Genomic DNA, 72089 nt, shown 5'->3' on the forward strand with positions numbered 1-72089 from the left:
CTCTCCTTTAGGAGTTGATTAGAACTTGAGGAATCAAATTGATTCATCCACTTGACCTTCCTCCATGGTTAGAGGTTAACTAAGTGGGAGCAATGAACAATTCTCATCACAATTGAGAAGGATAACTAGGATAGGACTTTTAGTTTTCATACCTTGCCAAGAGTCTTTTATAGTTGTTAGTTTACTTTCATTGTCATTTATCTTTCATGCTTCGTCTCAAAACCCCAAAATAACTCAAACCAATAACAAGACACTTTATTGTAAATCCTAGGGAGAACGACCCGAGGTTTAAATACTTCGGTTTATAGATTTAGGGGTTTGTACTTGTGACAAACAAATCTTTTGTATGAAAGGATTATTGTTGGTTTAGAAACTATACTTTACAACGAGATTTCATTAGTGAAATTCTAAACCGTCAAAAAGCCGATCATCAGTCATTCAGTCTAGCAAACAACCACATTTAGAAGACAATCATAATCACAGACATATGTTCTCTCACATTAATATCTAGTTATCACAACTCTTTAATATAAATTAGATTTTAAGAAAAACCCTACCTCAGTTAGCTGAGTCTGTGTAACTTATCGTGATAATCCCTTTTCCTTTCAATTCATGGCAGCAGCGATAGCACTAACCCCACGAAAATAGCAACAATCTCTAATGCCTCTTATAGCAACCGCATTATTACAAATTGCAACTACAGTAGCTGAAACAACTTCAAGAAACCCAAACAAATATATATTCAAAAATTGAATCAGAATAAGCATGTAAAAAATAGTAAAATATGTAAATGACCTAGAATCAAAAAAGATATCCGACCAGAATCATTAGGAGCAGCTCTGGTGTCGGCTCCTAGTGGTAGAAGAACAGAAATCTGACCCGGACATCCGTCCTAGCGGCAGTAGCGTCACTCCGAGTGATTAAGGTAGCGGAAACACCAACAATAATAAGAATAGTGGAACAGAATAGAAGCAGAACAGATTTTAAGTAAGGAAGAAGCAGAGTTACCGGTGGATGTTCCGATTTCGACGGCGACGGAGCATGGTGGTGGTGGGACGTTCCTTCTGCGACGGCGGCTGGGCAGTGGCGGAGCTCCCACGAAGCCCCTTGTTCTCTCTCCTATTCGCGATTCCTCTCAGCTCAAACTGGCGGCAGATTCGACCCCATCGACGACGGCAAAGGCAAGGGCTCGGGCCTAGGGCGACGACGGCGAGGCTCGAGGTGACGGCGGTGACTCCGCACAGCACGGCGGTGTGGCGGTCGCGCGACGTCAACAACAGAACACAGCTCCTCTCCCTTCTCGCGTTCTATTCGACGACGCTCTCTCCCCCTCTTCCTTTCGGCGGCGACAGGAAGCACAACAACTGGGCTAGGCGGCGGCGGCGCCAGTCACAGTCTCCCTCTCCCTTCAGATCTCTCTCTCTCTCTTCCCCGTTCCTCCTCCTCTACTTTCCCTCTTCCCCTTTTCTCACCCTCTTCGTTTTTCCCCTTCTTTCTTTCTTTCGTTTTGATTTTCTTTCTTTTATTTTTTTGTTCTGCTTGCGTTTCTAAAATAGGAGAAAAGGAAAGGGAAATGGCAGCTGGGAAAAAAGGAAAAAAGAAAATATTAAAACTAGGATTTGTTGTGTAAAAATTAGGATTTCTATAAAATAAAAATATTAATAAGATAATAGGGTTAAGTAATAATTCTAATTAAAATTTAATATAAAATTATTATCTTTAAAATACCATTTTATTATTAACTTAAAATTTATTTTCGAATAAATACTAATTCAACAAAAATTTATGGTAATTATATTAATTCTCTTTCATTTATAAAATAAGGTAAAAATTCTATATATTAAAATTAAGACATATAAATTACTTATTATTTTTCAATTATAAAAATTCTAAATAATAAATAAGAGTTTACTCAATTTTATATAAAAATATCTAAAATGTAGTTTTAAATAAATATAATATATCATAATAATTTAATAACTTTTAAAAATTTAGAGGTCTTACAAATTACAAAATTTTTCTATTTCTCTTTATATATGGTTTCACTTTAAGTAACTATTTTTTAGCAATAATATTCAAATGATAAATTAATCTCACCTTTATAATACGATGACATTATTTGAAAACATGCAAAATAAAATAATAAAATACATTTTAATTAATGTGCATAGTAAAATAAACATAAAACTTATATAGTAATAGTCAAGTACGATAACAATGATTACTTTTTGTCCAAGATACTATATTAAATTGCGACTTCAATTTATAATTATTAATTAAAAAACTCACAATGATGTATTTTTATTTTTTTTATTATTTAGTTAAAAATAATATATTTTTATATTGATTTTTAGAATTATCAACATAAGATTTTGCTAATATAGCAAAAATTTTGAATGTTTTTTGTCATAAATTTCTTCTTAATCGAATAAAATAAGACAACTAACACGCACATCAAGAAAAAAATTATAATTTTTATACATTTAGATATTCAAAAGATAAAAAAATAATTCTTTTAACAAAACTTCAACAATTCAAAAACGTTAATAGAATAATTTGTTATAAAGCAAAGTGATAGACAAAATTAAAAATTGTGATAATAATACTTGGTGATAATTAATAACCATAGAGTGAAGAGAAAATGAAAAGAAAAAAAGACAAAAAAGGAGAACCATATAATATACAGTGGCGTTGAAACAATCATAAAAATATAAATTAACAATTTTAAAAAAATAATAAAATTAAAGATAATTTTAAAAATTGAATAATAAATTAAAAAATTATTTTTTATTAATTAGAATTATGCATAAAAATAAAGAATACTTTAAATATAATTTTTTATCTCTAATTCAATTAAATACTATTAAAAATAAATAAATAAACCTAATAACATTTATAAATAATCCATTTGTAAATAATATTTTTTAATCTTTATTTTGATTTTTTTAATACATAGTAATAATATAATGAAATCTTTTAATTTTTTTTAATTTATAAATTTTATATATTCTAAAGTTAAATAATTTTAAAAAATATTTTTGTTTTTAAATTTTTCATTTTTAATATTTAAATAATTTTATTAGATTTAAAATTTTATAAATAAAAATAAAAAATTAATTTTTTAAGAATAATAGAAAAGCGGCTGAACAGGCACGGTCGTGCCTATTGAGCCGCTAGTATATATAATGCCGATACAGAATTTTCGTATCCAAATTTACTTTCCAATATTGTCCTTAATGATAGAGATTATTCTGTACATGCGTCGGTTACTTTAATTAATTTGATCGTTTTCAATTTTTCTTATTTCTCTTTCCAATTCTAAATGTGCTTCTCTATATAACTATTATTTGGATGAGTTTTGTGATTTTGAACTAGATAATGACTATGCCAAATGTTGATTTTCGACGCCATGTATAAAAGGAGGAAAAAAATAATTTGATCTCATTATTCAATTTTTAGTGCTTCTCCTCTCACCATTAAGTGCACTTTTCTGTATTATTACTGTTGCCATCGTTCTCCTTCCTTCAACATCGTGATTGTATCGCCTCCATCTTTTCTTCGCTTCCATTCACTACAATTGCAAATTTTATACCTTTTTTATTAATTTCATGTATAACTTTCAACTTTATTTTCCTTTCTCTTCAATTTACTTACCAAACTGTATTAATTCTTATATATTTTTAATCTATTTTTCATATAGAAAGTTTTCTCTCATCAATTTAATTTAAAATAAATATTATTTTTTTATCTGATATTTGTTTTTTAATTTTTTTTGACATGCATATACCTATCAATAATGAAATGAAAACTCTCATAAATTATTTTATTAATTCTTTTCTATTTTTTAAACGGTTTTGTACGGCGAAAGCTAGTGCACTCCGGGTAAAGTAGGGAGTGCAGCACTCTTTAAAAGTTAACCTATTATCAAAAGTGATCAGGTAAATTAAATTTATTTATTATTGTTATTATTTTTTTTTTTGTTATGGGATGAACAAACAAACTGACACTGACAAAAAAAACTAATTAGCTCGTTTAACAGAGGACTATCTTTACACCAAAAAAATACTCAGAAAAATTTAATAGAATTCCTCCATTATTCTATTATTGTTGATGTGATGTCTTCAAGTATTTTCACTGTTTTGTTTACTAGCAGGTGTTTTTACTATTGTTCTGTCTAGCCATAGATTTTGACGCTCTTGAACCCACTCAATTCCACCTCTACCATAAATGGACCTTCAAAGCCGAAAAAATTGCTGCCATAGAAAAGGAAGACGCTGTCTGTCGCTGCTGCTAGTTGGCTAACTCCAAACTGATTCGGTAGAAGAACCGGTCTCCGTGAAGGCGCCATGATTCTCAAATGATAACGCAGTTAAAGCACAAAATACATGACAGTTATAATAAGTCTATTATCTTTTATTTCAAATTATCCTCAACTTGTACGTAATAGAATGAAAAATTAAAATATAATTTATTTAAACAATTATTTGTATTATTTTTTATTAATTTATTCAAAAAATAATTAAATTTTAAAACTAATTGGTATAAAATATTACAGATATAAAACTAAGAAAAATTTTTATTTGTATAAGAATGAGCCTAATAAATAATTATTCTATTTAAATATAATTAAGAGTATTTCTTTCTTTGTCAACGAGTTATAATTCAAATAACATAGTCTCTATATTCACCTAAAAGTTGGTAAAAAAAAAAGAATACTTCTTTTTTTATTAACTTTTTTAAACATTAATTATTTATTTTACATACTATATAGAAATAAATGAATATAATATTTATTGAGTAGACACAGTTACGTAAAAAAATTTTATTGTCATAGTATTTGAACCAAATAAAAGAAAGTATTATTTTAAGAAAAACTAACAATATATTTTTAATAATATTCTTAATACAAAATAATAAATTTTAAATATTTTTTAAATAATATATATTAACTAAAATAATATAATTATCCCAAATAATATATTATAAATATAGTAAAATGACATATTTCAATAAAAAAATTGTTAATAAAAAATTATATGAATTTTTGTTTCGCACAAAATAAAATTATTATATGTTTGTTTGCTTTTTATGTTATATATATGATTTTTTTAATTAAATTAATATAATACAAAATCTTTTATTATTCTATTCATATTTAATGTTTTAATTTTGTTTCTCACAAAATAAAATTATATATATATATATATATATATATATATATATAACACAAAAAATTTTATCATTGTGTTTATATTTAATATTATAATTTTATTTCACATAAAACAAAATTTATTTAAATTTTAATATTATATACATAAAATATATATAACACAATTTTTTATCATTGTGTTTATATTCAATATTATAATTTTATTTCACACAAAATAAAATTTATTTAAATTTTAATATTATTTAAATTTATTTTAGATTTAGTACATAAATTTTTAATTTATTTTTTTATGTATTATTTATTTTAATTCTAAAGTCCAATAATTTTTTTTACAAATATATTATTTTTAATATTTATATACTATTTTTTTATTTTGAATTTCAGCCCAATATCTGAAATTTATAAAAAAATTCTAAAACTTGTAAAAAATAATTAACCTGATTAACAGGTTACCTTTTTAAATCCAGACCATTCAAATAAAATATAACAAATGAAGAGTTTAGATTTAATGAATTCACAAGGTGTGCAGCACTCCATACTTAATAAGGAGCGTTTAAGAATGAGCCGTTTTGTACAAGATAAATTATTTTTTAATTTTTTAAATTATTGATTATGTAGAATATTTTTTTTAAATTTTGAGTGCATCAATATTTACCTTTTAGTTAAATCTCATTTTTTTTAAACTGCTTTGTATTTAATGATATTTTTTAATTTTTTAAATTATTGATTATGTAAAGTATTATAATTAAAATTTGAGTATATAAAGATTTATTTTTATATTAAATTAAATAAATTATACAAAAAAAATTTAATAATTTTGTATTTCACAATATTATTTGTTTGACATATAGCCTAGATTATTTGATGAGTTTAATTTTGATAGCGTTGCTTAATTAGATGCATGTATAAAACTATTTTACACTAATAGAACATTAAAATTAAATTCTTATTTGATTGACATAACAAGAGGCAAAAAAAAAAAATTACAACTATCAATGATTTGTTAAAATATTGATATGTTTATTTCCTAAACAATTAACGATGTAGAGTTCTGATGATTAAGAATTTTTTACTAACCTATTAAATATGAGTTGTATCAAGTGATGATTAAGAAACATATTAGAACTCTAAATTCAAAATTTTTTTTGACTTTCTTTATTCCGTGTTTCACTTTAACTAACTTTTTTTTGGATAGTATTTAAGTGACAAACAAAATAGTAAGAAGGTTCGTATTAGATTATGAAAATTAATATCATCCTTATAGTAAAATCGCATTATTTCAAAACATGCAAAATAAAATAATAAAATATAGTTTAATTTACACAATTAAACTAACATACAACGTATATAATAGTAGTCAAATATAAGAAGCAATGACAGTCTTTTATTCTCAGGGCCTATATTAAATTACAACTTAACTTTATAATTGTTAGTTAAAAGCATATAATAATGTACTATTTTTATTATATTAGTTAAAAATTTTGAATGTTTTATGTCGTACACAACTTAAAACCCACGTTAAGAAAAAGTTATTGTTTTTATACATTTAGATATTCAAAAAACACAAAAATCAATTCTTTTAACAACACTTCAACGACTCATAAAAGTTTACATAATAAATTATTATAGATTAAAGTGATAGACAAGATTTAAAATTGTGATAATAGTACTTGGTGATAATTAATTACGATCGGGTGAAGAGAAGGTGCGAGGAGAAGAAGAAAATGAAAAAGGAGAATAAGGTAATAATAGTGTGCGATAGAAATAATAGTAAGAGAAAATAATAGTATGTGATACAACAAGAAGATATAATAAAAGTATATATTAATAATTTAAAATAGTAATAAAATTAAAGATAATTTAATAAATTGAATATAAAATTTAAAAAACAAAATATTTTTTCTATTACACTTATGAATATAAAATTAAAAAAATATTTTTTATCTATTAGAATTATGAATAAAAATAAAAAAATACTTTGAATATAAATTTTTATATTTACTTTAAATTAAATACTGTTATTAAAATAAATAAATAAACTTTATAATATTTATAAATATTTATCTTAATTTTATTACACATAATAAAACATAATAATTTTTTTAATATCTTATTTAATTTAAATTTATAATTTTTGAACGTCCTAAAAGTTAAATAACATAAAATTTTTATATCTATTTTTAAATATAATTTTTATTTTTAATTAAATATAATTTTTATTTTTAAATTATTTCATCAAATCTATAATTAATTAAATTAATTGAATTTGTCCCTACTATATTAAGGAATCAATTTAATTGAATAATCTTAAAGTATCTATATAGTTATTTTTAAGGTTAAGTATTGTTTTCGTCCCTAAGGTTTGAAGCAAAAATCAAAATCGTCCCCAACCTTTTTTTGTTATTAAAATCATCGTCAATGTTACAAAACGTTATAAAATCATCATTTTCTACTTTAATTTTATTTTTTTTACCAAATTACCCTTAATAATTAACATAAATAATAAAAATAATATTAAAAAATAAAAATAAAACCCTTCCCCTCCCCCTCCCCCACCCCACTGCTGTACCTTTTTCCTTTATTCTCTCCCCATCCCCTTCCTCATAACCCCCGACTCTCGATATAACACTAGATATTGATCCCAATTAATAAAAGTGAACCAAATTTGACGCATGAAGAGAACATGAGGCCTCTTCAACAAAATTCCGAACCCTAGAAATTCAATCCCTTTTTTCTTTTCCATGTAAAACTGAAAAAAAAAAAAAAACTCTCCGTCCATGATTTCAAATCGAAGAAACAATTCAGTCCTTCACCTATAAACGAAAATCTTTGAAAGAACACCCTAAAAAATTAACAAATACTAACGATACTTATATAACTTCTACTTCCTTTTCTTTCCTTTTCTTTCAGTATTTTTTCTTCAGTAGATCTGATTTACCAAGAATTATTAACCGGTGGATCAACGCAGTCAATTGAATTGTTAACCTAGCTGTTGTTGCTAATTCTCAATGGCTGTGGCTGTGGCTGCTCTCTTTGGGAGAGAATCCAGTCGCCGTTAACCCACTCATGGTGAACCTTAATCTTATTAGAAGGGTAAGCGATCTCTTCATTGGATGTACGGAAATAAACATAGTAATGGTGAGGTCCAAGCCTGCCAGTGATCTCGCCGGACCACCAACCGTTGTTGTCGAAGGCATCAACTGCCTGGTCGAGAGAGAACTCGCCGCGGGAATATACCTTCGGAGGAGAAGGCCGGATGTCCCTCGTAAAGAGCGTTTCGGTTAACGGCTTAGAAATGGCGTCGTCACGAAAGAGTGTCTTGTAACGGTAGTGGGTGATAAACCCCATTTGTAGGGTTTATCTTGTATTGATTTTAGGAGATTTTATCACCTTTTACCCACATTTATTCAATGAAATAGCATGGTTTTGTATATTCTCCTTTAATTGTGCTTAAGAGTGAAAACATGCTTTTTAGGTCTTAAAATAGATAAATGTAATTTACCTTGATTCCATTAGATGCCTTGATATGTTTGTTAAGTGATTTCAGATTTAGGAGGCAAAGATTGGATTAAGGGAATGAAGAAAAAGCATGTAAAGTTGGAGAACTCATGAAGAAATGATGGAACCAAAAAGCTGTCAAGCCTGACCTCTTCGCACTTAATTGACCATAACTTGAGCTACAGAGGTCCAAATGATGCGGTTCCAGTTGGGTTGGAAAGCTAACATCCGGGGCTTCGAAACGATATAAGATTTTCCATAGTTGCATCGCGCATAGGGGCACGCACGTGCATGGTACGCGGACGCGCCGATGGTGGCACATGACCCACTTAATGCAACACGTGGCCAGCGATTTTAGAAGTCTTGTGGGCCCAATCCAACTCATTTCTGATGCTATTTAAGCCAAGGATTGAAGAGGAATCAACATACTTTTGATCATTAGCCATAGTTTAGTTTTAGAAGTAGTTAGAGTTAGAGAGAGAAGCTCTCTCTTCTCTCTAGAATTAGGATTAGAAATTAGGGTTAGATTAGGATCTCATAGTTCTAGGTTTAATTCAAGTCTCCTTCTACTTCTACCTTCAATTGATGATTGCTACACTTTGGTTCTTCTTTCTATCCCTATCCTCTTGTTGTAATTTCTCTTATTTTGTTTCTAGGTTTTGTAATTGAGATATTTTTGTTCTTTTGTTCTCTTTTAATAATGCAATTTGAGATAATTCATGTGATTGTGATGTTGTTGATTGTTGTTTTGTTAATTCTTTGTAATTGTTAGTTGTTGATTCCTTTTATTCTTACAAATAAAAATGCTTCCTTTCATTACCCTCCAAGTGTTTGATGAAATGCTTGAGAGGATGTTAGAGTAGAATTCTATGTTCTTGGCTTGAGAAGGTGACTTAGAATTTCTTGAGTTTCTAGTGTCCAATTGATTGATAGTTGATAGCTATTAACTCTAGCCTTCATTAATCCAATTAGTGGAAAGCTAGGACTTATGGACTATTAGGATTGATATTACTCACTTGACTTTCCTTTGCTACTTGATTAAAGGATGACTTAGTGAGATTAATCCTTGCAACTACCATACTTGTGGCTAGTGATAATGATGAAGACCCTTGACAACCAAACCTTGCCAAGACCATTTTGTTAATACAATTTCATTACCATTTACTATTCACATTCCTCATCCAAAACCCCAAAATAAACAAGTCCATAACCAATAACAAGAACACTACCCTGCAAGTCCTTTGAGAGACGACCCAAGGTTTAAATACTTCGGTTATTAATTTTAGGGGTTTGTACTTGTGACAAACAAATTTTTGTATGAGAGGATTATTGTTGGTTTAGAGACTATACTTTGACGAGATTTCATTTGGAAAATTCTAAACCGTCAAAAATCTAATAATCAAAATGGCGCCGTTGCCGGGGACTTGCAATGGTGTTACATTATTGGTTATTGTGAATATTGTGAATATGTTTGTCTTTTGCTTGTTTGTTAGTTTTTGTTAGGTTTAGGACTTCGTTGCTTATCTTTGTTAATTTTTGTTTTCTTTGCTATTATGAATTCTCATCCTCACTTTGGCTATGAGTTTGGCTCAAATTATGTTGTAAGAAATGGGAACTACAATGGTAATATGCATCAAGGATTTGGGCACAACCAAAGATGGAAAGAGCCTCAAGGGATTGATCAACCTTCTTGGCAACAACCTCCAACTCCTTATGGGTATAACTCTTATCCTAATGCATATCAATCTAATGGATGTGGTAACCCTTATTGTGATTGTCAACAACCACTACCACATGCCTATGAACCACCCCCTCAACATGATTTTGAACCACCTTACTCACAAGCCCCATATCACCAAAACCCTCCATATGACCCCAATCCTTATCCACCATACCCACCACCTTATGAGCCATATGAACCATACATGGAACCACCACCATTCCAACACAATTACTCTCAAGAACCACCTCAATGCACACCATCTCCATACCCTTACCAAGAAGAACCACCTTCCTACTATAAACCCTCTCTCCAAAATAATGAACCCTCTTATCCACCCCAAGCCCCAATAGATGACTCTCTCACATTGCTACTTCAAGGACAAGCGGATATGCAAAGGAACACCCTAGAGTTTGTGACTAACTTGACCAAGGTAGTGTCTACCTTAGCCTACAAATTTTTGAACACTCAAGGTGCTTCCGTGGCCACATGTGAAGAATCCATTGAAGATCATAGCATGAAGGAGAGATTGGAAAACCCGGTGGAAAATGAGGGAGGCTATTTTGTATTAGAGCAATTGGAGGAGCCTATGGTTATTGAAGAAAAGGAAGAAGTGGTTGAAGATTTAGGAGACGTTGAGAGTCCATGGGAATGTAGCATCATGGAAAACTCTTCCAAGAAGCTTGACAATGATGTTGAGGAGGGTGCGCAACCTCCAAAGCATATCATGGTTGAAGACTTTGAAGAGGTTGATCAAGAGATGGATTCAATTATTGATGAGTTCCTATCCACAATTGAATCCCCTCCCATTGAGCTTGACATAGAGGGTAAGGAAGAAGATACCTCACCCCCCATACCCTTGGTAAGTCATGAAGAAAATATTAAATTGGAAAGAAGCTACCAAGAGGAAGAGGTTGAAGTTGATATAAGTTATCAAGAGGTGGAAGTTACAAGGGAAGAGCACAAGAGCGTAGACATCGCAATGGCTAAGTGTGGGGAGGTCCCCCTTCCCAAGCCACCATCACCTAACATAACATTCAAGTGGGTAAAATTTCTATCCCTAAGCTTCACTTTCTCACTTGAATATGGGTTGATTGAAAATGATGGTCAACTTAGAGCTCTTTGTGGAGTTAAGAGTAAGAGGGAGTGGTGTAATGGTTGGAAAAAGAATGTTAGGCTCATTAAGGTTAAACCCTCAAGGCATAAATACTATGGTTGGAGGAATGTTAAATTGTATGGGTCTAGAAGGAGAATTTGGTGCATAAAGGAGAATTCTATATGCCTACCACCCAAGTTGAATCATGATGATCAACTAGAAGATGGGTGTGAAAATAAGATATGGGATCCCGGATCACAACATGAAGACCAATTTTGGGAACTCATCTTGGGGAGAACCTCACCCAAGTTTGGTGAAGATGGTTGGAAATTCTGTCAACCAATTGAGAAGCAAAGATCCTTGGAGATTCAAGGATGAGTACAAACATAAGCCACCATGACAATAAGCTCCTCAAAATGTCCAACTTAAGGACTTAAACTAAAAGTGCTAGGTGGGAGACACCCCACCATGGTAAACTCTTTCCATCCTCTTTTAGTTTTGTTTAATAAGTGATTTGAGTTGCCATTGTAGGTAGATTTTTATTTCATATTGATTTGTTTGTAAAGATTGGTTGTTGGTAGTAGATGAATAAATCCTAAAATCAAATTGCATTTTTGTGAATTGTTTGATATTTGATTGAATAAAGAAGAGTTTTAGACATTATAGGGTGCTCTTGGGCATTTTTTCTGCTTTTTGGGCAAAAAAAAAACGGCCATCGACGCGCTAGCACGCTGTGCGCGCGCGCGCACATTGCACTTCCGCAACTTCTGGTCCAAAAACCAGAGAGTTGTGCGCGGTTGTGCCAGCATTGTGCTGGGAGCACAAGCTCATCCACGCGTAAGCGCGCTGTGTGCGCGCGCGGATCGTCCCTGCTGCATCCACGCGTGAGCGCTGTGCGCGCGCGTGCGGATTGTCGCAACCTCATCCACGCGTAAGCGCGCTGTGTGCGCGCGCGGATTTGCTCCCTGCTTTTCTCCTTCCTCCTTTCTCCTTCTTTCCTCTTCTCTTCTTCTTTCTTTCTCATTTTTTTTCTTCTTCCTCTCTTGAAAGATATTTTTTCTTTTCTCTTTTAATATAAAAAAAAAAGAAAAAAAATTTAATAATAAAAAAATATAATAATAATAATAATAAATAAATAAATAAATAAAATACTAAAAAAATAAAAAAAATTAAAAATATAAAAAAAAAATTTCTCTTCTTCCATTTCCTTTTGTCTATTACATTTGCATACTTTTATTCTTTGCATTTTAATTTTGTTTCTATAATTTGTCCTCATTTTATTTTCTAAATTTCTCATTTTAATAATGGTGTTGAATTCTCTCACTCAATTGTTGAGAATTTCTTGCATTTGTTTTGGTGCTTCATGACTTGTTACATTAATTGTAATATTTGTCCACACACAAGATTAGTGCTTTAGTCCTTCCTAATTCATTACCCTTTGTCTTTTTTTCTTGTACCGCTTCATCATTGAGTTAGGATAGAATTAAATGCTTTCATGCATATCACTAATGTTGTTTGTGTCAATTCTTATTTGATCTTGATGCTCAATATACTCTCCATGCTTTAACTTTACTCTTGCATCAAGTATCAGTTAATATGCCTTTTGCTTATATTGATTTCTCACTCACATGTTGTAGCTACCATGTAGTAGGGAATCATACTCTTATTTGGCATTAGCCCCCGCCTATGTTCTAATTGCCTTGATATCTTTGTTATAGGCTTAATTTTCTTTCCTTTTCTTTCCTTCTAGGTTGGCCACCAAGAAGGGAGAAAGGAAAAATTTCTAAATGGGGCAACAAACAAGTCATCCGCACAACCTTTTGAAGAAGCTCATCAATTGTAACAACCCATCCACCTTGCTCTTCTTTGCATGCACCGAGGACGGTGCAATCTTCAAGTGTGGGGAGGTCGTTCGACCGATCTCCATGGGTAAAAATTTCCTTTTCAACACCAAATTTTTTATTTTCTTTGTTAGATTAGCTATTGCATTGCATGATAGGTTGCATGTCAGTTAGAATTTATACATATTTTTACCACTTCTTTCTTATTAGGACTACTTGGTTAGGGTGATGATTTTCTTTCCAAGAAAATGTTTTAGGGCACCCTACCAATTTGAAAAAGAAAATTTGTGGAACTTGCTTGAAAGAATTTATTTTGGAACATGGTTTTTGAGCTAAGAACACAAGCTTGTGAGATTTGAGCCTAATTGCGTGGTTACATCTTATAACCACTTATCATCCTTCTTGTGTGCATTATTCTCTTTCTATGGTTGTAATCTTTGATTTGTTTGATTCTTTATGTCTATTATTTTGTGTATTCATGAATTTATATGATTGAGGTCATCACTTCATTAGCTCACTTACCCAAATAGCCTTACCTTTTATCATCCTTTGTTAGCCAAATTTGAGCCTACGATTAACCCACTTTGTTCTTAATTTAGCACATTACAAGCCTAAAGCGGAAAATAATAAATGTCCTTAATTTGGATCTTTGACTAGCTTAGGCAAGTGTGTGTGAGTATCATTCAAGTGTGGGAACCTTGGGACATTGGGTGAATAAAAGGGTAGTTTTGTATTTTTATTGAAAATATTGGGAATTGGGTACATGCTCATGTATTGATCAAATGTATAGACCTTATGCATTGATGCTCTTGTATATAGAAAGAAAAAAATGAGAAAAACAAAAGAAAAAGAAAAATAATATGGAAAAGAAAAGAAAAAAATATAGAAAAAGAAAGAAAAAGAAGAAAAAGAAAGAAATACAAAGGGGACAAAATGCCCCAAAGTGAAGTCCAATAAGAGTCAATGCATAAGTATTGTGAAATGAAAAAGAAAATGCATGAGTATGTGAAAAAGTGAGAATTATGGGTAGTTAGGTTAGCTTTTAATTGTATTAGGTCATTATATAGGTTAGGTGGAAAAGTCTAGGTTAATCAAAGATTCAAATATTTAGTCCACTTAACCATATACAATCCTACCTTGACCCTGGCCACATTACAACCAAAGAATAAGACCTCATGATAATTGTATGCATGCATGAAATAATTGTTGATTGTTAGATGAAAAACAAATTTTGGAAAGCATGATTAGAGGAGAATTGAGAGAATTGACCCTACACACTTGAGCGACTAGAGTGCAAACACTTCCGGTGAAGGTTCGATGCTCGACTCCTTGATTCCCGGCTTTCATGAGCGCCCTTCTTGCAAGTCTACTTGAACTTCAATTTTTATACTAAAATTTGTAGGATTCATGAATTGTCATATGACCTTAGCCCTACCCGTTTATACATGCTCTTGGAGGATTGATTTATTTTTAACCAAGTAGGTAGAATCATTTTGCATCTAGTTGCATTCATATAGTTTAGGTTGCATATATAGTTTATTTACATTGAATAAATATTGATGCCCTTTGCTTTCTCTTGGCTTAAGCATGAGGACATGCTTGGTTTAAGTGTGGGGAGGTTCATAAAACCCATTTGTAGGGTTTATCTTGTATTGATTTTAGGGGATTTTATCACCTTTTACCCACATTTATTCAATGAAATAGCATGGTTTTGTATATTCTCCTTTAATTGTGCTTAAGAGTGAAAACATGCTTTTTAGGTCTTAAAATAGATAAATGTAATTTACCTTGATTCCATTAGATTCCTTGATATGTTTGTTAAGTGATTTCAGATTTAGGAGGCAAAGATTGGATTAAGGGAATGAAGAAAAAGCATGTAAAGTTGGAGAACTCATGAAGAAATGATGGAACCAAAAAGCTGTCAAGCCTGACCTCTTCGCACTTAATTGACCATAACTTGAGCTACAGAGGTCCAAATGATGCGGTTCCAGTTGGGTTGGAAAGCTAACATCCGGGGCTTCGAAATGATATAAGATTTTCCATAATTGCATCGTGCATAGGGGTGTGCACGCGCACGGTACGTGGACGCGCCGATGGTGGCACATGACCCACTTCATGCAACACGTGGCCAGCGATTTTAGAAGCCTTGTGGGCCCAACAATCCAACTCATTTCTGATGCTATTTAAGCCAAGGATTGAAGAGGAATCAACATACTTTTGATCATTAGCCATAGTTTAGTTTTAGAAGTAGTTAGAGTTAGAGAGAGAAGCTCTCTCTTTTCTCTAGAATTAGGATTAGGAATTAGGGTTAGATTAGGATCTCATAGTTCTAGGTTTAATTCAAGTCTCCTTCTACTTCTACCTTCAATTGATGATTGCTACACTTTGGTTCTTCTTTCTATCCCTATCCTCTTGTTGTAATTTCTCTTATTTTGTTTCTAGGTTTTGTAATTGAGATATTTTTGTTCTTTTGTTCTCTTTTAATAATGCAATTTGAGATAATTCATGTGATTGTGATGTTGTTGATTGTTGTTTTGTTAATTCTTTGTAATTGTTAGTTGTTGATTCCTTTTATTCTTACAAATAAAAAAATGCTTCCTTTCATTACCCTCCAAGTGTTTGATGAAATGCTTGAGAGGATGTTAGAGTAGAATTATATGTTCTTGGCTTGAGAAGGTGACTTAGGATTTCTTGAGTTTCTAGTGTCCAATTGATTGATAGTTGATAGCCATTAACTCTAGCCTTCATTAATCCAATTAGTGGAAAGCTAGGACTTATGGACTATTAGGATTGATATTACTCACTTGACTTTCCTTTGCTACTTGATTAAAGGATGACTTAGTAAGATTAATCCTTGCAACTACCATACTTGTGGCTAGTGATAATGATGAAGACCCTTGACAACCAAACCTTGCCAAGACCATTTTGTTAATACAATTTCATTACCATTTACTATTCACATTCCTCATCCAAAACCCCAAAAATAAACAAGTCCATAACCAATAATAAGAACACTACCCTGCAAGTCCTTTGAGAGACGACCCGAGGTTTAAATACTTCGGTTATTAATTTTAGAGGTTTGTACTTGTGACAAACAAATTTTTGTATGAGAGGATTATTGTTGGTTTAGAGACTATACTTCGACGAGATTTCATTTGGAAAATTCTAAACCGTCAAAAATCTAATCATCAGTGGGCGTGAGGAATATGGGTTGGGTCAAAGAGGTGAAGGTAAAGAATTAGTGGTGAGTTATGGTTGAGGCAGTATGGTGAGTCCATTGGTGGCATGCATAGAGAATGGGAAGAAAAGATACGGAGTGGGGTGCACTGAGAAGGGGGTATGAAGAATGGGATGGGGAGAGAAGAAAGGGAAGAGACACGGAGTGGGGTGCAGGTGGGGGAAGGGGTTTTGTTTTTATTTTTTAATATTATTTTTATTATTTATATTAATTATTAAGGGTCATTTGGTAAAAAAAAAATAAAATTAAAGTAGAAAAGGACGATTTTATAACGTTTTAAAACATTTAGGATGATTTTAATAACAAAAAAAGTCGGAGATGATTTTGATTTTTGCATCCGATCTTAAGGACAAAATCAATACTTAATCCTTATTTTTAGAGTAAACACCCATCCCGATCCCTGTCCATTTCCAATTAGGACAAAGCGATCCCTCACTAAAAAACTAATCCATACCGGTCCCTGTCTATGCAAAAAATCACTCATCGCGCCCCCTCCCATGTATCCCACGTCCATATATGACGGAAAAAGCTTATGTGTCGGTTACCGGCGCTGATCTGTCAGTTAACCCAGTGTGAAGTGCCAAGGTGGATAAGTGGGAATGGACAGGGGTCGATTTCTCCCCCTGTCACATTAAAAAACGACGTCGTTGCTAGGTTAATAAGAAGCAAATGTTTCCTTCATCATTTCATTCTCCAACCTCTACACAAAGTATTCACAGTCTAAACAAGAAACCCTAGGAGACCATGGTTGGAAGTGGAGAACGTTGTGCATCCTCCAACCTGCGAGCTGGTGATAGTTGGAGTTATAGCATGAACTCTAATGAGAGAATTGTAAGTAGAAGGAAGAAGAGATGGGTCTCCCCAAAATGCTGTTGCGGGTCTGATGCTGTTCTGTTCATGTCTGGGACCAAAAGTAATCCAAATAGGTTATTCTTACGGTGCCCTAAATTCAAGGTATGTTCATGTAAAATTTTTTGTTGAATGTACAAAAATTCTATATTTAGTTCCAGGTCTGTTAATGGTGTTAACCTTTTTGTATCTGTCTATATGTAGACTGCAGAAGGATGTTGCTCATTTTTTGTATGGCTAGATGATTATGTCTCTTCCTTTAATGAGCATTTTTTGAAGACAACATCAAAAGGGGTATTGCAGAAGAACCAGCAGTGATTTGAAGGCCTTAATGATGCAGTGGATGACAAAGTGGAAGAGTTAGAAATGAGGTTGATTGGATTAGAAAATCAATTGGAAAAGAGCATAAAAAAATGGGTAAAAGTAGATGCTTGGGGTTAGGTTGTAGTATTTTTGTATTTTTTATTGGGGTTATGGTTGCCTATTTATTTAGGACAACTATGTATGCAAACTAATGAATAACTTTAGGGTATCTAAGAACCGTGTGGCAAGATGAGATTGGAAATGTAAACTTTTAGGATGTAAGTTATATGAAGATGAATTATTATGATGAGTGTTTAAGGTTTGTTAGCTGAACTTAATGCAAATTAGAGCAGCAAATATTTGTGCATGTAACATAGATTAAAGTAAACCTTGTAAAGCATAGCAAAAAGTACTATTATATTCATATTGTCAAGAAAGATGTAACTCATATGTTCACAGTGATAATATCATTGTAGAGGCAACATGGCCCTAATCAAAACATAGACATTTGTAAAAACCAAAATACCAAAATAACAGCAAAACATTTGTTGACATAATTGTATTCTTCAAAGTAAAGTCTCAAAATACCAAAATAATAGTATCACATATCTAAATGCCTATTATAATTGTCACCCCTGCCTAGGAGGCCTAAGTCCTGGAGGCCGGTAGCCGGGTGTTGGCACAAATTTCAGAAGTCGTGATGCTGTGGTTGAATTTACAGCTGCCATCGTCTCTTCAGAAATCGCATCATGACTGGTTCCTGGAGTAGTCTTCCCAGCTATTGAGTCATTTGATTGGAGATGTGAGCTGTGAGGCTTGACGATTGGGGCTTGGGAAGGTTGAGATTTGAACCATCAGGTTGGCTCCGGTGCTGGTATGGGTAGAAGCACGAAAGATGGAGCTGGAGGCCTAACAATCTGCTGCTTCTCCCTAACTATTGGAGGGTTGTCATTGGAGTTTTTTCCTGAAGGCTGTAACAATGAGGGATTGAGATGTAATAATTTGTTGGATGAAACAGGTTTTGTTTTTTTAAACAATAGAAAAAAAAAGTACCTCCTCAGCTGGTGGTGCAGATTACAAAACTGGAATTTCTTCTCTTTGATTTTTGGGTAGTTTCTTCTTAGCTTTTCTGGCTTTGTTCTGTGACAAAATTCAATATATTATAGAAAACAAGCAACAAAATATAATTCTCAAACACAGCTATTGTACATAACACAGCCATTCTTAATTAAGCAACATATAAACCTAACCAGTACATAACACAGCCATACTCAAGCAAGCAACATATAAAGTTAATCAGTACATAACACAACCATTGTACCTCAATTCTCAAACTTAGAGTAAAGAAATTATTTTTTAGGACAAGTCAATTATTAAAGCTAACACATTGTACCTGGTCAGTGTTCGTGGATGGAGCAGTGTTTGTTGCTGGATCAGTGCTTGTTGCTGGATCAGTTGATGATTTGTGAGTTGTTGTCTTCTTCTGTGCTCGTCTCTCCTTTTTAGTCATAGGCTTCCAATTGGGATCTTGTGCTGCATTCGGACATGTCTTGTAGTAATGGCCTGTTTGGCCACACTTAGAGCAAGTAACAACGAATGTCTTCTTCGCCTTGGTGGTGCTCATCTCTCTCTCAACTGGATCGGCTCTTCTCTTCATCTTAGGTCTATGAGCAGCTCTCTTGATAGTGAGAGGCAGTGGCCTTGGTGCATTAGTAGGTATCCAGTACTCTTCACTATTGACTGGTTTAATGCAATATGAATAAGTTGCTCTAATGGCTTCCATAGTTAGCCACTTATGCACGAAATCCTCAGCCTTAAGACCCATTTTAGCTACTGCTGCAACGACATGTCTACAAGGCATTCCTATGTACAATAATGAATTGATGTAGAATCAGAAAATGACAATGAAGATATAATGATAAACCAAATGTTATAAAAAATAAATAATTATCCAATAACTATATAACCAGACTTACCAGTCAACTGCCATACATTGCATGTACATGTCCTCTTGTGAAGATTCACACCCACTTTATGGTTTTGAGAATGAACCTCAAAGAGGACTCTTTTCGAATCACCAGCCCATATAGCTCTCCATTTATGACTCTTAGGCTTGATAAATTGATCCAACTTCTTATGTTGGACTGGTGCAAGTGGTCCAATATGAGCCTCCAACTTCTTCTTGTGCGTTGCCATCTTTCTCATTATGTAGCACCGCAGCCCTTCACACATGCTTAGAATAGGCTTTTCCCTATGCTCCACAATCTTTGCATTCCACACTTCACACATAGTATTAGTTATGTTGTCCACTTTCGGCTCATGACTAAAGTACGCCTTACACCACATAGCCGGATCAAATTTTTGCATATACTCCCATGCTGGTGCACTTACTCGCTTTAACTTCTTCATCGCAGTAGTTAATTCAGTGTGTGTGGTGCACCTTGCACATTCCCAAACTAATTTCTTCGTCTCTTCATCTTTGAAGTGCTTGATGAAGTTCTTCCAGATATGTAGTACACAATTCTTGTGGTGAGCTCTCGGAAATAATTCTTTCAAGACCAATGCCAACCCCTGTATCAGTCCAAGGACATGATATGATTAGAAATTTCTAATTAGCAATGATGGAAAATATAAAAATTCTAATGCTTCATTCATTTCATTTGAAATTCTAATGCTATTTCATTTGAAATTTTAATGATATTTAATGAGTCATGACTCTACTTTAAAAGAGACCAACTAAAATGGTTTCAAAGTACATAAAAATTAATTCATCAACTAATAATATGAAAAATAAAAAAGTTTTATCTCAATGAATGCTAATAAAACATCCAAATCCATATGACAGCACACAGAGTGCCATTTAGGACTTCACAGAGTGCTAGGTTTCAAACAGAAATTTCAGTACATATAACCATAGTAATATAGTAGTAACCATATTTGACAAGTGATGCATGACTTCTCCCTTATCAGTATAAACGGTAACAAGAAGTGCTTAGTTAATCATTAAAACTAAGAAATAGGCTGTTTGTTGCAGTTAGCTATTGATACATGTTTAATAAAATTTATGACAACAAATTAATGTAAATCCAATTAAAATGTCATAGTAATGTTTTATAATGATGGTTTCATTTTAGTCACATGCCCAGGAAGCACAAATCTCATCATCACTCAGATTATTAATTGAACCATTCATGTAGATATAGCCAAGCAGCTTCACTCCGTTTTCATGACACATGTATAATATTGCAAATTTTTTAAGGTTTCATTTGATCTCATTGAGATCTTCTCAGGGACTTATCACATGTAGTAACTAAAGACAAACCAGCCAATCACCATATTCTTATATATCACAGTGGTGTGCTAAATTTAATACACAATCAAATCTGTTTAAGAAAAAATTCTGCTGTGGACCCCTTTAGACAATTGCAAAGGCCAATAATAACCACTAGATTCCTTTGATGGATATGTGTTTTGCTCGTGACATAAGAGCCAAACTCTTTTTTTGGTGGCAAATAATGTTGACTCTACTTTGAAAGAATTAATTCATCTACTAATAAACTAAAAAATAAAATTTTTTTATCTCAATGAAGACTAATAAAACATCTAAATCCATATGACATGACACAATAATTAGGAAGAGTTATGCAAATTTAAAAAGGAGTCACAGTGGTCTATGGTCTATAACAAGTGAAATCATATCATGTTAAATGTTTGGGCGTTCATAAGAAAATAGAAACAAAAGGAAAAAAATGACTGATTGATAAACAAGTTATCCCAAGTTAGCTTAATTGGAAACAAAGGGAAAAAAGGACTGACTCAGTTCTAGATACCTAAAATAACCATTCTAAAATAAATAAGAACTTAAATAAGTATATAGGATGCGTTTGAGAAAAAATCACAGTTGAAAATTAGCTGGATTATGAAATAAGTATATAGGATGCGTTTGAGAAAAAATAAAAAATAAGAGTAGTTTCTAATTAAATTTATTTTCAGTTTCTGCATAGTGACAAGAGTTTTTCCTTTAACGTGGCTTCAAAGTGTATAAGAATTAATTCATCAACTAATAAACTGAAAAATATAAATGTTTTATCTCAATGAAACAGAGATTACCAACCAAAGCTGACCTTTTGTTGATCGGAGATAAAATTCAGTCCCAACTCAGTGCAATCTCCTAGATCCTGCTTCAATACTGATAAAAACCAGCCCCAAGTATCTTTGCATTCATTTGGAACCACAGCATACGCAATTACAAAAAAGTGGTTGTTGGCATCTTGCCCCACTGCAGATAATAGATGTCCACCATAGTAACCTTTGAGGAAGCACCCGTCCAACCCAATTAGAGGCCTACACCCAGCTATAAAACCCCTTTTACATGCATCCAAACTTATATACAATTTGTCGAACAGTGGCAGCGACTCTGGCTGAGGTATGACATCAATCATAGCTGTGCTCCCTGGATTACTCCTGTGTAGTTCCATCAGATAGTCACAAAGCTTGCCATACTAAACTTGTGCGTTGCCTATAACTATCTCTTTGTCAACCTTCAGTCCCCTGCTTATCATTTTTTCACTAAGATGTACATTGTACTCCTCAATCATATACTCCCTTGCCTGTTTAGGCTTTAACTCAAGCTGAGTCAGTAGCCTTTTCACTAACTTTGATGCCACCCACTATCTGCTAGCTAGATTACTGCCAAAATCTCTAGCACAATTGTGCTCATTAACCAGAGTCTTCACCTGATAACACCCCCCAGCACTATTCCAAGAGGTTAGAATCAACCAAGGACAATTCTCTCCTGCACATGCAGCCCTCACCCTCTTCTTTTCATTCTTTAGATACATCACATCTTTCCCTTCATACACAAAGTAGTCCTTTAGTGCATTCTTAAAACTTTCTATTGTGATGAATGTTTGCCCCACCTTAAATTCAACTTTCCCATATTCTGTCTCCTCATTGAAAGCATCAAATGCAGTCCTGTTTTCATCATCATCAGACACCGGACTGTTAAATGCTTCACTCTCATATTCATAAGGTTTTTCATAATCTGAGTCTAGCTCTTCCCCAACAATATCAGAACTTGATGCCATTGTATTCCCAACAAATCCATGTCTAGCCTCCACACCACCACCTGCTTCAGGCCCATCAACTACTGCACCTTCTGTCCCAGTTTTTTCATCCCTTAGAATATATTTCCTCCTCCTACCAGAATACCTCTTGGAAGCCCGTTTCTTGGCTATCTTTGGAGAATAACATGGACCACCTTTACTTGGTCCAGGCTTATCCCTATTTTTTATTGGGCCATCCTTGCTTAAATTCCTATTTGGGCCAGACTTAACCTCACCATCTGGTCCATCCTTCACCTCCTCAGCTGAACCCTGACTAGCTCTCTTCCTTGGTGACACCATTTTCTTCTTTTTTTCTTCAATCTCTCCTTCCTTTTCTGTACCTCACTATCGTCACTACTATGAGTCTCTTCATATTCTGAAGGAGGTGGCTTATATGGCTCGTCCTCAGTTGTTTCATACCCATCACCTGAGGAAGATGGGTCACTCATAATAACCTCCTCAGCTTGCATCTCCTCATCCACAACATCTGGCACGCTAACTGGGTGATCAAAGTAGATATGAATCTCATTTGTCTCCTTGTTTTTAATCTTGTTAAACCTCATGTCATTTATCTCAGTATCACCCCTCGTTACATGTAAGCCGGATTCCAAATCAGGTGCCATGCAATCAAACCAAAACATAGTCTTGTACTCCCTATAACCCAATTCCTTCAGTAACGTTTCAAAATCAAAAAAGTTTACCAAATCAATGTCTAAAGGTGGCCACTTCTTGACTTTTTAATCAAAATATTCTAATTTGCCCTGTGCATTCCTCTTAAAAATTCCTCCATGATGAAAAACAGGAACTACTTCAAGCTCATCCATCTGGAAATTAATTTTACTAATCAAAATCCAATTCATGACAGTTTAACATCACTGTGCCAATCATCTAAACTACTGACAATTAACATCAATTATTTAATAAATTAACTAAAGAAGTTCAAAATCTATTCAGCATCACAACATTTATAAAAATAAACAACCAGGCAACCCATTTCAACCCACTAAACACTAAGCACCAACATGCAATTTAGGAACACAGATTGGATTATAATAATGTTTTAGATGTCCAAATTCATTACTAACCTGAATGCCGACACAAGCTGCCTCCTCCACTACACGACGTCAGTGACTCCGTCAAGTGTGGCGTTAGAGCTCACCTCCGAGTCCTTCCTGGCGGCCTTGTCAGCACCCTTGTCAGCACCAACACTTGCTACTTCCACCACTCTCTTTCCTATCGCGCGAAGAAGGTTGAGGGGTTTTGGTTCTTCTGTAAATTTGAGTTAGGGCTTGGGGGGTTATGAGGGTGAGAATGACGTTTGCTTCTTATTAACCTAGCAACGACGTCATTTTCTAATGTGACAGGGGGACAAATCGACCCCTGTCCATTCCCACTTATACACCTTGGCACTTCACACTGGGTTAACTGACAGATCAGCGCCGGTAACTGACACATAAGCTTTTTCTGTCATCTATGGACGGGGATACGCGGGGGGGGGGGGCGCGATGAGTGATTTTTTGCATAGACAGGGACCGGTGTGGGTTAGTTTTTTGGTGAGGGATCGCTTTGTCCTAATTGGAAATGGACAGGGACCGGATTGGGTGTTTACTCTTATTTTTAGAGTGAACTAGTGTATGTTCCCATACCTTGTACGGAATAATATATAAAATTATATTAAAAATTTTATTAAAAAATTAAATAATATATATAGTAATTATTATTATATATATTTTATAAAGTTATAATTAAAATCAAACTCTCAAAAATTTTTAATATTAAAATATTAAAAATAATTAGTATTTATCTTAATCAATTTGAGTTTGTTAAGTGATCATCTCACTCGTCCGCTTAAACAACTATTAGGAGTTAGAATCTCGCCTTGTGTATATAGCAATTCTTTGGCTAGCGATAAACCCTTAATAAAAGGAGTATCAATACGTGGTTAGACTTGGCAGGAGTTTTCAAATACGCAGGTATCGGACTTGTCCATACCCGGATGAAAGGGTAAAACTTGACTCGAGTCGGGGCAGATTTTGCTCAAGATAGGTATCGTCGGGTTTAAGGTGTATCTGCCCCAAATATATACATATAAACACTTTTTAAGAATTAGGATTTGCCTCACATCACACATGATTCATAGCTTCAGTCTATACTCTATAGCCATGCAAGATAAACTCAATCATCTTCACCTAAAATCTTCTTCTTCTCGACTTCTTCACAAAAAACCGCATAGCTCCTGTCATATTGTTGCTGAGTCCATCACCGCTTACCTATTCACAACTCCCATCTTCCTTCACAGCCAGAGACGGATCCACGTTTAATATAAAGGGGGCATTTGCCCCCACAAATTTTAAAATAAAATAATACTTATATACATATATACCACTTATTATATTATATTTGTCTCAAAATAAAATATAAATAGTTCTTTTGTATTTTATGTTAAAAAATATTTTGTTAAACTTAACACATAATAATAATTATATTGTTAAATTTGATTTAGTATGAAAAATAAATAAATACACTCAAAAATTAGTGATAATTAATTATATTATATTAGTTAATTAATTAATAATTAAATTAAAAGTTAGTTTTCTAATTAAATACAACTTAAATTATTAGTAATTTTTTTTAAAATTGTTTAAGATATAAAAATATATTATCTATGTATTAATATACTGTAATTATTTTGGTTAAAAAATTTATTTATACTATAAAAATTATAATAAGTAGATTTGACAATTAAGTAAAATAATTGTTTAAAAATATATATATAAAAAATAATATTTAATCATATTAAAAATAAAAAAGGTCCTTATAAATATTTTTTTGTTATTTTAAATATTATATTATGCATATGAAATTATATTTTTATTATTTTAAATATTATAATAATGATTATGTGTATATTTCTAGTTCTTATCAATATGTATTAGATAGTTCTAATTTTAAATTTTGAATATATCTAAACCAATTTAGATTGATCAAGTGATCGACTTAGTCGTCAGTTTAAATAAGTATTGAGGGTTCGAATTCTGTCTCGTATGTATAGCAACTCGTTGCCGGCCAATTGTAGATTCTTAAATGGAATTCAAATTCATGACGGATTAGTCCTTAACTTTTGAATATCGTGGGAAACAAAAAAAATATCTAGACCTAAATTTTATTATATTTTTGTCTCCATTACTAAATTTTTCTGGGTCCGTCACTGTTCACAACTTATGTCATCATCGCTACTCATCTCGTTATCGTTGTTGTTGAGCCCGTCGCCACCATTCTCATGCGAGTTTTTTTTTCTCTAGGTAAATTTCTCCCCCCCTCTCTCTCTCGTCTGTTAAGTTCTTCTATTCAAACATTGATATTTAAATTATAAAAAAAAATTGATTTTCATATTTTATAAAATATCATACTGGCGGTAATTGTAAATGTGACGCTACTTAAAATTAAATAAAGTAACATAGATAAAACAAATAAAAAAATAACTTAATCTTGTATAAAATTTACCTATAAAATTTGGTACCAAAAAATAAATTTAATTTTAGTATATTAATAATATAAAATATTTTATATAATCATTCAATTCAATTAGATTTATCTATTTAGGTCATTATTGAAAATAAATTTAGGATACCAACATACAATTACTTTAAATTAAGCAACAATTATCAATACTATATAAAAGACACGCTATTCCACTAAGAATGATTGCCATAAGGAATAATTTTCCAATTTTCTATACTAATATTAGAAAGTTTATATAATACTATATAATAATATTATCATGATCAATACTATATGATATCAAAACAAAAAAAATACCGTGCTAATATAATAATATTAATATTATATAAATCATCTTTGTATTTATTTTTCTGTGCGTATATAATATTTAATTAACACATTAAGATGTATATAATATTTTGTTAATACATATATAATATAAAGTGATTTACAAATTATTATTAGTTCGTATATAATGTATAATTAAATTTAATGAATTCAATTAGAATAAACAATAAATTATTTATTTTATTTAAGACTTTATAAATGAATAAATTAATTAACTAATATAACAAATTACAATTAATGTAGTAAATTTAATTAAGTAATATATATTATAATAAATTATATTAATATTTAAATATATAATCAAATCAATTAGCTGATATAATTAAGTCATGGTAATAAATTGTATTGAATGAGTTAAAATAATTAAATCGGGAAACACTCTCCAGAGCATGCTACGTCAGCTCCATCATTAAGTGCAGACATTCGATTTTTATATAATAGAATAGATAAATCTGACCGTTTTTGAAGATTCAAAAAGTTATTAAAATAAGAATATGTATAAATAATTACGAAGATTTTTTTCAGGTACACGATTTTTATATTTTCCTATTTTGTTTATTAATTATTTTTGTAGTTTGATGTTTAAAAATAAAAAGAAATAAACATTCTCATTTCTTCTATTTTTTTATTATTTATAAGAAAATGAACAGATTCAGATTTATATTTCGACCTATCACTTAAAAAATATGAAGACAAATATAAATATTTATGAAATTTAAGTAAAAATTATCTTTTGTAAATAACTAAAATATATTTTAATTTATATATAATTTTTTTTAATTAGGATATTATTATTATTATTTTTTGAAATATATATATATATATATATACTTTTTTATTGTGTGTTTTTATAATTTAACATTTTAAATTTTTTTATAATAATTTTAATTTTAATAAAATATAATATAAATAAGGTTATATCAATATTAAAATAATAAAAAAATATTTATCTAATAAATTTAAAAAATAAATAATATATTAGCAAAAAATAAAAACTATCCATCCAAATTATTATTTTCCTTCCGCCGAAACGCAGAGTTTTCGGCTTTTAGTCAATTCCTAGCTTCCTAAAACCCTAAACACATTCCCCGCCATCATTCTTTGGTTACTTTTCTTCTTACTGCACTCACCCATGGCAGACTCAAAAGACGCCGGCGAAGAAGCCCTACGGCGTCTTATAGCAACATTCCAACCTTCACTCCTTGCACCCAACCCCGCCCTCTCGGAAACTGCTCGTGCGGCGTCGCGCCACCTCTTCTCCGCCCTCAGACCTTTCTGTCCGAAATCGCCGCTCGATCAGCTCCTCATCGATGGTTTCGACGCCGAACAGATATGGCAGCAGATCGATCTCCAATCGCAGCCTCTTCTGTCCTCCCTCCGCCGCCAGGTGAAGCACTTTGCCAAAAATCCTGAGGAGATTTCGAAGCTGAAGGTTCCTTTGGGGAAGAAAGTGGAGAAGGAGCAACGAGAGGATTGGGTGGAGGAAAGCGACGGTTTTGATGAGGAATTGGAGGATGATGAAGAAGGTGAGGGGAAGGGAGGAGAAGAGGGGATGGATATCGAGGATGAAGACGAAGAGCAGGGTCGAGAGAGTGACAATGAAGAAGAGAGCGAGGGGGAGGATGAGGAGGAGAAAGGTGAAGATGGTGAAGCTGGTGATGGTAGAATTGAGGATAAGTTCTTGAAGATAGATGAATTGGCTAAGTACCTAGAGAAGGAGGAGGAGAATTTTGAGAAAGCCGAGGAAGACACGAGAGGTAAGAAGGGTGCTGATGATGAGGAAAACACTGAAGATGATGATGATGGCGAGGAGGAGGAGGAGGAGGAGGAGGAAAGTGATGAGGTTAGTGTGTTATTAGTGTAGTTTTCGTTTTCTATTCTCTCTGTCCGTGTGACTGATAATTATAAAAACCAAGATTTAACCATGACTGTAATTTTAGAGAGACGCGAGAGTGAAATCCTATCGGTGGCTTCTGTAACTGGATAACCAGCACTGAAAACCGTCTTTACATTGAATTAAGAATTCGGCAGAAAATGCAAGTGGTTATTAACAAAATAACTAGTTATTGATACTCCTATGTAAAATTATGTATTAGAAATTTAAATAAAGAAAAAGGTAGGTCCAAGTCCTTGTAATCCTGCCAAATGGTGATTCAACATAGATTCTACATCTTGGAACCAAGCCAATTTTGGAGCTATGTGTAGCTGCTAGAATGCATATAGTCTGGAAGCTATTGGTTTTTGTTGGTTTATTTTATCTTGTTATTTGTTGCATAAATGATTGTTACTGCTAACTGCATATTGATAAAGTTCAGTTCTTGGTATCTGCCTATCCGGTTTGCTTGTTTATTGTTTTAATTGGTTTTTAGATCAATCGTTTCTGACTTTGTTCTATTATGTCTACATAGGATGCTGAGTTTGGATTTGGCGACGAAGATGCAGCAGGGGACATGGAAAATGCAAGGTGTTTATTCTTTTCCTTACATGAGAACCCAAATGATTGGTTTGGATCATGATATAACTGAATCTGTCATTTCACTAATGGGCCAAAAGAAATGCACAGATAAAAGCTTTAAATTTTTGTATTTAATCTTAATGATCTATTTTCCACATTATTCCTAAATAAAATTCTTGTGTCATGATCTGGCAAAAGTTGGTAGGACTTCTATACCTATTGTAGTAACTAGTAAGTATAAAGTATGTTTTATTTTAATGTTTAATGCTTGTCACTTGACAATATGATATAAAATTGCCTGATTAACTTGTGGAGCAATCAAGCCTCAAAACCCAAATTATCTTCAGCTGATGATGCAGAAAATTAGTCAGTTAACTTTGTTACCTTCATACTTTGAAGGTTACATGCATATATTCTCCTTTGTTTCAACTGTTTTACCTGCATTAGTCCACGTTGATTGCATTTACTGCAAAGAAAATCACATTTTAAATGATAACTAATCCTGTTTACCCAAGCCTGGTACTAGTTTGTAAATTCTGGATCAGCTTCTTCTAAGCTGAATAGTTTGTTGGCACTTGGTAGACCATGAGTCCATGCTGGCTGGGTGTGAAACATGGAATTTCCATTTGCTGCTGAGTGTTAGCATAGTGTTCTATTCCCTTCCTTTTTAATCTACAAAACAATAAAAAAAGGATAAAATTAAAAAGGGAAAAATCTGCAAAGTTGAAAATATTTTGGTTCCTTTACCTTCTATTTCCCTTTTTTTTAGTTTACAAAACTGAATTTTTATTTTAAAAAATAATCTGCAAAACTGAAATTGAAAATACTTTGATCAAGGTGAACTGGAGTTTTTTCATTTACATTGTAATTAACCTTAATTGCAGCTTGAGGAATCCGAAGGAAATCAAGTTAGCTAATTGATGCCCTTTACCATTAACTCTTGAGTCATAGGAGCCCCATATTTCCTTTATGCCTAGTAATTTTTGTAGGATATTATATATTTTTCATCCTTAGGTGTGGATCTCTTCTATGGTGTCTTCTTGACTCTTGAGCACTGTGGTTGGGATGAGCAGTTTATAACTCTTGCTTAGGTTTTCAGTATTTAACTTATCACTATTTACCATGTATTTATTCTTTGGGTTGTCTGTGATAGATTTGCTTTAATGGTTTCCTTCAAGTGTTGTTATCAATCATGTATTATGCAACTGGCTCGCAGCTGCTGGTCAATTTTGCAACTCTTTGAATCTATCTATCTCTTGCATGTAACTAAAGGGACTACCTCTAGTGCTACATAACACTTCCGAATTGTAATTAAACTAAAATATTTCCCGTCCAAATTCCAAATTGCTTTATCTCAAAATAGGTTTTAGTTACTTGCTCAGTAGTCCGGGTTACTACTAAATGCCACTTGTCTCCCCTACCTGTTGAGAATAGTAAAGATAGTGTTCAAGAAAAGTCTCAAGAAAACAAACTTCAGTTCAAATTAGTTTGTTAGATGTTGAGCTTTCTGTTCTGATTTCTTGGGTAACATGTCTTCGGGGACTTCTATTATAAATAGAGACTCTCTGGTGTAAAGGGAAGATACACTTTAATGCAATTGTATCGCTCATTGAATTCACAAAGTTCATGTCTAATCTCTCTTCTCTAGTTTACGTTTCCTCTGCATATTTTCTGTTTAAGAGTATCACTCTTCACACTACCCTTTGCTCTCTCACCGTGCCTTCCGGATAGAAGTATGTTTGTCACTTATTTGGAAAAACAAAGTAACATTTATTTAATAAAATAATAAAAAAGAATGAAAAAATTAAAAGAAACAAGAGAAAAAAATAAACCCATGAAATCATGGTAGACTTACCAATCTAGATGTTTTGCATAATATTGGCATTCTAAGTTTATCTTTTGGGTCCATTGCCTTTTAGGTATGAAGACTTCTTTGGAGATAAGGGAAAATACTCAAAAAAAATGAAAGCTCAATTGCATCAGGAATCTGAAGGTTCCGATGAGGAAGATGATGATATGGAATTTAAGAAACAAGTACAACATTCTTTATACACTCACAGAAACACCCACATCCACGATGAGATTAATTTTAAAATAATTTATATTCTAATTTTTATTTGTGCATATAGAATAAAGGGACTGCTTCTACTCATCAAAAGCAACTGGAGAAAATTCATTCGAAGATAGAGCAGATGGAGAAAGCTAACTTAGAGCCGAAAACCTGGACTATGCAGGGTGAGGTAATACAAGAGCCCCTTATTCACAACCTGACATTTTGTTTAATGAATTTACAGTCCATCTTTGTCAATCTATGGATGAGATTATTCTTTCCCGATTCTATAACAGGTAACTGCTGCAAAGAGACCCAAGAATAGTGCATTGGAGGTTGATCTAGACTTTGAGCATAATGTCAGACCTGCTCCTGTAATCACTGAGGAGGTTACAGCTTCAATTGAGGATATGATCAAGAAAAGGATCACTGAGGTAAGTTAACGTGTTGAAGTTATTTGGTCTCAGACTTATACTATAACGCACCTTGTTATCTCCACAAGGGTGGAAGCAGATATTTGAATGGTGATAAATATATTGACTATCTCTAAAAAGCTGGGTATTTTAAGATGATAATTGAGAGACTATGAACCATTAATGAGTGAGCTGGTGGGATTTGCAAATGGTCTACAATATATGTGGTTTTTTAATTTGGATTTTTGTATATTATAGGGGAATTTTAATGATGTCCAAAGAGCTCCTAAATTGCCATCTAAAGTGCCACGGGAAGTTAAAGAATTGGTAAGCCTTCATTTTCTGAAATAAATATATGGGGTTCGGCTTCTTATCCAGCTATATTAGTTTATGTTGCTTACTTGGGCAAATCATGTTGGTGATGATTACAGGATGACACTAAAAGCAAGAAGGGTCTTGCAGAAATTTATGAGGTCTGTATTTCTTTTGCTATTTTCAATTCTTAATGTCTCGACATAAAAAATTGACCTTTAGTTACTGTTTTTGCATGTGGACAGCAAGAGTATGTTGAGAAGGAGGACCCCACTTCTGCACCATTGTCATTCAGAGATGAACAGAAGCAACAGGTGGAAGTCTCAATTGCTTTACATTATTTTCTGCTTCCATTACTTGGTAATTTTTCTTTTTTCTGAATTCTGATGTGTTCTATTGAATGCCTTTTATTTGTGATCAGGCAAGCGTATTATTCAAGAAACTTGGACTGAAATTGGACGCCCTTGCTCATTTCAGTTTTGCTCCAAAACCGGTATTATATCATACTGCAGGTTGCCCTTGATAGATATGCAGATCACTAGCTATTTTTTGTCGTCTTAATTGGCTTGTGTTGAACTTGGCAGGTTATAGAGGACATGTCTGTTCAAATTAATGTGCCTGCTCTGGCAATGGAAGAAGTAAAGAGCTATTACCTTGCAATATCAATTTAATTTCTGCTTCTTCCAGCTACTAGTGTCTTACAATGTGATACACTTTCCATGGGCAGATTGCACCTGTGGCTGTCTCAGATGCAGCTATGCTGGCTCCGGAGGAGGTGTTTGAAGGCAAAGGTGATATTAAGGAAGAAACAGAGCTTACAAAGGAAGAGAGGAAGAGAAGGAGAGCTAATAAGAAAAGAAGATTTAAAGGTATGATTGTCTGCAATAAAGGTGCATCGTCTGCCTGGTGACTATACCATGATGCATAGTTGCATTAGCATACCCTTTGTGTGATAGTTTTAGGAGGAAAGCTACCCAGCATTTTGTTAAAATTATCCGTGGACAGAGGATTCTCTTTTCAGTATCATTATTAACAATGTTTATGGTTCAGCTGCAGCAGTAAAAAGAATGGGAAAGAAAGTGCAAGAGGGTGCATTGCCTAACCAAATGAATGGTAATTTCTTTCATATCACCTGTTCGATATGAGAAATATTGCTTTAATGTCACTTCTACTCTTGAGTGTGCCAGAAAGGTTAACTCTTTATTAACACTGGCCACATTTTCTAATAGAATGAGACTTGGTTATTATTAGATTGGCCATTCTATACTGAAATGTAGTTGGTAAAAGATTTGACCGGAGGTTCTTTTTTCAGTCATAATTACTTACAAGATTGAGCCTGGCCAAAAAAAGCTATTTGTTGACTCCAGTTATGCCTAGATAGACTTTTACTCTTGTTGGGTACAAATTAGATAATAATACATCCATGATTTTTCCCTATCAGGCAGAGATAGTTGGATAGTTGTAGCCGCAATGAAAACATGGTGGATCTCTATGGAACGAACCTAGTCAGTTATATTTAATCAAAAGATTTTCCTTTAATTTCGTAGATTCTAAGGTTGATTCCTTGGTGTTTGCAGGCTAAGAACAACACAGTATTTTATTTGATTTATTTGCTGAAGCTGCACAACTGACAAACACAAGTTCAGGGGGACCCTGTGGTGGGTGAAGTAGAGACACTGGTGGCTTTTTGATGTCAACCATGACAAATGAGCAAAACTTGTCGTTGCAGTGGGCAGATGAAGAGCGCTATGCGGCTGCCATTTCCGTTGTTTCCGTTGTTCCTTTAGTTATTTGTTGATATTTACGAATTTGGTTAGGTTTTTCTGTATGTACGGTTACTTAATGTTATTACAGTCCACTTACACATCCAAATATTTTTGGTAACCAAGTCCAATCAAGTTGGCCCAAATTTAACAAAAACTACTTTCATTACACTGTGTATACACATGCGTTTCAATAACGCAACACATCTTTCATCGTCTTCATTTTTGTCTTCGCGTTTTTTCTTCTTCGCGTTCTTCCTTCTTTTTTGCGTTTCTTCTTCGCTTATTTCTCTCAATCATCATTCTTTTATTGCTATTGTTGCTGTATTTTTTTTCTTTTAATTGAGATTCATTTGGATCTAGAAATGAATTTGATGTATTTTTATTGATGATTGAGTCGTTTTGATTGTTTGTTTAGAAATAAAATAATTTTGGTTCGGTTGTGTGTTAATTGAGGTTCACTTTATGCTGATGATAAGTATTGATCAAATTTTTTATTCTTTAAGTAATTTTGATTCATTTCTTAGTTTAATCGAGATTTATTTAGATTCAGGAATGAATTGGATGTATTTTTGTTGATAATTGAATCTTTTTGACTGTTTGTTCAAAATTGTACTAATTTTGACTCATTTGTGAATTAATTGAGGTTCACTTGATGTTGTTGTTAAGTATTGACCAAGTTTTTTATTCCTTAAGTAATTTCAGTTCATTTCCTAACTTATTTGATGTTCATTTGGATTCAGAAATGAATTCGATGTGTTTTTGTTGATAATTGAGTCTTTTTTATTGTTTGTTTAGAACTAAAATAATTTCGGTTCATTTGTGTATTAATTGAGGTTCACTTGATGCTGTTGATAAGTAGTGATCAAATTTTTTATTCCTTAAGTAATTTTGGTTTATTTCTTAGTTTAATTGAGATTTATTTGGATCCAGGAATGAATTGGATGTGTTTTTGTCGATGATTGAGTCTTTTTTATTGCTTGTTCAAAACTGAACTAATTTCGATTCGTTTGTGAATTAACTGAAGTTCACTTGATGTTGTTGTTTAGTATTGACCAAGTTTTTTATTTCTTAAATAATTTCGAGTCATTTCCTAGTTTATTTGAGGTTCATTTGGATCCAAAAATGAATTCGATGAGTTTTTATTGATGATTGAGTCTTTTTGACTATTTGTTTAGAACTAAAATAAATTTGGTTCGTTTGTGTGTTAATTGAGGTTTACCTGATGCTGCTGATAAGTATTAATCAAATTTTTTATTCCTTAAGTAATTTTGGTTCATTTCTTAGTTTGATTGAGATTTATTTGGATCCAAAAATGAATTGGATGTGTTTTTTTTGTTGATAATTGAGTCTTTTTTACTACTTGATCAAAATTGAACTAATTTCGATTCATTTGTGAATTAACTGAGGTTCACTTGATGTTGTTGTTAAGTATTAACCAAGTTTTTTATTCCTTAAGTAATTTTGGTTTATTTCTTAGTTTATTTGAGATTCATTTGGATCCATAAATGAATTCGATGTGTTTTGTTAATAATTGAGTCTTTTTGAATGTTTGTTTAGAACTAAAATAATTTCGGTTCATTTGTGTGTTAATTGAGGTTCACTTGATGCTATTGAAAAGTATTGATCAAATTTTTTATTCCTTAAGTAATTTCGGTTCAATTTTTAGTTTAATTGAGATTTATTTGGATCTAGGAATGAATTCAATGTGTTTTTGTTGATGATTGAGTCTTTTTTACTACTTGTTCAAAACTGAATTAATTTCGATTTATTTGTGAATTAACTGAAGTTTACTTGATGTTGTTGTTAAGTATTAGCCAAGTTTTTTATTCCTTAAATAATTTCGGTTCATTTCCTAGTTTATTTGAGGTTCATTTGGATCCAGAAATGAATTCGATGCGTTTTTGTTGATGATTGAGTCTTTTTGACAGTTTGTTTAGAACTAAAATAATTTCGGTTCATTTGTGTGTTAATTGAGATTCACTTGATGCTGTTATTAAGTATTGATCAAATTTTTTATTCCTTAAGTAATTTCGGTTCATTTCTTAGTTTAATTGAAATTTATTTGGATCCAGTAATGAATTGGATGTGTTTTTGTTGATGATTGAGACTTTTGACTGCTTGTTCAAAATTGAACTAATTTCGACTCATTTGTGAATTAACTGATGTTTATTTGATGTTGTTATTAAGTATTGACCAAGTTTTTATTCCTTGTATTTCGGTTCATTTCCTAGTTTATTTGAGGTTCATTTAGATCCAGAAATGAATTCGATGTGTTTTTGTTGATAATTGAGTATTTTTTACTATTTGTTTAGAACTAAAATAATTTCGGTTCATTTGTATGTTAATTGAGGTTCACTTGATGCTGCTAATAAGTATTGATCAAATTTTTTATTCCTTAAGTAATTTCGGTTTATTTCTTAGTTTAATTGAGATTTATTTGGATCCAGGAATAAATTGGATGTGTTTTTGTCGATAATTGAGTCTTTTTTACTGTTTGTTCAAAACTGAACTAATTTCGATTTGTTTGTGAATTAACCGAAGTTTACTTGATGTTGTTGTTAAGTATTGACCAAGTTTTTTATTCCTTAAGTAATTTCGATTTATTTTCTAGTTTATTTGAGGTTCATTTGAATCCATAAATGAATTCGATGTGTTTTTGTTGATGATTGAGTCTTTTTGATTGGTTGTTCAAAACTGAACTAATTGAATAAAATATAGTAGAATCTAATACAATTGAATAAAGTGATAATGAATAATTTCATTCTTTTTAGCTAAAAAATTTGGTCAATACTTATCAACAACATCAAATGAACCTCAATTGGCATACAAATGAACCGAAATTAGTTTAGATTTAAACAACCAGTCAATAAGATTCAATCATTAACAAAAACACATCATATTTATTTCTGGATCTAAATGAACCGAAATTACTTAAGAAATAAAAGATTTGGTCAATACTTATCAATAGCGTCAAATAAACATCAATTAACATAAATGAACCAAAATAAAGTAAAAAATGAACCGAAATTATTTAATGATGCCATCAAAGAAAATCAGATCCAATAAAGATATTTGCAAAATATTGGTGTTATTGGTGATGACGATAACAAAAAAGGAAAAGAAAAAGAAGAAGACGCAACACTGAGGAAGATGAAGAATCTGTGTGTGCGAATTTGGAAAAAGAATTCTGCATTCGCGAATTTGGAAGAAGAAGAAGAAGAAGAAGAGATGAAGAAGAAGAGAAGAAGAAAAAAGAAACAGAGAAAGAAATGCGTGGTTTAAAAAGTTGTTATAACAACTTGGTTAGAATTAGTTAAGTATTTTGTTTCGATGTTGAACTTTATTCATGTTATTATGACATTGGCTAGGTGCAATTTTGTATTATTAATTTGATCCCTCTGTTGTGCCCTCACAAATATTAGGGGTATGATTCCAGCATTCCCATAAATATTTATTGCAGTTTCATGTAGCTTTTTTAGATAATTTTTTACTGAGAAATATAAGAATTAATTTTTAATTAGTTAATATTAATTAGTATTTTATTTTAATTTTTTAACATTTAAAAATTAAAATATAAGGTTAAAGGTTTAGAATTTAGAATTAAAATAAAAAATAATTTTAAAAAGTTTATATTAGCTGAAAATATTCGCTCTTTAGTTGAAAATTTTTTACTGCTATTCTCGTATTTTAATCGCATCTGCCTATGCAGTGCTAGGAAAAAATATTTTCTAAAAAAAAATTGATAAATACGGAATTATATCGCTATTGAATCTGTAATCATCATGTGTGTTTTTCATAATTAAATTCTTATTTTATTTTACTAATTTTTTTTTCATTCTAAAGGAATTTAATCCATATTAAATAAAAAAATATTATTTTAGTTGGTTGGAATGACTTTTTCTGTACGTGGTTGAGAATTTGTCAGCAGTTTTTCTTTTCATGCAGACCCTTTTAGGTGATTATAAACTTGTAATTTATGCTGTTCTTGTAATTCCAGAAAAAAAAAAGGAAAGGAACAGTTAATTGTTGGGGTCAGTTTAATATTTTTTTAAACCTGGTAGTTAATTTGGATCATAATAGATGTCCGCAATTTCACCAAACCAGTTCGAAAGAAAAGAATGGAATAAGAATTCCATATATTTCTTTTGTCAGCAAACAGCTTTAAACTTTTTTACAAGTCAATGGCCACATCAATGTCGCAGATTTCACCACTATGATTTTGCCTCAAGACACGGTAGAAACTAGGAGTTTAGAGCCTGAACCAAAATCCCACAAAAATCTAATGGTGGGGGATGATTATCATTCAAGATACTATTGGCACTGCAACAGACTTTATTCATACCACAATAGCCTCATAAGTCATAATAACAAGACTAAACATAATAACAAACTAATAATAGCATTATAATTTCATATGGAAGAACTGTGTGACTCAACTTGGTCAACGAAATTATTTAATTAATACAACTGTTTCTCCTATTAAGTGAACATCAATGCCATTCCATTCCAAGTGGTGTCACATCCTCCATTGCATGATTACTTGACCACCCTTAAAAATATAAACAAGAAGGCATGCCTGTGTAGCCAAATAGCTTTCATTTGTGTAAACTGCTTTCAAGCCTTTCGATTGCAGCACTAACACCACTTTTTATGTCTCTCTTATCTAAGTTTTCATTTGCAGCTTGATTCCCTTCATTAGCTTTTTCTATCAGCTTCAAATGGAGCCAACCTGCCAACGTATCATGAGACAAGACTCTCAACAAATATAGTGAAAACTTGGTTGAATATGAGAGATTGCTACCAGGTTGAGCATCAAGTGATGCTTCTAACAGCATTATATTCAACAACATATTATATATGAAACTTATGTATCTGCAAAAGTCACATTAGCAATCTGAGCTGACAAAGTATCAAGAAATATAGCTGTGTTACCAAGAGGAAAGCAAAATGGTGCTCCCAAAACTGATCCTAGCATCATATTCCTAGCTCGCCAACGTAGTGATCCTGGCACTAAAAAGGGAAACAATCTATTAATACAATGAAATGAATGAAAAATGAATTGTTTTTGTGATTCAGTCAATGTTATAAAGAGTCTAGTGGCAGAGTATCATTTCTTACATATTAAACCAAAAGCTGAAGCAGTAGCTGAACCAGCACCAACAACATTAAAAACATCATGCACACCTCGCTGCTCTGCAAGTAGATTTTGTAAGCCATAAAATGCAGCAGTGAACATTCCAAGGCGTACCCCTCCAACTATTGAGCCCCGTGTAACCCTAATGAACCGTTTCTCCATAGCATCTCTCATCAAACGATATTGCTCACGTTTGTCTTCTGTACTTCCAAGCTTCAATGTCACTTCTGCATCCTTGCTCTAGCAAAACATTAGGAACTTATAAATACCATGACTAAAATTGGATAATAAAGAATAAAAACCTCCACCTTCACATACTTGACAACAGAATGTTTAATCAACAAAGAAAAGATAAACCATAGCACTATGTTCATGGGTTTTGTTTCTCTGTCTAAAGAAAATGCTAGCAAGGTTTATTTTTGCTTTCAGATATTAGCATTCATTCCATCTATTGATTATTGAAGTGGGTCAGGTATTTATCTCCTCAACTTCATAGCAATGCATTAAAAGGAAAACAAGCTTATACAAACAGTAGAAAAGAGTGAAACTTCACATTAGATGACATGAATAAAGAGGATATATACTATCTATTGTGACAAAACAGAAACATCTTTGCATTCATTTAAGAAAGTAAGTACTCAGTTATTCTTTGTACTGCAATTGCAATTCAACAATTAAAACAACTCCAGCCTTTCTAGCTTAAGCTCTTGAAAACCTACAAATGGATCAAGTATACCTTTATGCCAGCCTGTTGACGGGATTAGACAATCTTTTGACATATTTTGGTACACTAATGGATTGGTTTACACCTTCCTTCTGATGTTACTAGTTCCCTAAGAAAATAAATCTCATCAAGCAAGAAGGATTGAGCAAAAACTCTAACATTTTTTGGATTATGAATAAACAATATCAAAGATAAAGTTCAAGTACATTTAACTCTAAATAGTTTCTTACCATGTTATGGAAGGTAGCTTAGCGTTATATACAAGTAGTTTTTCAAGGAAAATAAATCCTCTGCATCCACAAAAAAAAAAAAAATTCTTTCGACATCAACACCAAAGTGTTATTCATGACACATCTAACAGTATGCAAAAGAAGATCACTTTTATACATGGAGTTACACGCAACATTGAATTCTATAATGTAAAGAATGAAATCCATGATTGTAGTCTGGATGTTAGCAGTAACCCCTGTTTTGTATTCAGCATAAAACACTCTCATAGCCATATGTGGGGAAAAAATGAAGAAAAAGGAATCGAGGCCTCTTGTAATCAGAACTTACAACAGAAGCAGCTGCCTCCTTGCTACCGCCGTATAACATGCCAGCAAATATTCCAATAACAGTTGTTGTACCCCAGTTAACAGTTCCCGCTAACTTTGGGGAGGCCTGGTAAAGGAAATTAGATAATATCAATGAAACTAATAATTGAATGAACTCAGGATGGTGAAGGAAAACACATTTCATAGTTATCTTCAGGAACCTAGAAGAAAAGGAAATGGGTCCAAATCAATGCTTTTCCCAATTTACTAAATTATTTCCAGTATACCAATACAGATTGACCTAGGGTTGATCAAATACATATTCACTATATTAATATCTTTGTGCAGTGGCAAGGAAACCAGTTCACTTACCAATACCTTCATATAAACAAGGAAATTCTAGTGAACCCTACTCAAATTCTTTGCCTAATGCAACTATATCAAATATTGCAGCTAGATCAATTTAAGAATAATAATGATATAAAATTGAGGAAATAAAGAAAGATGTGAGGAGTTTCGTACAATCGGTGCGGGGGATTCTGCGTCGTCGGTGGCTTCCATGGCGGTAAACGCCGTAAAATGGAAACGGAGTTGTGTACGGAGAAATTAGTTAAATTAGGTAACCGAATTGAAGTGGAAGGAGCTCTAAATTCTCAATTTCTCATCGTCAAATCTGCCCGCGTTCTGATCGGCGTCGCCACTGCCAGTCGTGACTCGTGAAAACAACTTCCTTCCTCTTTGTCAGTCGATGTCACCTTTTGTTGTGACACCGGCTTCTTCGCCAGTCCGTTCACCCGAGTTTTTAAAAGTGTATTTAGACGTAAAGATCAATGTGTCTAAATTTAAAAAAAAAAGGCCATTTATAGTGTACAGATGTAGAGATACAGATATTCTGGGCATGTTAACACTCAGCAGTCAGCAGTGTGCTAGTTGGGAGAAACCGAGGAAGCAGCTTGGCAGAAGTTGCCAGAGCTTGTTGTGGTATGTATTAGGGTTGGCTTGTGATAGAGCCAGAACTTAGTCAACGTGATTAATTGGTAACTCTGTAAGCATAATTTTACTTCTTGGGTTCCGATTTTTTGGGTATGCCCTATTGACTATTGTACTTTTTAATGGATTTATGATACAGAATTCTTCGGTTGTTACCGGTACACAAATGTAAGTATATTCATGAATTTGACTATATGTGTTGCTTGCAAGGTTCTAAAAACCGAACCGGTCATCGAACCATTTTGATTACTGGTTTATTGGTTTATAAGTTCAATCGATTCAACTATGGTTGAACCAAAAAAAACTATTTTATAATAAAATAATAAATAAAATATAAATAAACATATAAAAATATAATTATAGTCTAATGTAAACTTTAAAATATCATTCAAATTAAAAGTACTATATAAACCAGAATGTTATAATCTCATTTAAATACAATTCAAAAGTCAAAAAATAAAACAACCAATCAAACATAACATAGCAGCATCAAAATGATCCAAGTTTGTCATCAATCATCAAAATTCTCCATAACTTGCTGCAGATTTGCGTCATTGATATCATCACCTTCATTTCCACTACTTGGACTAGAAAATGCAAGCGGTGCAGCATAAAATGTACTACTACTACCACCACCACCACCTTGATCTAAATCAGCATCAATCTCATCTAACAAAATATAACACATTATCAATAAATTAAAGATAAAAGCTATTGTAATTTATTGTCTGATCAATAAACTATAATACTCAGCAGGACATGAATTGACCATCTTTTGCTTCTGCAAAGACACAAGCAAAACAATTTTTATTGAATTAATTCATGTTTTTATTCTTCTCAATACATAAAGTTCAATAAAAAAATCTAGCAAGAGAAATGGATTGAAAAAATATTACCCAACCTAGCAAGAGAAATAATATAAATAACCTTCAGCATCCAACTAAATACCATAACATACATTTAGCTTTATAGAATGTAGAAGTAAGGACTAGATCCACTATTTACCGCAAATTTATGCTTGTGATTAGAAAGAATGGACTTCAAACTTCCAACATGCACATCAGGGACAAAATCCACAATAAGTCTCCCTGGAATCAAATGATACCAATGTCTCTGTAAATGGATAAATGGAAATGTATTTTATTCCTAAACACTTTAGAATTGACTAAAACTCATGGAAAATGAATAGATTCAGAAAAATTATGTATTATGCGATAGTGAGATATTACACAATATGATTTGTAAATGAATTGTATTTGTAAATTATTATCATTCCAAGCTCTCAGTTCCATACAATAATTCACTTCAATTCTATCATATTTTAAGGATTCCAAATTCAGTAAAGAACAAACAACAAAATTATTCAAAATTATTCACAATTAAAGAACAAACAACAAATGAAAATGCACTACCTGAGCATCATATGTCCCAACCCTCTAGGTAGGGATATCCAAATTATAACTTAAATGTGGCCGGCCAGATAAATCCTGGACAAGGTTAGGAAGAAGGATGTAAGTATTAAGAACAAGCAAATTTTTTTTGAGAAAAATAAGCTTACAACAAATGGGAACATAATTTACACTTGAAATTTCTAATTACAATTCAGTAGCCTTGTATGCATTTATTGCTTGAGAATGCATGAGCCTCAATACAAAAACTAACTGAACTTCAACAGTCCCAAATTATTTTTATGTACATTAATCAGCATGATAATATCGGATCGTTGAATTTGCAAATGTAATACCAAACCTACTCCAATTATCATATGCCTAAGCAAAGAAAAAATCACACCTTCTCCCCTAATAATAAGAAACAACTAAGCATTGTCCCACTATATGGGATCGATACATGGATTAACATCAATGTGTTCTATAATGAAATTCTATTCACACCATTTAAATTTAAACTTTGACTAATGCCTAATGATCATTTTTGCAATTGGTATGCAAATTACCAGTGAAACGTGTATTAATGCTTCATCAAGTGGTGCAGAGAAGTCACCAAACCGATTAATACCCTTCCCATCACCAAGAGCCTATAGCAAAGCCTGAAGATGGAGTAATAGACAACACTTAGATTAAACATAATAGTTAAATGCAACTATCATTTTTTTTTAAAAAAAGTGCATAATTAGATGGAATTGTGCCAGAAAAATTGTTGCAAGAGAGATTCAACCACCGCAATTGCTTCAATTCTCCAAGCACTCTTGGTATTGTTACATTCAACAAATTCCCACTAAGATTAAGAGAATAAAGAGCTCTGAATAACTTGAAGTCAGAGGGGATGCTTCCTTCTAGTTTGTTGTTTCTCCAGTTCAATTCCAACAAGTTAGGTAACAGAACAACTTCAGCAAGGTTCAAATCAAGAATTATAAGAACCAAATCAATCAATTCATAGAACCAGAGCATATCAGAATCAATATTCAAGATCACTAAAAATCCTAAATCACAGTAATAACTAATGATAACAACAATTGAAGAAGCAAGATGAAAAATTATAGATTAACTAACCAATTAAAAGTTTAAAACAACAATTACAATTAAAAAAAAAACTTTTAAAGAGAGCAGAGATTGTAGTATCGTTGTGAAAAATCCAACTCGACCGGGGTTAGTCAAGGGGGAAGATGGGGAAGATGAACGTACTTACCTGCTCAATCAATTAAGGAACGAACTAGATCCTTCAAGACAAAGCACAGAGCGGGACAAGGAGCACGACGGTGGGGCTGACGCGGTGGACAGAGGCGGCATGGGGGGACAGTGGCTGCGCGATGGAGGAACGAGGCTAGACCCGTTGCAGCGATGACGGTGGCTTCGAAGTTCGAACAACGGAGAAGACGACCGGCGAGCAAGGCGGTGGCTTCGACGGCGGTGGCTGGACGGAACAGGTGTGGGAGTGAGGGAGGAGCTCGAGTTCGAGAGGAATGAGGAGGAGGGTCGCGTGAGTGAGAGAGTGGCAGAGTGCTTCGTTTGGATTTCGGGGAGAGGTTCACGTAGTTAGGGTTTCCCGTTTCCCACAATCATCGAAACGGCGCCGTTTGGTGAACTTTCTTAAAAACCGGCCGGGTTTCGGTTCGATTTGACCGACCGGTTTTCAGCCGGTTCGATGGTTCAATAGCGATTTTTGAATTTAGCAGTTATGGCTTCTAACCGAACCGGTTTTCAGAACCTTGGCCTTAACTATCTTCATTTTCTTTCATTCTACACCGAACATAAACCCAAAGAAAAGAAAAAGAAAGGCCGAGAGAGAATGTGATGCTTCCATGGAAACCGTGAGTTTCCAATTCTAATTTCTTGCGATCCGTAACTCCAATAAAAAATCTATCCGATAAAAGTGTTTGTATCGTTCTCCTCTACACGTTGACGTTATTTTTGTTCGGTGGAAGCTGACGGTAACGTAGCTCTCCTTCCTTTTGAGTTCGGCTAGTTGGAGTTCTAAGAGGCACAGACAATTTCTGACGTTTTTTTTCTTCAGCAGCTCGGTCAAAAAGCTTCTCCAAAATCTTCGTTGACTTTGATTTCGTACGGAGGTAGGGGATTTATTTTTTTTAAAGTTAAACATTTTTAATTTAGAATGCCTACAAAGTTAATTGGATATTACAAAGTTAATTTATATATATATATATATATATATATATATATTAATAAAAGTAATGTGATTGAGTATGGATTATTGCTGTGAATGTAGCTGGTTTGGTTGTTATGCACTACAAGAAAAAACCATATTTATAACAAAAAAAACAAAAAAAATTGTTACAAAACATCGAAATTTTGAAACAAAAGTTTTTTGTAAAAAAAAAAGGGCAGTTGCAGTAAGTCTCGTTACAAAAAGTTTTTGTAACGAAAAATGGAACTGTTACAATTCAATATGATATTTTGTAACAATTTTTTCTGATACAAAAAACCAGAAGCCGTTACGAAAGTGGTAACAAATTTTGATTTTCAAGGTATTTTTTGTGACAATCTATTTTTTCCTATCAAAAAATTTTATTACAAAATGTAACATAATTTTGTAACATTTTTTTTTCTTTAGTTACAAAAGCAAGATAATTATTTTGTAACAACTTTTTTTTTAATACAAATTGCATGCATAATTTAGTAAATTATTTTTTAAATTAACTAATATATTAACTATTTTAATAAGCAAATCTACATCTATATAATATGCAAAAACATACATAATTCAAACAATATCTTTTTAGCTAAAATTGTTTTCAAACAAAATAACATTAGTGAGTACATTGATTAGTTCTACAAGTTATATGTCTTGCATAAGTTCAACCAAAAGTTAAAAGTTCTAACATAAATTAGTGTCTCTATGAATCAAAATATTCTTGAACCCTCAAGGTAGCATGTGGTCACCATTTCAGCACTCCTGTAAATAAGAAAAACCGAAACAAAAAATTAGAAACAAGATATAACACTAATTATAATTTTTCCACTAAGTTTTATCTAAAATGTTTAGAAAAATTTTGATAAAACCTCCCCTAAAACTTGGATATTTCTACCGTCTACGATTCCAACAAAAACAATCAATTCAATACTTATTTCTCAGCCAATACACAACCAAATTTATCAAACTAAATAATAGAGACAATATTCTTGAAGTGACACAAAATAATTTAATTTGAAGCCATATCTGTTAACTAAGATAATGAGGTTGGAAATGGACAAAGGATGTAAAAAAAAAAACAAATATACTACCCAGAGCTGAAACTCTCCTGTCAGGAAACAAAGCTGAACAGGATCGAGTGAATCGAACATGAACTCTGGAATGCTAGCTTCCTTAGCATTGATACAATGAAAAAGTCACATCTTTAATCCATCTCCTCCTCCACTACAGTTCCTTTTCTCACGCAGATGACTCACAAGCACAAACAGTTGAGATCATAAATTGTAAGTCCAAATATATCTTGTTCTGTCAAACAAAAGGTATAATCATGCATACTTACCAAGTAATTATGAATAATAAATTTCTCTCCACATTTGATAGAAGTTTCTACTCATCTCCATAGTACAAGTTTTCAAAACCACTAACCAATGCAATAAATAAATAACTGTGTAAAAAAAGTACATGTGAAATCACTTAAAAGTGGAAGCCACTATCACTACAGAGTGCATACCGTGTTACATGTGCAACATGTCAAGTTAATCTTCTATATAATGTTTCACATGCTCTCCTCCATTATTAGAACCAGTTAACTAATTAGAAGCATGAAAACAAATTAAATTAAATTAAACTAATGAAAGAATAAAGGCAGAGACTCATAGAGTGATTAGAGTCAACCTGAGAGATAGGAACTTAAAACACTTTAATTTGTTTTGGGAATGGGAGGGCTCGGCTTAATGTATTCTCCATGTAACACATTGCTTGCTTCCTCTCCACAAACTCTCTTTTTTCTAAGTTCAAAATTAGAGATCAATTAAAAGTGCTTTATCAAGCGTAGAAGTAAGCTCAATTGAGTGCCCCATCCTCTCTCATCTCCAAAGTACTAGCAAACAAAGGGAATTTCTTTAATTATTTCTTCTCTTTCCTTTTTTTGGTTGTGAATTATATTCTCCACGAGATGCAATTATCTTCCACTTGGAAACATCCATATTATATAGAAAAGATGTTAAATCTTCATTTCCACTAGAATCTATTTTATCACAATTTTAAATCCAAGACTTTGATTAGTGAAAACTAACATGCACCAAAAGAGTTAGTTCCCACTGGTTAAGGAAACATGTTTGTTGGAATTTTTTAATTTTTAGGTATTAATATAAATTTTAACTTTTATTGTTTAATGTTTAATATTTAGTGGAATCAGCTAATTTATGAACGAAAGAAAAGTAATTATTGAAAAAGACTAAATAGTTTTTACAGCTCATCCAATTTCAGCAAAAAAGTTTCACGTTTTCCACAACTTGAACAGTCATAAACTTCAATTCTGAATGTTTCAGGCTAACAAACAACCACTGAATTTCATAGAAAAATTTAACCAGAAACGTTAAGAAAACTAGTCAGATCACAGCTATTGAGTAACAAAAGATGTATTTGTCAATAAGAACCTGAGAAGGATGCTAGGGGAATCAAAAAAGGAATTCATTGAGAATGTAGTTTGAATGTTTGAAAGCATCTAAATTTAGTATAGATCTGGAATCATTTCATCTCCAATTATAAAAATTTAATCGTGCAGAGTTGCTAACTTCACAAAACAAGAAAGCCCAACATTTTTTCATCTATTAATTTGTATAAAAAGAAAAGGAAAATAAAAAGAATAAAAAATATCTCACCAGTTTCGACCGAGAGCCTCGTCAGCACGATAGCCGATGAAGATTTCAAAGACCTTATTGACATAGATGATGGGGAAATCAGGTTCAAGCGCATCACAAACAACAAAGGAGGCTGGTGTTGCTGGGTAGAAGAAGATCCCTGGCTTCAAAGGATAGAATAAAAACTTCAACTCTCCAAATAACCAAAAATCAGATTATCAGTCATATTACAATACTCAAATAATCTGCACTTACCTTCAGCAGAGAAGCAATCCAACCAGACCAAACCAGCAGTAGAGGAAGGAAAGCCGAATCGGACTAGCAGAGGCAGAGCACGAACGCAGAGGACGAGCACCACCACAAAGAGGAGCAGAGCTGACGGAACGGTGACCACGAACGGCGACGACGACGACCACCACGAAGACCACGATGACGACGACCAACGGCGCACAAGACGGGCGAAGACCACGACTCCACTGCACACTACACGACGACGGAGTAAACGATGGTAGCAGAGGAGAGGAGACGAAGACGAGGCGGACGGTTCACTAGTAGAGACTACGCCGGTGTTTCATCTTGCCGCAGGAGCTCCATTGTCCTTGGTAGAGTAGACGGCACAGAGAAGAGTGAGGCGCGAGTTAAGGGGTAAGCACTTAGGCTATGTTTGGTTGAAAGGAAAGAAATAGAGAGGAAAGAAATATAAAGGAAAGAAAAGAAAGGAAAGAAATTGAGTGGATTTTTATTTTCTTTAGATATGTTTGGTTGGAAGGAAAATAAGAAGGAAAGAAATGTTATAAAAAGACAATTTTATCTTTATATTATAATATATATTGAAAAAAATGAAGGGGTAGTATTGGAAGTAGAGAGAGAAACATTAGTTTTCTCTCCATTTTCTTTCCAATGTTGGAGAGAAAAAAAATTGGTGGATCCCACCACTTTTTTTCCATCCATTTTTTTTTTCCCTCAATTTTCTTCTCCAACCAAACAACAAAAAATAATCATTTTCCTTCCTATTTTCTTTCTTCTCTTTTCTTTCCTTCCATTTTCCACTCAAACCAACATAGCATTAGGGTTTTTTTACTACTTCACCCTTTTATTCAGCAATTTGGTATCTTAGTTTTTTTTTTCTTTGATATTTAATTATTGTTCTTTATAAATATAATTTAATTAAATTTTTTTGTGCTTTCACAAATTAAATTTAAGTTAACATTAAAAATCTCATTATGAATAAAAATTATATATTAATTTTTTAAAAAATATAAAATAATATTTATAATTTTAAAAAAATTAAAGAATATAAATAATATATAAAAAATATTAATTTTGGAAATAAAATAAAATTATTCTAAAAAAAATTATATAAACAAATTTTTTTTATTCTCAAAGTATTTAATATATTGAAAAAAATTATTATAAAATATATTTACATTTTGTGATAAATAAATAATTTGTTACAAACAATGTTAAATTTTGTGATAAATTAATTTTTTGTTTCAAAACAATTGGAGTTTTTGAAACAAAAAAATATTTTATTACAAAACAATTAGAGTTTTTGAAACAAAAGGATATTTTGTTACAAAATATTACGAATTTTTACAATTTCTTTTTTTTCGATACAAAATATTATAATATTTCGTAACAAAACAACAGTTCGTTACAAAAACTAACATAATTTGTAACAACAAAAGTTAGGTTGTTATAAAAAATTAGCATGTTTTGTAACAACTTGTAATATTGTTACAAAACATTATTCTTTTGTAACAACCATCAATTTTTATTACAAAAAATTATTTTTTTGTAACAATTTTAAATTTGATACAAAATTTTTGTTACAAAGGTTCCATTTTCTTGTAGTGATGAGAGATTAATTGGTGGAATTAAGCTTGGATTGAGATTGTGAAAATGTGATTGTTGTGGAATTGAAATTTACTTAGTGATAGTGGATATTGTTACAAGCTTGTTTGAGAAATTATTGGTTACTGGATATGTTAATTTGATCGGATGTATTGAGGTGAGATGTTGTGGTTGAAATATGGTTATGTGGTTGAGAGATTGTTAGTATGACTAATTTTGTGATTAAAATCTGTTTTGAGTTTAGGAATTTAAAGAAAACTAATTATTTATCTAAAGTAGAAATAAAAGTATTTCCAAAGGTTTAACAAAATAGTTTTACTAAGTAAATTGATTATTTGCATTAAATTCATTACTTTTACGGCATTTTCATTCCCTACTGAGAACGTGTGGTTTGTTCTCACTCCAAAATCTTCCACCCTTTCAGTGACAGGTTTGAAGATTCAGTATGAAGTTGCGAACGATTAGTAGATTTATTTGTGATTCCTATTGTTTTTACAGAGTTCCGTCGCCCTTGTTTATTCAGGGTTTTTATTTTATCTAGAGGGATAGGTATTGTATTTGAGTTTTATATTGAATTTTATTGTATAGCATCTATTATTATTAATAATTATGTGATTATTATTATTTGAAGATCTTTTGTTATGTGATTTTAATTACTAAAATCAATTTTCTGAAATTTTCTTAAAAACTGAAACGCGATATCGAACTAAAGGTTCAATATTAAATTGTTAATAAGGAAAACATGTTAGTAATGCCTTACTTTTGGCACGATCATGATGTGCTAAAAGTTAGGATGTTACATTATGGTATCAGAGCAGTTCGTTCCTATTAGAGCCTTGGAAATGGATTGACTATGCTTCATTGCATACTTTGAGTGTCTGTCATGCAATAGGACTTGTCTTAATGACAAGAGTTTGAGTTTCAGATGCATGATTGTCTATTGATTAATACTGTTAGTCGACGTTGCATCTCTCATGGTATTAGGTCTGGCCAACTTAATACTAATGATTTGTGTATACAGAAACACTAGTGGATTATCATAGATGAAATAGAATTAATAGGTGATGCGAATTACGGGTTTTGGGAACGTTAGAAGTTGCATCTTGGGATTGCTCGGTCACGTATCTTGTTCTTCCATGGTTTATCTTGAAGTTTTATTCGGGGTTTTTTTTTCTTGGAAATAGTGAACTAATTATTCCCCAATTTTCTTGTTCATATGCTATTTTCATTTGATCTTAACTGCATATGTTTACTTGAATTCCCTGATATATCTGCTTTTCTTAAGATACGGTTTGGTTCTTTTCCTTCATGTCTTGCATCTTATGTATATCTCATTCCGATTGAATTTGGTCCTTTTGAAGTTCTTATTTCAAACCTTACATTCTGAATGATTCCCTGCTTGATAGTGTTCTTAAACATTCTCTTGAATTTCTATGAACTCGGTCTATAAATTTTGTTCTTCTCTTCCTAAGTTTGATATCCTTTTAGGTAACTCAAGCTTGTTTTAGAGTAACATGCGATTCTTTGGATATCTACCTTGTGCTATTTAAACTCCTTTTGTTGGCTCATGTATTCTTTGATGTAACTTTGAACTCGTTGATGCATCAAAGAGAAACGTAGAAATCTTTGTGAACATTTTCCTTATTGCTTGTCCTTTCTCTAAGGTCTTGTATCCTTTTGAGTGACTTGAGACTTGTTTTGGTGACACATGCGATCGTTAGATATGGCAAGCGATATGTTAGTTCTTTAGGATACGTTGTGCGGATGCGGAAGGTGGAGTTTGTAAGTGTGTGATGTCACAGGATGTTGAGGAGCTTGATTCTTGTGAATGAGTTTTGTTGATGTTAGACTTGTGTCTGTTAGTAAGTTGTGGAATGTTTGATGAGGTTGAGAATTCGCGGAGAATCTATTTAATATGGTATAGTTGAAAATGGTGAAGTTACGTCATGTTGAAGTTTAGGCAGCTGAAGCTCTAAAGTTGGTATGAATTCAGTGTGCAAACGATATACCCATCATTCTAATACCAGCCTTATATCGAGCCTATCTTGTGTTTTCCGCTTTCCGCCAGACTTTTTTCCTATATTTTTAAGTCATAAGAATATCCTAGATTTGAAAACTGTATAAGTATATTTAGATGTTGAGACCTTAAAGCTTCTTCCTTATATGTTACATCTTATATATGTCAAAATATTTTGCTTTTTTTTTTATTGTGTTCAAAGGTAAAGTTAGTTTGAACTTCTTTCATCTTATATCAATTTTCAAAGACGAAAATTATTATAAGTGGGGTAGGATGTAAGACTCTAAATTTTTAAAAATTAAATAATTGACTATTTACAAATTAATTATATTATATTGAGATGTAATTTTTAAAAAAATTATTTTTTTAACAAAAATAATTAAATACAATTTTATGATTATTAAAGTTTAATTTAATTATTACTTATTTTATTAAATTTAAATTATTTATCAAAAATTATTTTGATTAGACAAAATTTAAATTATTTATTTATTTATTATTATTATTATTATTATTATTATTATTATATTATTATTAAAGTTAAAAAAAAAGTTAAACGTAGATATTTACATGCCTGCATATTTATAAGGACACATGCACCTTAATCATCATATAATTCCATTTCCTTCTCTTTACTTTACCGAAAACCAAAAGGCAAAAGAAAAAGAAGGAAACGTGAACTAGGTGCATGAATATATATATATATATATATATATATATATATATATATATATATATATATATATATATATATATATATATATATATATATATATATATATATATATGCTTTCATCGAAACCGTGAGTTCCCGATTTTAATTTCTTGTGATCCGTAACTCCAATAAAAAATTTAATCCAGTAAAAGTGTTTGTATCGTTCTCCTCTACACGTTGATGTTATTTTTGTTTGGTGGAATCTGACGGTAACATAGCTCTCCCTCCTCTTGACTTCGGTCAATTGGAATTCTAGGAGGCACAAACGATTTCTGACGTTTTTTTTCATCAACAGCTCGGTCAAAAAACTTCTCCAAAATTTTCGTTGACTTTGATTTTGTACGGAGGTAGGAGATTTATTTTTTTTAAAGTTAAACGTTTTTAATTTAGAATGCCTACAAAGTTAATTGGATATTGCAAATATATATATATATATATATATATATATATATATATATATATTAATAAAAGTAATGTGATTGAGTATGGATTATTGCTGTGAATGTAGGTTTGGTTGTTATGAGAGATTAATTGGTGGAATTAAGCTTGGATTGAGGTTGTGAAAATGTGATTGTTGTGGAATTGAGATTTACTTAATGATAGTGGATATTGTTACAAGCTTGTTTGAGAAATTGTTGGTTACTGGATATGTTAATTTGATTAGATGTATTGAGGTGAAATGTTGTGGTTGAAATATGGTTATGTGGCTGAGAGATGGTTAGTATGACTAATTTTGTGATTAAAATATGTTTTGAGTTTAGGAATTTAAAGAAAAGTAATTATTTATCTAAAGTAGAAATAAAAGTATTTCCAAAGGTTTAACAAAATAGTTTTACTAAGTAAATTGATTATTTGCATTAAATTCATTATTTTTATGGCATTCTCATTCCCTACTGAGAACGTGTGGTTTGTTCTCACTCCAAAATCTTCCACCCTTTCAGTGACAGGTTTGAAGATTCAGTATGAAGCTGCGGACAATTAGTAGATTTATTTGTGATTCCTGTTGTTTTTATAGAGTTCCCTCGCCCTTGTTGCTTCAGGGTTTTTATTTTATCTAGAGGGATATGTATTGTATTTGAGTTTTATATTGAATTTAATTATATAGCATCTATTATTATTAATAATTATGTGATTATTATTATTTAAGATCTTTTGTTATGTGATTTTAATTACTAAAATCAATTTCTAAAATTTTTCTTAAAAACTGAAACGCGATATCGAACTAAAGGCTCAATATTAAATAGTTAATAAGAAAAACAGGTTAGTAATGCCTTACTTTTGGCATGATCATGACGTGTTAAAAGTTAGGGTATTACAAAAAATATGTCAATCTAAATAATATAGATTGAAGATAAAAAAGTATAACTAAATTATATAATACAACATAATATTCTTAAAAATTTATTTTATAGCATATCTAATATCAAAATATTTATCATCATCTGTGATATAATCTAATTTTACAATTATTTAAACGTTGTTTTTATAAAAAATTGCATTATTTATTTTGAAAAAAATATTTACTCATTATTATAATTTAAATAGAATATAAAATAGATATTAAACCAATTATTTCTTTTAATAATTACTCAATCACAAATATCCATCAAGGACATGAGATTTAAGAGTATACAAAGTAAATATAATACTTCCAACTTTTACACTACCATGATAAGATGATTATCACAAGTCTTTTAAACATAAATTAAATAGAACAACATATAATAATAAAGAAACAATTAAATCCAAAAAAATTATAAAACACTTGTCATAGACTACGACGGTTAGTATTGAGAAAGCTTTATCCATTTATTTTTTTATTGAATAAATTACCATTTGTACCCATAAAAAATACAGATGCTGACAAATGTACCCATATAAGAATAAAACGATAATTATAACCACGGAAGATGGCTTCCGTGTGCCAAGAGTACCTGGACGTTGGCTACACAATTGGTTCATTAGGGTATTTTTAGCACATGGAAGCTATCTTCCGTGGGTACAATTGTCATTTTATTTTTATATGGATACATTTGTCAGCATTTGTATTTTTCATGGATACAAAAGATAATTTATTCTTTTTTATTAGCTATCGTTTTATCTACTCTGCACTTCATTTACGAATATGTTAAGGACTAAACCTATGCTTCAACCTTTTAAAATTCCATATACTCTTGCCAAATACAATATTATTATGCCTTTTTTTTTTATAGAAACCATTGAATGGAAGAACCGTTAGTAAAAAGATGAGGTTCTCTTATAATATGTATGACTTTTTATGATAATAAAATAAAAATGAAAAGCATAAAATAATATTGTGTATATTTAAGTTAATTTTAATCTTTTTTAATAACCAGATTTGTCATAATGTAACTGATAAACAATGACAGTTAATACGGATTGAATATGTGTTGAGTATGTTATACATTTTATGATTTTGTACGGAACAATATTAATTTTAATTTATATATTATTATTGGGTATTAAAAATAAAAGTATTTGTATTGTTAGCATTTTTTAAACCTTCCTCAACTATCGTGATTAGGCCTAAAAGATCACCTACCTCGGACGTAAATGGAATCCAATCAATTTTCATCTGATAGAGCTATACATTCGCATAATGATAGGAGAATTACATTCGCATAATCATAGGAGAATTAACTTTAGCGAGATAACAATATGGTATTTAGTTACCATATGAGTATTTTTATATATAGAATTATCAATCAATTATGTATGACTTATGATGAAAATAATATATTCAAAATGGATATTGTTTGTTATGTAAAAGATAACAGATTGACAAAGAAAATTAATTACAATGGATATATTTGTAAGACCCAAAATTTTCAAATAAATCTTATTGTGAATTAATATCAATTCATTTATTCATTAGAAATTTTATTTTCAGAAAGTATTTCATGAAAGCTAATTAAATAAAAAATTAAATCAGGTTTTGATAATTAATTAGAATTTTTTACCTAATTTTATAATTTTTGAATTATTTTCTATATTTAAATTATAAAATTAGTAGTATGGAATGACAAGAATATTTATATGACTTAAATAAAATAATTGATATTTCTATGATTTAATACCTCAAATTTTAGGAATAAAGAAAATTAATCTTATTATCTTATAAATTCAATTAGAGAATTTGATTTCAAACCAATTAGTATTTTAATACAACAAATAATATTTTAAAATAATTTTAAAGATTAAATTAGATTTCAAATTAACACTCTATATCCTGATTTGATTAAAAATAACCAAAATCCAAATTAAACCCTAAATTGCTAAAAAAAACCTAACCCTAATTTCCCCTAAATTAGCTGCCATTTCCCCCTTTCCCTTTTTCTAACACAGACACACCCACAACACCTACGGATAGAGGAAAAAAAAGGAAAGGAAAAAGAAAAAAAGAAAGAGAAGAGGGAAAATGGAGAGGGTAGAGGAGTGGGGAGCCGAAGGAGAGAAGGAGAGGAGAGAAAGGAGCACCGCTGCTGCTGTGGTTGCATGTTGAAGAGAAGAACTTTTGTGTGGTCTAGAATTCAGAATAAATTTCCGTTGCAAGTATAGCTTCTAAACCAACAAAAGTCCTTTCTTACAAACATTTTGGTTGTCACAAGTAACAAACCCCTAAATAAATTGATAATCGAAGTATTTAAATCTCGGATCGTCTTCTCAAGGAATTGCAGGGAGGTATGTTCTTATTATTGGTTATGCAAAGGTATATTTTGGGGTTTTCAAAAGGGTTGAACAAGTAATGTAAAATAACAAGTCGTCAAAATAATAACTAGTAAAGCTCTTGGCAAGGTGTGAGAACTGGAAGTCCTATCACAGTTATCCTTATCAATTGTGATGAGAATTGAATTTTTCTCCCACTAAGTCAACCTCTAACTATGAAGGTAAGTTAAGTGGATGAATTAATTTTTATTCCTCAAGTCCTAGTCTTTCCTTGGGAAAGGCTAGAGTTAGTGGAACTCGAATTAATTCTTAAAGAATTCCAATTTTCAGTCAACAATGAGTTTGATAACTCAAGAGTTACCAATTAATCAACCAAAGCCAAAAGGGAATAAAATCTACTTGAATGAAAATAATTTGGATAGAGCCCAAGCATCAATAACATAAATTAGAGAAAACAATCATAAGTCTGAAATACCTCAAATTATATTAATTAAGAAAATCCTAACATGAAAAGTTCATAGGCCAAATAGGCAACATAACTAATACAAGCATTAAAGTATCTGAAAGTAAAAAAGGAATATAAAGTAAAAAGGAATATTGAACCTGATGAAGAGTTGAAATCCTAAATCCTTTAAGAGGAATCCTAATCCTAAATCCTAGGAGAGAGGAGAGAACATCTCTCTCTAAAAAACTACATCTAAAACCTAAAATTGTGAGTTATGAATAGCCTCTTGAGTCTCTGCATGTTCCCTGACTTTAATCTGTGTTTCTGGACCGAAAACTAGGTTGAAATGTGGCCCAAAATCTCTGCCAGCGACTTTTGTAATTCTACAGATTGCGCACGTTAGGTGTCCGCGTCGTCCACGCGATTGCGTCACTCAACGTTTTTTGTACCACGCGTGCGCGTCGTCCACGCATTCGCGTCGTCCGTGCAGCTTCCAATCCGCGCGGTCGCGTCAGCCATGCAAACGCGTCACTCTGATTTCTTCCATTTTGCGCGGTCACGTGAGCCATGCAACCACGTGACTTCTCGCTGGTCATCTCCTCAATTCCTTGTGTTCCTTCCATTTTTGTACGCTTCCTCTTCATTCTCTAAGCCATTCCTGCTCTATGAAGCCTGAAACACTTAACACACAGATCAAGGCATCGAATGGTAATAAGAGAGAATTAAGATTAGCTAAAGTAAGACCAAAGAAGCATGTTTTCAATCATAGAACTAAACTAGGAAGGAATTGTAAAATCATGCAAATCCTATAAATAAGTGGGTGAAAAGCTTGATAAAACCACTCAATTAAATACAATATAAACCATGAAATAGTGGTTTATCACATGTTCATCCTCGCTGTCGCCGCCGCCGTGGGTTCAATGCCGTCAAGCTCAAAGGAGAAAGGGAGGAACGGTGCCGCGAGACTTGGTGCCACCGCTGCCATCGCGTCATTTGGAGAGGACAGTCGCGCCTGGGAGACGGGGAACCAGGAGGATTGTCGCGCAAGAGGGAGGTGACGCCTTGTTGTTGCGGTGCTTCCATGGCCACCGACGCTCCGCCGCACTTCATCGTTACCGTCGAAGCCTTCGTCACCACAGACACAGTCAACGTTGCTTAGGGCAGAGGAGAGTGGAAAGCAAGAGAGATGCATGAAAGACAGAGGAGCAGAAACGCGACAAGGGGGGAGAAGGACGAGGTCCGTTCTCATGCCATCTTACTCCGCCACCGTTGCTACCATCGATTAGATTGAAACCATTGCTGTTGCGCCCTGTCCTGTTGATTGAGACAACGTTGGAGTTGTTGTTTCGGTTCCAATTCCTCCGTTCTTGAAACTGTAAGGTTTAATCCTTGCTCTACTTTCATCTTGTTCCTTTGTCTTTCTCCTGTTCAAACTAAGGAAACCAATGTCTCTGATTACTACTGTTACTTTATTTTTCCTATTTGCAGCTAGAACCATTGTAGGGGAGAGTGTTGATGCCATCAGGAAACTACTGAAGTTGCTGCTAGTTTTGATTTTGTTATCTTGGTACTGGTCTGATCTTCCCCTTAGGTTTGGTCAATTTGTATGTTCTGTTTTATCACTGATATGGTTCCCATATTCTAATTTTAATTCTAGTCCTTACTCTATCTTGAATCCCCAGGGTTGTAGTTGCTTTTAAATTCCTATCCAATTTGAATCTTCTATTTTGCTGCAACCATGGCCACTGTTGTGAAGACTAACATTATCGCTGTTCCGGTTGCTGCCACTGCCTTTCCAATTGCGTGAGAGTCGCAGCTGCTGCCATGAATCAAAAGGAGAGGGAATTATCACGATAAATTTGTGCGAACTCGGTTAATCAAGGTAGGGGCGTGTTTATTAAAACTCATTTTTGTTCTTAAGAGTTGTTATAAATTGATATTTAGGCGAGTAAATATTTTTGGTGATTATGGAGTCTTATGAGTTGAACTGAACTGCCTTGAATGAATGGGATTGCTTACTTGCCTGTGGCTAGTTTTGAATATTGAGTTGATATTGAGGTAGTGAATGAAAGATTAATTTGAAAAAAATTCTGTTCGAATGTTTATCAAGTATAATTTGAGAATTGGAAAGTGATTTGATGTTAGATTTAGTTTGACTTCGGAAAATGATTTGAGATTTGTGAATGACTTGGGTTTGAAAATGTTGGAAAGTGTTTGAAAAAATGTTAGTTGACTTTGTTGGAAATGAATTGGAATTTGGAAAATGTTATAATATTGGAAATGAGCTTGATTTGTAGAAAAATGAATTTAAATTGAAAATGGTTTAAGATATTGAAATTGTTCTGATTTTGAAATTGAGTTAAAAAGAGTTTGAAAAATGGTTTTGTTGGGACCTAGAAAGCGTGGCAGTGTCCGAGTTTTAGAGGAGATGCTGCCGAAATTTTATAAAATTGGAAGTTTTATTTAAAGTATTTAATTAAAAAGATTTGTTCTTAAACATTATATGTTTTTAAGATTGATTCATTTATCAGAGAAAGAAATATGTTTTGAGTTGGGATTTATTAATAGATGGAATAAAAGGAAGGATAATGAGGATTTTCTTTGAAATATGGTTTTAAAATGAATTTGAAAATGAGATTTGGATTGATGAGTGATTATGACATTGAGAATGTTGAGAATGTTGAGATATGAACTTTGAATCATTCACATGGCTTATGAATTTGAATTGTCTGAGATACGAGGTTCCCTGGATAAAGTACCATGGCTTTCTACCACGTGTACCAGGTTGAAAACTCGATACTCTGTTGACCCTATGACATAAGTGTGACCGGGCACTATATAAATTCCCGGGAATGTTACCCTCAATAAGAAATATTGATTATTTGAGAAAAATCTATGCATAGACTCTTGGGGATGCACGTCGGGGGACAGTCTAAGGACAATTCAGACATGTCGGGTTGGCTGGATAACCGACAGATGAGCCTCATCAGCCATAGGACAGGCATGCATCATATGCATTTGTATGCTTTGCTTGGGTTTGAACTTTTTTTGGTTTGCCTAATTGCTAAACTGTTCTTAACTGCTACTTGAACTATTTGCTGTAACTGCTACCTACTTATGCTTTCCTTGTCTGTCTTGCCTGTGTTTGTCCTGGCGTGCTATATTTGAGAATGAATTTTAGTGCTGAATTAATGATTGTGTTGTTTGATTGTGTGGTTGGTTTCTTTTTGAGATTTTCTTATAAGAAAGGAAAGGTTTCAGATTTCTGAAAGATTAAACAATTATTTCTTTAAAAAGGTTTTGAATGCTTACCTGTTGGTTTTAAAAGATTCATAAGGCAATGTTAATCACTGAGCTTGAAAACAGTTTTCTTATTAAATATATTCTTATGACAACTTTGAAACTCCGTGGTGAGACCGTGTGGTTAGGTTCTCACCCCCTTACAGTTTTATCTTTTTAGGAACCGGATGAAGAAGCATTAAGGAGAGTTGTACCGCGTTTGGTTATATGCTGTTGTATTAATTAGATTATTTTCTTCCCTCGTCTTTGTTATTAAAATTTTGTAAGAGGGATAGGAGTTGTATGTTTTATATATATATATATATATATTATGTAAGAAGTCTTGTATATGAATCTATGCCTGCTTGTTTTTTTTAAGATAAAGTATTTATTTTCGTTTTTCAAAGAAATTAGCGATACGGTGTTGAGTCACAAGCTTCTATGTTAATATTTAGTATATAAAGTAGTCGTAATATTCCTTACTATCAGAGTGGTGCAGCCAGAAGCGTGGCATTCTAGTAGTGAGGGTGTTATATTATGGTATCAAAGCGGTCTTTCTTGTAGATCCTGAGGAATAGACTGACTATGCTTCAATTGCATAATCTGAGAGTCTGTCATGTAGTAGGTCTTGTTTGAATAATGAGAATTAGAGCTTTATGTACATGATGGTCTATTGATTAATGCCATTAGTCTTGCATTGCATAATTTTCTGGTATTAAGTTTGGCCGGCTTAACACTAGTGAATTATGTATATGTAAGTACTAATGGGTTATCATAGACGATATGCGAGTCATAGATAACGCGAGTCGCGGGTTTTGGGAACGTTAGAAACTAAGTTCTAGAGATTAGCTCTGTTTCGACGTATAATCTATATTCGTGCTTGACGTTATCTTTTTCTTTATCAATTTTATTTGAATCCCTAGTTCTTGATCTCTTTCTTGAAATGTGTTTTGAATATTTTTCTACCATATCTCTTATCCATATACATCCTTGTTTAATCATGTTCCTAATTGTTGCTTGAATCTTTAAGCAACATTCAACCTTAACACTATTCATAAATTTGGTATTTGTTGATTTGTTCTCAAATTAGTTTTGATGCAATGCATAATCCTTGATTCCTAAATCATTCGAAATTTGAAGAGTCGCGATTCGTAATAAATTGATTATGCGATTTAGTTCTCCTGTTTTGTGTTCTGCAACTATTGTGTGTCCTGCTCGAATTACCATCTTTGGTTTTATGTTTCTTTGTAAAAATGATAGAAATTAACCTTGTTTTAATAAAATGTATCAATTCTAGTAGTTTTCTTCTACAACTTTTATTTTAGGATCTCTTTTGAAAATAATTCTACATTGGTCCTTTTTCTGTTTGATTCTAATTGTGACTATTATTTGAATTCTAAATACGATAACCTTTGATTTTATAAATACTTCCTCGCAAAAATGAATAATTTCTATATAAAGTTAAAGCATGTTTCTATTTAAAAGTACTACTTAGTTTCTATTTATTTTTACAAGAATACCTTACCTTAGGTTTTCTCATTTCAGCATAATTTTTTTCTTTAGCAACCTTATTTGAATTTATATATATATATATATATATATATATATATATATATATATATATATATATATATATATATATATATATAAATTATGTATCTACGAACTCTTCAAATTTTCTAAAGGAACATTTCTGTTTTCATCCCAGTTAATTTTCATTTAATAAACTTCACATAAATCATCTTAATTTGAATTTGATCTAGCATAACATAATATCGACCTTTGTTTAGCTTTTTGAAAAAAATATTATATACTTTCTTTAAAAAAAGATAAACCAATTACCTTAGGTTCAATTTGAAGTTGTTCTAAATTGTTGTACTCTCTTTTCTATTATTGCCCATGTCAAAACTCTTGATTCAAAATTTCTTCTTAAGCTTTCGAATTAACTCCCTTTATATTACACTTCATTGCTTATATACATCCTTCTCTGTTGATAATCACACGTGTTCTTTTAAATTTTTGCGAAGTACCATCCTTATTCAACTACGAGCTTGAGTATTCTCCCAATTTCTTGCAAATACTATTTGTGTCGTTTGTAATCTTCTCAAGTTTAATATTTCTTATGTGTTAGTTTTTAAGGACATGATTTGTGCGCTCAGAAAGTGAACTTGGTAAGTGTAAGGAATCGCAGAGTTTCAAAGTAACGCAAACATCTATACCTTGTTCAGTTTCCTTAATTGCTTATTTCATATCTTCTCTTTTTACTAGGTAAGATAATCTTCCTCTTAAGTTTATCTATTCCTTGTTGACCTTTCAATTAATTGCGCTCCTACACATTCCCTTGGATTTGGTAAATGACGTCCTTGACTCTGGTCACTTTCTTGTGAATCTTGTACTTTGATTCAGCTTAAATTCAATTCTAACGAATGCACCATTCTCTTCTCATCATCTCCATTGAAGTTCTTTAATCTCCCCATACGTCAGCCTCTTATTTGTAAACTATTATTTGGATCTTTAAGAATATCTATCCTTGTTATTATACTTCTCTTTGTGAAATCTTGTATTCTTTGACATAACATTGAAATTGATTTGGGTACAAAGCTGACCCTTGAATCTTTGGAAAGGTAAAGTGCTCTTTTTTATTTTGTTGTATTACCTCATGTGTTCTAAATTGTACCGATCAATTTGAGGTGTCGTTCGTCCTTCTTTTTCTTGAAATGTAATTTAAATTTCCTTGCTTCACCATTTGTACCTTACGTATATCTTGACTGTTTACACTTCTGACTATATTAAAACTCTTGCAACACAGCTATTGATTCCATATTCCTTCATGAACTATGAAACCCCGTAATCATTTGAAATTGTTCTACAGTAATGTGTCACCATAGTCTTTAATCATTCTTTTTCTATGAAATCTCATACTTCTTCAACTCATCTTGGATATGTTTCAAACTAATACGCTAATTTCCTTCTTAATAATCCTATTGAATTTTTTTGATCCAAAAGTTATCTTTGAAATTTTCAATTGATTTCTTTCTGGTGAAATTCATTGCTTGAACATCCTTGTTTACCTGCAATTTCATTCATTCTTTCAAATTTTTGCGAACGCGTCCTTGTCGTTTTTCTTTCTTTTCTATGGTCTATTAACCTTCTGAGTATACTCGTGATTAGTTTTAGTATCTTGTGAAACCTTGTTTTACGTGAAAGAGTTTTGTTGATGTGGGCCTTATGACTAGTAGTAAGGTTTGCGAAGTGTTTGACAAATTCGAGAACCTTTGGATGGATTGCTCAATGAAGTACGGTTAAGAATGGTGGAGATAAGTTATGTTGAATTTTAAATAGTTGAATCTCTGAAGTTGGTATGAGTTTAATATATGGACGTTAAGCATATCGTTTCAACCCCGACTTGTTTTATAACTTTTTACCATCTTGCTTTACCATCACATATTCGAAATATATCACCTTATACATCAAGCCTATCTTGTAACTTCTGTTTCGCATAACACTTATACCTTTTATACCTTTGTGCCATATGAAAAACCTGTTTATTTGAAACTATATGTACATATATACTAAAAACTTTTTGCCTTTTCTTTAAATAAGTTCAAGAGTGAAGTAATATGAAATTTCTTTTATTTTGTATCAATTTTCGAGGACAAAAATTTTTATAAGGTGGGTAGGATGTAAGACCCAGAATTTTCAAATAAATCTTATTGTGAATTAATTTCAATTCATTTATTCATTAGGAATTTTATTTTCAGAAATTATTTCATTAAAGCTAATTAAATCAAAAATTATATCAGGTTTTGATAATTAATTAGAATTTTACCTAAATTTATAATTTTTGAATTATTTTCTATATTTAAATTACAAAATTAGTAGTTACGGAATGACAAGAATATTTATATGACTTAAATCAAATAATTGATATTTCTATGATTTAATACCTCAAATTTTAGGAATAAAGAAAAGTAATCTTATTATCTTATAAATTCAATTAGAGAATTTGATCTCAAACCAATTAGTATTTTAATACAACAAATAATCTTTTAAAATAATTTTAAATATTAAATTAGATTTCAACTTAACACTCTATATCCTGATTTGATTAAAAATAACCAAAATCCAAATTAAACCCTAAATTGCTAAAACAAAAACAAACATAACCCTAATTTCCCCTAAATTAGCTGTCATTTCCCCCCTTTCCCTTTCTCTAACATAGACACACCCACAACACCTACGGATAGAGGAAAAAAAGGAAAGGAAAAAGAAAAAAAGAAAGAGAAGAGGGAAAACTGAGAGGGTAGAGGAGTGGGGAGCCGAAGGAGAGAAGGAGAGGAGAGAAAGGAGCGCCGCCGCTACTGTGGTTGCATGTTCATCCTCGCTGTCGCCGCCGCCGTGGGTCCGATGTCGTCAAGCTCAAAGGAGAAAGGGAGGAACGGTGCCGCGAGACTTGGTGCCGCCGCTGCTATCACGTCGTTTGGAGAGGAAGAGTCGCGCCTGAGAGAGGGGGAACCAGGAGGAGCGTCGCGCAAGATGGAGGTGACGCCTTGTTGTCGCGGTGCTTCCATGGCCATCGACGCGCCGCCATACTTCATCGTTACCGTCGAAGCCTTCGTCACCACAGACACATTCAACGTTGATTAGGGCAGAGAATAGTGGAAAGCAAGAGAGATGCATGAAAGACAGAGGAGCAGAAACGCGACAAGGGGGAGAAGGACGAGGTCCGTTCTCATGCCATCCCGCTCCGTCACTGCTGCTGCCATCGATTAGATTGAAACCATTGCTATTGCGCCCTGTCCTGTTGATTGAGCCGACGTTGGAGTTGTTGTTTCGGTACCAATTCCTCTGTTCTTGAAACTGTAAGGTTTAATCCTTGCTCTGCTTCCATCTTGTTCCTTTGTCTTTCTCCTGTTCAAACTAAGGAAACCAATGTCTCTGATTAGTACTGTTACTTTATTTTTCTTATTTGTTGCTAGAACCATCACAAGGGATAGTGTTGATGCCATCAGGAAACTACTGAAGCTGCTGCTAGTTCTGATTTTGTTATCTTGGTACTGGTATGATCTTTTCCTTAGGTTTGGTCAATTTGTATGTTCTATTGTATCACTGCTATGGTTTCCATGTTCTGGTTTTAATTCTAGTCCTTACTCTATCTTGAATCCCCAGGGTTGTAATTGCTTTTAAATTCCTATCCAATTTGAATCTTCTATTTTGCTGCAACCATGGCCACTGTTGTGAAGACTAACATTATCGCTGTTCCGGTTGCTGCCACTGCCTTTCCAATTGCGTGAGAGTCGCAGCTGCTGCCATGAATCAAAAGGAGAGAGAATTATCATGATAAATTTGTGCGAACTCGGTTAATCAAGGTAGGGGCGTGTTTATTAAAACTCGTTTTTAGTTCTTAAGTGTTGTTATAAATTGATATTTAGGTGAGTAAATATTTTTGGTAATTATGGAATCTTATGAGTTGAACTAAACTTCCTTGAATGAATGGGATTGCTTACTTGCCTATGGCTTGTTCTGAATATTGAGGTAGTGAATGAAAGATTAATTTGAAAAAAATTCGATTCGAATATTTATCAAGTATAATTTGAGAATTGGAAAGTGATTTGATGTTATATTTAGTTTGACTTCGGAAAATGATTTGAGATTTGTGAATGACTTGGGTTTGAAAATGTTGGAAAGTGTTTGAGAAAATGTTAGTTGACTTTGTTGGAAATGAATTGGAATTTGGAAAGGGTTATAATATTGGAAATGTGCTTGATTTGTAGAAAAATAAATTTAAATTGAAAATGATTTAAGATATTGAAATTGTTCTGATTTTGAAATTGAGTTGAAAGGAGTTTGAAAAATGGTTTTGTTGGGACCCAGAAAGGATGGCAGTGTCTGAGTTTTAGAGGAGATGCTGCCGAAATTTTATAAAATTGGAAGTTTTATTTAAAGTATTTAATTAAAAAGATTTGTTCTTAAACATTATATGTTTTTAAGATTGATTTATTTATCAGAGAAAGAATTATGTTTTGAGTTGGGATTTGTTAATGGATGGAATGAAAGGAAGGATAATGAGGATTTTCTTTGAAATATGGTTTTAAATGAATTTGAAAATGAGATTTGGATTGATGAATGATTATGACATTGAGAATGTTGAGAATGTTGAGATATGAACTTTGAATCATTCAAATGGCCTATGAATTTGAATTATCTGAGATACGAGGTTCCCTGGATAAAGTACCATGGCTTGCCACCACGTGTACCAGGTTGAAAACTCGATACTCTGTTGACCTTACGACGTAAGTGTGACCGGGCACTATATAAATTCTCGGGAATGTTACCCCATTGAGCAATATTGATTATTTGAGAAAAATCTATGCATAGACTCTTAGGAATGCACGTCGGGAGACAGTCTAAGGACAATTCAGACTTGTCGGGTTGGCTGGATAACCGACAGATGAGCCTCATCAGCCATAGGACAGGCATGCATCATATGCATTCGTATGCTTTGCTTGGGTTTGAACTTGTTTTGGTTTGCTTAATTGCTCAACTGTTCTTAACTGCTACTTGAACTATTTGCTGTAACTGCTACCTACTTGTGCTTTCCTTGTCTGTCTTGTCTGTGTTTGTCCTGGCGTGCTGGTGTGGAATTTATAACCCACACTTACTAATTGGCAAGTGCACCGAGTCGTACCAAGTAATACCTTACGTGAGTAAGGGTCGATCCCACGAGAATTGATGGATTAAGCAACAGTTATTGAGTGATAAGCTTAGTTAGACAAGCAGAAATTGGTTTTGAGATGTTTAAAAGGTTTAAGTTCGAATTCAAAATATCAAAAGTATAGACAATTAAATAAATTGGGAATAAAATATGGATAAACAGTTAAGGCTTCAGAGTTATCTATTTTTCCGGATTAACTTTTCTTACTAACAATTTTAATTATGTAGGATTTAATTTATGGCAAACTATATGTGACTAGACCCTAATTCCTTAGACCTTCCTAGTCTTCTCTAAAATTCATTAACTGCCAATTCCTTGGTCAATTAATTCCAATTAAAGGGTACATGATCAAATTCCAGTTTGCATGCCACAAAAACTCTAATTACCCAAAGAATAAAAGGATTATATGTCACGTATCCCGTTAAATCCAGATAATTAGAATTTAGGAGAATATGTTTTCAAGCTGTTGTTCAAGTATAGAGCTTTTTCAAGTTATACAAGAACTCAAATAGAAAGAGGGTCATACTTCCGTTCCACCCAAATTTATAAGATAAAGAACAAAAACAATTCTTAAATATAAATCCAAAACATAAATTAAAATAGAAAAAGTAATAAAATCAATCCATACAAATAGACAGAGCTCCTAACCTTAATAGTGGAGGTTTAGTTGCTCATGGAATATAGAATGTAAATTTGTATAGAATTCCCTAATGGAATCCTTCTAATGTAATGTGATGTCTTTAATAGAAGAAAACTCTCTCCTTTTTATAACTAATCCTAATTAATTTAAAATCTAATTATCTAAAAATAAAAATAATATCTTTTCCTAAAAGATAAGATTTGAATTTAAATTTGAATTAATTAACAGATTTTCAGTTGATGGGTGGGGACCACTTGCTTTGTCCATTCTGCAGCTTCTAATCTGTGTTTTATGGGCTGGAAAGTGGGTCAAAATAGCCCAGAATTCGCCTCCAGCGTCATTTGTATTTTTGCGGATCGCGCATGTGACGCGTCCGCGTCGTCCACGCGTTCGCGTCATTTGTACACATTCTAGTCCACGCGTTCGCATCAGGCACGCGATCACGTCAGTGCGATTTCTCCATTCCGCACGGTCGCATGAGCCATGCGACCGTGTCGGTCTTCACTAGTCATCCCTTTAGTTTCTTTTTTTTCTCTGCAGAAACTTCATCAAATCCATCCGAATGCTACCTAAAATGAATAAAATTGCACAAAACTCAAAATAGCATCCATAGTGGCTAAAATATAATTAATTCTAAATTAAACTCAACAAATTAGATGCAAATTCACTAGGAAAAGATAGACAAGATGCTCACGCATCACAACACCAAACTTAAACTGTTGCTTGTCCTCAAGCAATCAAGACTAATATAAGCTTATGATGTGAATTTGCATGAGAATGAGAGTTTGATTAAGCTCATGTCTCTTTTTATAGTGGGGTTTATAACTGTAATCCTGAATAGATTTGGCATCTCACTCTCCTTTGAATCAGAAGGATGTCATTGTCATTTGGAATTAGAATCCGGATATTATTATGAATTCTCTGGTCTTTTATTTTTCAGTTTATTCCTTGAACACAACAAAATTTAGTTTAATTTATTTTTCTTTGGTGCTTTGCACCTTGAGCCTAGCCGTGACTTTAAATGTTTTTTCTCAAGATTTACTTGACACAAAAACACCACAAGCACTTAACTGGGGAACTCCCTTTGAGTTCTGATTTTTCTTTCAGTTACTCCCAGACAGTGGTGCTCAAAGCCTTTGGCATACTCTGTTAAGCGCACTTGGTCTCGACTCTAAGTGTTCTGTCTCAAGGATTACTTTGACACAATCACACCACAAGCATATGACTAGGGAAACAACTCTTTGAGCTTTTAATCATGTCTGACCTCCCTAGTCATTGATGCTCAGAGCCTTGGACCTTGCTTTTATTATTATTTATTTATTTATATAATGATTTTTTTTTGCTATTTCCTTTGCTTCAAGGATTAATTTTTTTTTTATTTTAGAGAAGTCATAATAATTCTCTAAATTCATGTTCCTTATACATCAACATTCCTTGATTCAAATTCAAATATGCACTGTTCATATTATGCATTCAAAAATCACAGAAAATACCACCACATTTAAGTAAATAAGACTATTCTTAGAATTAAACTCGATTTCTCATGCAATACATCACTTCTTTTTCTTTTCTTTTTGGATTCAAGTTCAATGAGTGGTACATGAAACATCTTTTCAGCATGAAAAAAAGGAAACTAAACTAGTCCTAGGATTCTAACTAATAAAGGATCATGCAACAAACAAAACACAATAGCAGAAAACTGGAACATAACATAGAAAAAGAAGGGAGGAATAAAAAATATGAAAGGAACTCAACCACCTTAGTTATCCTAGCGGTCGCTTTATTCTTCAGGTTGTGCTCCTTCGTGAAGATGATTCGCCTCCCTTTTGGTGCCAGAAAACCAATACACGCAGCATTAACACCAAACTTAAAGGTTTGCTTGTCCTCAAGCAAAGTAGTACTGAAAATAGAAGAAACAATTATTAAGAGGAGAGAAAAATAAGAGGAGAAAAGAATAAGAGAGAATTAGGATTGGGAGAGAGAGAGAAAGAAAATTGGGCGGCGCAAGTGACGCGGCCGCGTGGAGCATGCAGTTGCGTGATTGCGTTTTAGTTTGTTGACGCGGTCGCATTGGTCATGCGGTCACGTGACCCATGTTATGCTACGGGCGCGAGTGTAGCCTCGCGCCTGCACAACTCTCTATTCGAATTTAAATATTTGCCAAATTTGGGGTGACGCGATCGCGTGGGGCATGCGATCGCGTATGTGGCTTTAGAAGGGAATGATGCGGACGCGTCGGCGATGCGTTTGCGTGATAGGGATTATGCGTCTAGCACCAAGCCATCACCACTCCAGCACAATATTTGGTTGTGCACCCTTTTTACGTCGAAAATCAGGGCACGCGGCCGCGTGGTTCACGCGGTCACGTGGGGCATTTTGTGCCACTGGCACGCCTCCAGCCATGCTCCAGCGTGACTCTCTGTTTGTTTTTATTTTCTCCCCTCTCCTTGCGACGCGGACGCGTCACTGATGCGGTTGCATCGCATAGCATTTTTTTTATATATAGCTTGAGGTGTTCGGTTCCTAGGAGATCATAGCTGCATGATTAGAAAATTAGTAAGAACTCAATAAGAATAAAATAAAAAGCGAAAACTACTACTACGAAAAACAACTAAGAATGGAAAGAAACGATCATACCACGGTGGGTTGTCTCCCACCAAGCACTTTTAGTTAAAGTCCTTAAGTTGGACATGTGGTGAGCTCCTTGTTATGATGGCTTGTGCTTGTACTGATCCAGGAATCTCCACCAATGTTTGTAATTCCAATGGCTACCAGGATCCCAAACTAGACACATAATGCCTTTGCGCAAATTGAAGCAAGTGACAAAGCCCCAAGAGAGTTGATTGTGGGAATGAATTCCAAGGTCCCAAATCTTGCTTTTACGTCCGTCTTCTTGTGGATCATCATTATTTCCACCTGGTGGCAAGCAATCTGAATTCTCACAGAGACATCCAAACAACCTTCTAGACCCATTTAAGTGAGCTCTTCACCAATCCTTGCACTTCGATTTGAAGCATGCAACCATATTGGACCTTGCTTGACAACTTTTGCCACTAACCATCTTCCTCTTACTCTTAATGCCACAAAGAGCTCTAAGTTGACCATCCGTCTCTAGTAGCCCATATTCAAGTGGAAAGGTAAGGATTAAGGATAGGAATTTTACCCACTTGAATGTTGTATTGGATGGTGATGGCTTTGGAAGAGGTCTTGCAAGCTCCACTCCCTTGTGCTCTCCTTTGAATTCTTCTATCTCATTGCAAGCTTCCTCAATTTCCATCTCTTCTTCTTGGTAGCTTTCTTCTAATGCAATCTCTTTTTCATTACTTACCAATGGTATTGGAGGTTGTGCATCTTCCTCTTCTTCTAATTGCTTGCTTATTTGGCTCATTTGCACTTCCAAATTTCTTATTGAGACTCTGGTTTCCTGCATAAAGCTTTTCAAGATTGCTTCCAAATCATTGTTCTGTTGGGGCTGAGAAGACCAAAACTGGTGGTTATTAGAATTATTCTGTTGAAAAACACCCTGAGAACTATGATTAAAATTTTGTGGCCTCTGAGGTTGCTCTCCCCACTCAAAATTTGGGTGTTGGGTGTTGATAGTTGGGACTTGCATGCCACTCATCTGTTCAGTAAGTAGACTTAATTGCTGAGTCATAAGCTTGTTCTGGGCAAGAATAGCATTAAGAGTTTCTACTTCCATAACACTCTTCTTCTGAGAAGTCTCAATATCTGATGGTGGCTCTTGACATGGGTAGAAGATGATGGTTCTTGGAGTTGAAACATGGAGCACTGAAGTTTCTTTGGTTTTGGCTTTGCCAACCAAAATTTGGATAGTTCTTCCATCTACCATAATTTGAATCACTACTTGGGTGTGAGTAGTAATCCATGTGATCTCTCTCCATTATTTTTCCTTAGTACAAAATACCAAACAGGATTAAACGCACCATGTGGTAAACAAAAAAGCAAAGAAGAAAGAACAGAATTCTAAGAATTAAAATAAAACTACTAGAAAACACCAAACTTAATTTCAAAAAATAAAAAAAATTTTTAATAAAATGAATCAAAATATATTTTTTTATTTTATTTTTTTTTGAAAATTAAAATTTAATAAAAAAAATTTTAAAATTTATTATTATTATTATTATTATTTTTAAAAATCAAGTAATAAAAGAGAAAAAAAATTTAAAACGAAACAGGGGAAGGGGGACAGGGGGTTAAACGAAAAAGGAAAAAAAATAAATAACATAAAGGAAAAGGAAAAAAAATTAACGTAAAGTAAAAATAAAAAAATAACCGTAAAAATTTTGTTTCTTTTTTTTTAAAAAAATTTAAAGCAAATTTTTTTTTAATAAAATTAAAACTAAAACGTCTAATCTAAGCAATCGAACAACTAATAGTTGTTAATCACTATCAATCCCTGGCAACGGCGCCAAAAATTTGGTGCGGAATTTATAACCCACACTTACTAACCGTCAAGTGTACCGGGTCGTACCAAGTAATACCTTACGTGAGTAAGGGTCGATCCCACGAGTATTGATGGATTAAGCAACAATTATTGAGTGAGAAGCTTAGTTAGGTAAGCAGAAATTGGTTTTGAGATGTTTAAAAGATTTAAGTTCGAATTCAAAATATCAAAAGTATAGACAATTAAATAAATTGGGAATAAAATATGGATAAACAGTTAAAGCTTTAGAGTTATCTATTTTTCCGGATTAACTTTTCTTACTAACTATATTTAATTATGTAAGATTTAATTTATGGCAAACTATATGTGACTAGACCCTAATTCCTTAGACCTTCCTAGTCTCCTCTAAAATTCATTAACTGCCAATTTCTTGGTCAATTAATTCCAATTAAAGGGTACATGATCAAATTCCAGTTTGCATGCCACAAAAACTCTAATTACCCAAAGAATAAAAGGATTATATGTCACGTATCCCGTTAAATCAGATAATTAGAATTTAGGAGAATATGTTTTCAAGCTGTTGTTCAAGTATAGAGCTTTTCCAAGTTATACAAGAACTCAAATAGAAAGAGGGTCATACTTCCGTTCCACCCAAATTTATAAGATAAAGAACGAAAATAATTCTTAAATATAAATTCAAAACATAAATTAAAATAGAAAAAGTAATAAAATCAATCCATACAAATAGACAGAGCTTCTAACCTTAACAGTGGAGGTTTAGTTGCTCATGGAATGTAGAATGTAAATTTGTATAGAATTCCCTAATGGAATCCCTCTAATGTAATGTGATGTCTTTAATAGAAGATAAGTCTTCCCTTTTTATAACTAATCCTAATTAATTTAAAATCTAATTATCTAAAAATAAAAATAATATCCTAAAAGATAAGATTTGAATTTAAATTTGAATTAATTAACAGATTTTAAGTTGATGGGTGGGGACCACTTGCTTTATCCATTCTGCAACTTCTAATA

General features: G+C 32.6%; 4 protein-coding genes and 1 long non-coding RNA gene across 10 annotated transcripts; 1 reads left to right on the forward strand and 4 right to left on the reverse strand.

Annotated features, from left to right (window-relative positions):
• Positions 1-8155: 8155 nt before the first annotated feature.
• LOC140183618 (protein AGENET DOMAIN (AGD)-CONTAINING P1-like) lies at positions 8156-8518 on the reverse strand. Its single transcript, XM_072232081.1, has one exon. It carries the CDS (start codon positions 8516-8518, stop codon positions 8156-8158), a length of 363 nt encoding a protein of 120 aa, XP_072088182.1.
• A 10051-nt stretch (positions 8519-18569) lies between these two features.
• LOC112737695 (uncharacterized) lies at positions 18570-22193 on the reverse strand. Its single transcript, XM_025787762.1, has 4 exons — positions 21840-22193; positions 19692-20286; positions 19109-19578; positions 18570-18686 (listed from the first exon to the last, which is right to left on the reverse strand). Exons 1-4 carry the CDS (start codon positions 22191-22193, stop codon positions 18570-18572), a joined length of 1536 nt encoding a protein of 511 aa, XP_025643547.1.
• A 5483-nt stretch (positions 22194-27676) lies between these two features.
• Positions 27677-33831, forward strand: LOC112805799 (M phase phosphoprotein 10). Of its 2 annotated transcripts, none has more exons than XM_025848132.3 (13): positions 27677-28512; positions 29078-29133; positions 31044-31158; positions 31254-31364; positions 31471-31608; positions 31846-31914; positions 32019-32060; positions 32145-32213; positions 32321-32392; positions 32484-32537; positions 32627-32768; positions 32950-33012; positions 33477-33831. In XM_025848132.3, exons 1-13 carry the CDS (start codon positions 27802-27804, stop codon positions 33479-33481), a joined length of 1647 nt encoding a protein of 548 aa, XP_025703917.1. In that variant the 5' UTR covers positions 27677-27801; the 3' UTR covers positions 33482-33831. The 2 variants fall into 2 exon arrangements, with proteins under 2 accessions (XP_025703917.1, XP_072054954.1); XM_072198853.1 differs by having other exon boundaries at positions 32956-33012.
• A 4148-nt stretch (positions 33832-37979) lies between these two features.
• LOC112805814 (uncharacterized) lies at positions 37980-41217 on the reverse strand. The gene is made up of 5 exons (XM_025848147.2): positions 40582-41217; positions 40082-40186; positions 38784-39039; positions 38598-38675; positions 37980-38394 (listed from the first exon to the last, which is right to left on the reverse strand). The coding sequence occupies exons 1-5, from the start codon at positions 40618-40620 to the stop codon at positions 38261-38263; spliced, it is 612 nt and encodes a 203-aa protein (XP_025703932.1). The 5' UTR covers positions 40621-41217; the 3' UTR covers positions 37980-38260.
• A 4007-nt stretch (positions 41218-45224) lies between these two features.
• Positions 45225-47971, reverse strand: LOC112805825 (uncharacterized). 5 transcript variants are annotated; one of them, XR_011863554.1, is made up of 4 exons: positions 47556-47971; positions 47322-47460; positions 45750-45963; positions 45225-45420 (listed from the first exon to the last, which is right to left on the reverse strand). It is a non-coding gene; the product is annotated as an uncharacterized lncRNA (long non-coding RNA). The 5 variants fall into 5 exon arrangements; XR_003818806.2 differs by having other exon boundaries at positions 45750-46445; XR_003203776.3 differs by having other exon boundaries at positions 45750-46537.
• Between the last annotated feature and the right edge of the window lie 24118 nt (positions 47972-72089).

Source organism: Arachis hypogaea, chromosome 1 (assembly GCF_003086295.3).
Source record: "Arachis hypogaea cultivar Tifrunner chromosome 1, arahy.Tifrunner.gnm2.J5K5, whole genome shotgun sequence".
Classification (NCBI taxonomy): domain Eukaryota; kingdom Viridiplantae; phylum Streptophyta; class Magnoliopsida; order Fabales; family Fabaceae; genus Arachis; species Arachis hypogaea.

Bases quoted from the DNA above. Each gene is read 5' to 3' on its own strand.
- LOC140183618 (XM_072232081.1), bottom strand. From the start codon at position 8,518: ATGGGGTTTATCACCCACTACCGTTACAAGACACTCTTTCGTGACGAC.
- LOC112737695 (XM_025787762.1), bottom strand. From the start codon at position 22,193: ATGGAACTACACAGGAGTAATCCAGGGAGCACAGCTATGATTGATGTC. The intron at 20,287-21,839 runs GTCAGCTTTGGT...GGACTGATACAG, and splicing joins TTATCTCCGATCAACAAAAG to GGGTTGGCATTGGTCTTGAA. The intron at 19,579-19,691 runs GTAAGTCTGGTT...TATTGTACATAG, and splicing joins CAATGTATGGCAGTTGACTG to GAATGCCTTGTAGACATGTC.
- LOC112805799 (XM_025848132.3), top strand. From the start codon at position 27,802: ATGGCAGACTCAAAAGACGCCGGCGAAGAAGCCCTACGGCGTCTTATA. The intron at 31,915-32,018 runs GTAAGCCTTCAT...TGATGATTACAG, and splicing joins CACGGGAAGTTAAAGAATTG to GATGACACTAAAAGCAAGAA. The intron at 32,538-32,626 runs GTAAAGAGCTAT...TTCCATGGGCAG, and splicing joins CTGCTCTGGCAATGGAAGAA to ATTGCACCTGTGGCTGTCTC.
- LOC112805814 (XM_025848147.2), bottom strand. From the start codon at position 40,620: ATGGAAGCCACCGACGACGCAGAATCCCCCGCACCGATT. The intron at 40,187-40,581 runs GTACGAAACTCC...TTCCTTTACCAG, and splicing joins CAGAATCCCCCGCACCGATT to GCCTCCCCAAAGTTAGCGGG. The intron at 38,676-38,783 runs GTAAGAAATGAT...TTCCCTTTTTAG, and splicing joins TTCAGCTTTTGGTTTAATAT to TGCCAGGATCACTACGTTGG.